This window comes from Apium graveolens, chromosome 10, assembly GCF_009905375.1.
Source record: "Apium graveolens cultivar Ventura chromosome 10, ASM990537v1, whole genome shotgun sequence".
NCBI classification, from domain to species: Eukaryota; Viridiplantae; Streptophyta; class Magnoliopsida; order Apiales; family Apiaceae; genus Apium; species Apium graveolens.
The window spans coordinates 103,862,464-103,934,552 of NC_133656.1; the positions used below are offsets into that span (position 1 = coordinate 103,862,464).

A 72,089-nucleotide genomic window follows, 5' to 3' on the forward strand; every position below is an offset into this window, starting at 1 on the left:
CTGTGTTACCCTGTGGATTATCCTTATTTTTCTAGGAGACTACAACAAATATGATGAAAAACCCCTAGTCTTAAGTGAAAACTGATAAGTGGGTAAGTAGTTCAATAATATGTTCTCTGACAAATAAATGCAATTCAATTCAGTAGGTCAAGAGTTCACAATGTCTGAATATATCATATTTCTAACACTACAATTGCAGGACTGGACAACCATAACAATCCTGATACCATGTTAAAACCAACTTATTCAAAAACACAAAGTGTTGGTCGATGTCCATAGATAGGTCTTGTTATTTTTATCGAAACAAGAAATCATAGTTTGGGCTCTTTTTGCTGGGAAAGCTAAATTCTGGTAAGGGGCAGGCATTGATACAAGGGGTAAGTTATATCGACAAGGAGCAGGAAAATGATAATTGGGACAGGCAAATGATAAGGGGGCAGGCAAATGATAAAGGGGGCAGGTTATCCCGACAAGGAGTAGGCAAATGATAAAGGGGGCAAGTTATATGGAAAGGGGCAGGTTATATGTCCATATTTATATCAGCAAATACATCAAGAGAAAACATCCTGTTTTGAGTTATTTTGACATCGAAAAGTTTTGATAAAATAGTGATGAATGATCAACAACGTAATGATAAGATATATCTAACAACAAAGAGATCCCTCACGGCATAATTTAGAAAAAGACCGTAGACTAAATGAAGATTGCAACAAGTATTCTGTATCAATTTATGGTGCCAGAAGTTGCAATAAATCCCAAGCCTTGAAAATCATGGCAGCCTAAAGAGTTGCAAAAGCTGTAACATATTTTAGTGATCTAGATTTTATCTTAGAAGATGTTTATTGTGCTAGTACTTGTAAATTGAATTCTTGGTCTTGTGTAAAATAGGGACGGAAATCAATCATGTCGCCAACTACCTTGCCAGATTAGTGGCCATTTTCCTTTTCAGGATTCCCAGTATGCTCTTGTGGATAAATTGTCCCTTCAGTAATAAAACTAATTTTTGCCTATTCAAATTAAGCAGCATGCATCAGTAGATTTAGTACATAATGCAGTCATAAGCTATGGCATTGACCAGAAAACTGAATGGAAATGTATTTATCAAGTTGATGGGAAATACATTATCTCGTCAGCAGTGCTATTCACCGGGAAGCTCTGGGAGTCAATAAAGAATTTCATGGTCCTGTATTCTAGTCGAGCTTTCTCGCAGAACTTCCTGAGGATCTTTTTCATCAAAGTTGAACGTTTAACCTGCAAACACTACTCTCTTTCTCTCCCCCTACAAATCTCTCTCTCTCTCTCTCTCTCTCTCTCTCTCTATGTGTGTATGTTTATATACCAAATTAATTAGCTATTATGAACCTGGCCATCCACTCTAGTTACCAAAATGTACAAGACTGATCACACAAATATCAGTACAAGATCAAACAAGAAGTTTCAACAATAATCTTGAACCTACAAATTTCACCAAAAAAAAGACTTACCATGATCAAGAAATGCTAAATGAACTCTGGGGTTTGAACTCTAATCCCTTCTCTTAAAAACCCCTTAGCTGTTTAATAATATTACTCTTTAAGAACTATAAAAAGATAAAAGAGAGAAAGTCTATGTGTAATTAAATGTTGGCTGGTTAAGAAATTTGAGGAAGCTAAGATTTTGCAGCATTTGTATAGGTCTTCCATGACTGACAAACAGTACCTAGTATTTAAAGTAGGAGAGTTCAAAACTTTGTCCATAAATGTTGTTTCTACTTAGACACACACTGACATACACACTCTGCTTCAAGTAAACCATTGCATATTTATAGGAGCCCATTACCAAGAGAAATGTTATTTTCGGAACAAGTTTTTTATTTTTAAAGCAAATAAAAAGTGAAAATAACAAAATGCCCATTCATCTACAATAAAAAGCTCTAGAAAAGATTAAGGTAAGGGTAATTTGGTAATTTAATACTCTATTGCTATGAAAACAAAAAAGTTGTTCTAAAAAATAACATTTTCCTACTTTAATTTTCACTTTTTACATTTTAACTACAGAAATAATCTTGTCAACTAAATTATTTTTTCCTTCATTTGTTTTAACTTTTAAGTGTTGGGACTATTTTAAAATGTACAAAAAAGGGAGTGAATTATAATGAGTGAATTATAAAAGCACTGCCACAGATTTCCAACTGGGCATTCTGGGATGCGATCCATGCGGGGTAAAGTTTTATATATACTCGTGCAAAAGCAAACCAAATATATCCTATAAATCCCACTCGACAAAGTAGGGTCTGGTACTATGCACTTTTTACGCACATCTCCAACTCAAGTAAGTGAAATTTTTTGTCTGGAAAATTATACTAAAGGAAGAAGCAAAGGTAGTGAAATTGTCCAACCTCAAGACCTGCCCAAGGCAAATTGAATACCATAAAATCCCTTCACCAAAGCATCTTTTACAGGCTACAATGGGACCATAGATCCCTTCACCAAAGTAACCTATTTCATTCATTGATATCTATAGTCCCATAGATCACATACTTCCCCATAAAGGCACACAAGAAGCTACGACATACATAATACTAAAACACCAATCTTAATTTACCAAACCACCTCCAAATACCTTTGTTGCGGCCCAGAAGCTAAATGACTATGCTACTATTATAAAGAGTCTATATCTTCTTCGATAAAACACTTTAAAAAATCAATGTTACAGGATGAAACTTATTTAAAATAAGGATAAAATATGTCCATTGGATCAACTAATAGATCACAATTTCAAAAAGGTAAGAGTTTTCTACCAACACCCAAAAATTAGAAATACCTTAATTTTTGTTAAATTTTGAAAACCAACACCCGTCTCTCAGAACACCTAATATTGAGGACCAAACACACAACTATCAAAGAACATTCAGTTTAAGACCTTCACCCTTATATTATAACACCTTTAGAGTTTCATACCGACACCCAAGAATATAAACACCTTAAATTTTAAGGACCAACACCCTTCTATCAGAATACCCAATATTTAGGGACAACACCAACATATATATAACACAACATACTAATAACATAAACACCAGCATATTAACAACACTACATATTTTAGAACCAACATACAACTATGAGGAAACACCCAGTTTTAACGACCAACACCCTTATATTTTAACACCTTAAGAGTTTTCCACCAACACCCAAAAATTAGAAACACCTTAATTTTTTAGGACCAACACCTGTCTATCAGAACACCTAATATTAAGCATAATCAGCTAACTTGATGGGCCTTTTCCTTGCTCTCACCGGCCGCACCAAGGGTATTTCAGCTTCAAAATTTAAAGGTTTGTTTTCCTTTTCTTGGGAAGTAAATTTTCTATGGCCAAGGTAGAAATACTCTCATCACTTAAATAGGAGTTCTGTATGCCTTGTTTGAAAAAGCTGAATCCGTTTTGCACTTCTTATATTTATTACTACCATCAGTATCGCCAACATCACCATTTTTATGAGAGTAAACTAATGGACGTTTTCCTCTAGATATTGATTGAGAGGCAGGGTCCTTGTTGTAACTTCTCCCATAATCTTTATCGGTCTGAAAATTACAATACATGAATAAAAATTCCTTCGAAATACTATATTTCATAAAATTATTTAAAACTTAGTTGGCATACTGCCTGATTTTCTTTATGCATTCTATTTCCACAGGCCATGGCCGCCATGAATGAGGAATTTGGACCTGCAAGAAAGATATCGCATAACTTCAATAAACATATTCACTTTACAAGTTGATATTTACTTATTTTTATAGGCATCTATCCACATACAAATATATACAAACCCATCATAATTTATTAAAAAATACCTGAAAGTGTACTATGTAAACTAAGCCAAAATTATAAAGGGACAAGTAGCAAGGTCGACGCTTTTTCTGAGATTTTGCATGTAAAGATGCAATTCCTAGAAAACAATTCAAAAAACCCCGAAGCTATCCAAATTTTTGGCCAAAAGGTTGGATGATAAAAACTATGCGTAAACAATAAATTCAGATAAAAGGGGGTAAGAAGAGTAAGAGTTGATCAACACAAGGGGTGTTCTCTTTGCCAGGTTACAGGAAAAGAATAAAATCCAATATGAAAATACCAGGATCTTTAATGATTAGTAGCAGTGAATGACTGTATGATATATGCACATCTTTATACTTACTTGATTCTTATAAACAAATCACTCCCCCCCTCCCGCCTCCTCCACAAACTTCAATAACAAATCTATAACAAAATATACAGAAGTTCAAAATACACACAGGGCGTCACTTGTCACTTTTTACTTATATATCGAAGATGAAATTTTCAGAGGCGGTCACTTTTTACTTGTATATCGAAGATGAAATTTTCAGAAGCGGTTGGTTACTATAGAAGTTGTTGAGAAGACATTGAACATTATCTCAAGTTGATCTTAAAGACTATGCCCAAATAGGCTAGTGGATATATAGCTAACAAGATATCAATATTTATATGCTAGAAACCACGAGTGCGGGTACGGCAATACAAGTGGGTAGTACGGGGATACGTAAATTCGGGAAATTTAAAAATATGGGGATCCGGGTGCGGCGGGATACGTTATATAATAAAATATTATTTTAAATATATAATATATAAATTTATTAAATTTGTTAATAAAATATTATTTTTATTGAATTTAATTTACATTCTACAAATTATTAATTATAGATTCTTTTGTAATTCCAAATTCAGTTTAATCCTTCCAATTTTATAAAAACTCACCAACTAATGTCCACTCAGTTTATCAATATAATATTATAATAAATAGGGATGAGCGCACTGCCCATGTGACCTTTACTTTATTACTACTTTCACCTTCTAAAAAATATTAAACGTATACATACACGGCACACCTATACACACATTTGTATCACCAAAGTAGATGAAGTTGTGACGCTGACGGGGTTATGACGGCGAACGGCAGTGACGATGAAGGAAGAAACTGGTCGTCTCCCCACTCCTCTCTTCTCTTCTCAACCGTGGTTTGTTTAAACAAAAGTCAACAAAAAATTACTAATTATGCCCTTTCCGCACCCTAGCGAGCCCCATCTGTCAAATACGGGGGGGGGGACACGCCATGTGGCGTACCCCGTACGAATCCTGCCGCACCCCCCAACCCACCTATACACTGTGCGCAGTTCGTCAGGGGGTGGCGCACCCCTGCTTCCTAGTTTACATTATGTTTTTGACAATATTAAACCTTGCATTTCCACTCTCATTGTTAGGTCAAACGAGTGTCACTAGGACTAGAACTTGTTGGTAAAATCATATGAACTTATGCATGAAAATATAATTAATGAAAAGTAAATATTTGGCTACATGGTTACTCTGCCTGAGTGTATAATTTAACAAAAAGAGTATTGAGAGATAGGGGGAGGGGGGAACTATATGGTGTGATACATGTAAATTCATACTAAGCTCACATTGTATATGATTCTCCTACCATGGAAAGTAGGTCCAACTTTAAGCTAATAATTTTTGTTTTTCCAAATAAGGATAATGACTCTGCCTATTTTCCCGTAATATACATGCAACGTTTGACTAGGTTGTGCAAATAATCTCCTTTTGCTAGAGAAGCTATATGTGGTGCAAGAATTAGCAATTTAGTACTGATATTAATTACAGGCTGTCTATTCTCTACTCATACATAACTTACAAGACATCTCAAATGATTTATATGTTTAGTGTTCTTTATATTACTAATAATAAGCTTAAAACTCGAGAATTTACCTATTATCATGTTCATTGTACATGTACAACTTTACGTTTTCAGTTTGATATATAATTCCAAATTATAAAATATCATCATTGCAGTAAAAGAAAATAAGATGTTCAAGTATATATATATGATCAAATATAAAGTTAATTTGTTATACCTGCATCTGCTCGACAACTGGTATCGACAGTATAACCGGCTTAGGGTGATGCATGAGCATTCGCATCACATTTAGATAAATTACTTTGTGTTTGCCGCTCAACCAACTCCGGATTGCCATTGTTAACTGCTAAGAAGGGTTACAAGTACCTTCAAAAACTTATACAAATATAATGGTATTAAGATATGAACCGATAATATAATAAAAGTAATAAAATGTACACCTCACACCTAACATAAAGGGTAATAAAAGGAATTTCCGAACTGAAAGGCATATGTCATAGCCTATTTGTTTATTCGAGGATTTAATTCAACTCAAATAAGAATGTAACAAGTAAATAGTGGATCTACCGTCAAAGAGATCTCTCAAAGTAACATCTGTCAAAGGATTCAGAAACAAGGTTCATCTACAGACTTAAGGAATTACTTCACTGGAAGAAGTTCAAGAAATTGATCAAGCCTCAGTGATATAAATCAAGATTGTGGATTTAATCAAGTGACAGAGATCTTGTCAGGGTATCAATTAATTACAGGGATTTAATCTGAAGAAAATCAAGTTATCAAAGTCAAGACATGAAGAAACGTCACGAAAGTTAGTCACTCATGAACCAGACAGTACATCGAGTGTCAACATTGAAGTGGTGGAATTGATTCGTAATTGACAGTGATTTTCAGAAGATTTTCAGAAGAATGGTTGCTATTCAAGAGTAGTATTAATTCTCTATTAATTAATTAAGTCATATAATTTAATTAAGAAAATAAATTAAATCTGCAAAGATTAATTTATTGATTAATTGAATTAATTGATTAATTAATTCTTAATTAATATTAAGAATTTTCTGAATTATAATTTAATTAAAATCAGTTTTAATTCAGCAAGTCAATTAAGATTGAACTGGCATGACAATCTGGATTGTCATACCGATTGTCATGCCACGTCAATTTTAATTGTCTCACCGAAAGTCCTACTAGTTGTGGGATTGTCTTGCTAGTTCAAGTGATTGTCATGCTGATTGTCATGCTAGTTCAGGAGATAGTCATACCGATTGTCATGCCAGTTCATTCAATAGTCTTGCCGAAAGTCATGCCAACTATCAGATTGTCTTGCCAGTTCAATGAAGTTCCGTTGATTGGTTTATTAAACATGAGCAGCAGACATTCAAGAATATTTCATCCTTCATCTGCAAACTTTCAAGATCATAAATTTCTAGTTTTAAAATTAAATCCAAACAACTAGAAATCATTCTCTTATTCTTGTGTAACAATCTAGCGGATCAAAATCCCTAGAACTTAATCTCAAATTGCTGTTAGCATTTGATTCTTTTTATTGCAAAAATAGAAAAAGTTCATGTCGAATTTATTCTAGATTTGTAATAATTAATTTGAGATTAATCCCTTGTAATTGATACCGTTGTTATAATACCTTTCAAGTTTAATAATATTTGTATTTAACTTGAATTTTGTTTCAATTTTTATTCCGCACTAAATTCGATTAAACGGTATAGTTTGTATTCAACCCCCCCCCTTCTACAAACACATTGGGACCTAACAATTGGTATCAGAGCCTTCTGATTAACGAACAAATCAAGATCCTAGACTTTTGTGATTTTTCAACTCCTTGAATTTTTATTTATTCAAAAATTCATAATGACTTCACAAAAAGTTGGAACCGTTAAAATTCGACTATTTGATAAAGAAAATTATATTATGTGGAAGAAGAAGAAGATGTTCTTGTTTTTACAAGTTGCAAATCCCAAATATCTGAACTTGTTAAAGGAGGGTCCAAAAATTCCGATGGTCATTGAACCAGAGGTGATAGAAGATGATGTTATAATTACCAAGGCTGGAACCTATGTAAAAGAGCCTGAGGATTTTTCTCCTGCTGAAAAAGAAAAAGCCTCCTTGGATGCCAGCCTTCAATTAATTTTAGTTGATTCCCTTGATCCCTTGATGAACAGACATGTGATGAACTGTAAAAATTCCAAACACATGTGGGAAACTATTGAGGTGATTAATGAAGGCACAGAGGAAGTTAGGGAGAACAAGTTAGAGATCCTAACCTCTGAGTATGAACATTTTAAATCCAATCCAGGAGAAGGAATTACTGAAGTGTTTGAGAGGTACAATGCATTGATCAACAACCTGAACATAAATGGAAAATATTATTCAATCAAGGAGGTCAACAAAAAGTTCCTTTTAACACTGCCAACTCATCTTGAACATAGAATCACTGCCATAAGAGAAGCTAGAGATCTGAGTGAGATTTCATTGGATAGACTCTATGGTGTGTTAAAAACCTATGAGTTGGAGCAGATTCAGCAGAGGGAAGTCTACGGAAAAGTTAGAGTGGTCAGCACATCTATTGCTCTAGTAGCTGAAGGTCAACAACAACAATAACAATCTCAACAGTCAGAGAGAATGGTACAGTATTCCAAGGCTGAGGAAAATGTATTAGTAGCAGAATATGATCCTCCTACTACTAATCAATCCAGTGATGATTTTTACTCCTTGGAAGAGCTGGAGCAATTGGAAGATGAGTCAATGGCCCAAATTGTCAAGAGATTCTCCAATGTCAGATTCAAGAGAAATCCCAAGTTCAAGTACAAGTCCAACTACAACAGATTCCAGACAGGTGGATCTTCATCCTCTAACACCAGTAGTGGTGGATACAAAACAGGGATGGTTGATCAGAGCACCATTAGATGCTATAACTGCAATGAGTTGGGACACTTTGCCACAGAATACAGGAAGCCAAAGCAAGTAAGGAAGAACTCTTATGATTCAAATCAGAAGAGTAACTCTGAAAGGGCTTATCTGGCAAAGGGAAGAAGCTGGGATGATACTGATAGTGAAGATGAAGAAGAAGGGAATCTTGCCCTTATGGCTATTGATGGAAATACTTCATCGTCAAGAAAAGAGGTAAAATTTACTGATGCTGAATTAGTTTATCATATAGGAGGTTCCTTAGATTGTGCTCGTCGTGATAATGAACTGTTAAGTCAGCAGATCAAAGACCTTGAGAAAGAGGTCAATGAATTAAGACTTGTGCACATTAATCAAGACAAAATTAAAAGAACAAGTATCTTTTCTAGAGAATAGAGTTAACTTTTATAGACAACTCGAAACTATTCTCAAAGACAAGATCACCGGTCTTGAGACTAAGGTTAAAGCTTACTGTAATTCTTGTTCGAAGGCTAAAGATTTCTACAGTAAGCAAGCTGTTAATCAAACATCTGGAATAGGTTTTGATTACAATACTGCTATTGGAGAATTAGGCATAAACTCCCCTCCTCATGTTTGTGCTAAAGGTAGGGAAGTACCACATGTGCTTAAGGGTGTTGATAAACCCCTCTATAAAGGATCAATTGCCGAACCATTTGATGAGACCTCCTTTTTTATTAAAGAAGAAATACATGCTGAAGATCATGCTAATGAGAAGGTTGTTTCCAAGTCAAGTGTGTCGAAAGTTCCAGTCAAAGTTGTGAAAGCAACTGAGACTAACTCAGACACACATGAGTTGGATAACAAAAATGCCATGTCTACCATGCATAAATTGCCAGTTGTTAATCCCTCTCATAAAATATGTGGTGTTCCTAATTGTATGTTTTGTACTTTCAATTTGATGTATGCTTATTTTAATGGTAAGCATGTTTCTAGTGATAAGACTACTCCTCGTCAGCATGTGAATAATAGGAAGCATGATAGGTCTAAGACTGCTAGTCCTTCTAAGGCTAGAAAGGAGACATTTGTGCCTAAGCCTAAACAGAAATTTGTTAAGGCTGTTTACAAGGTCAAATGTCCAGTCATTGAGAAAGTTGAGAACATTAAAGTTAAGAATGTTGTTTTTCCTGACAAAGGTCAATTCTACAAGTATGTCGGGCCCAACCAAGTTTGGGTTCCGAAGAAGATTTAATCCATTTGTAGTGCAGGGCATTAAATAGGTGGAACCGACAGTGTGGATTCTTGACAGTGGATCGTCAAGACATATGACCGGAGATAGAGCCCTGCTATCAAATGTGGTTGAGAAAGCTGGCCCAGTGGTTACCTTTGGAGATAATATCAAAGGTTTAACTGAGGGATATGGCTGTTTGCAAGCTGGTAATGTTATCATTGAACTCAAGCTTCTTTCAATATTAGTGATTTCTTATTTCATTTAAAATCTTTTGAAATCACTATTGTACATCATTTCTCTCAAAAGATTAAATGTATAATTTTCATTCATTATCGATCTTAAGTACATTTTATCTCGATATTGTCATATGTTATGTGATACAGGTTTAGTCTCCAATGGCTTTCTTTTATTAACAGTCGTAAGGTTAAAAACCCACAACTTCTATCCCAGACAGTAAAGACAAACACAAAAATAGATCAACCAACACTCTCTTACCACTAAAATGAAGTATGAGTGAGTGTGAGGGAGATAGTGCCTTAGTGCACCACATAGGGAAGGTTCTGAAGTCAACCCAGCAGCTCTGTCTCCTATATAGATGAGTATTATTTAAACCGAGACAACTGCTAGCCCCCATACATCTTCTCAAAAAGATGTAATGGCTGAAAAGGCACAAAAACAGTTACTAGATTCATTCTCTCAACAGGGTGCGTCTATTGAAATTTGCCTGTCAGCCAGGGTATCCGTTATAGTGTCACCACCTTAAATATAAAAAATTATTGATGCACAAGAAAAGGTTACACACACAAAGGATGAGTTGACGGAAACAAGAGTTTCGACCATTTTAAGGTCAGATTCGATTGTTCAAGGTTCGTTAATGGACCAATTGCCTTTACAGGTGTTAGGAGAGGATACTGATACAAAAGCCATATGTCAGTGGTCAGTACGGGAGAGGTGGTAAATACAAGGTGATTTTCTAGTAAGGGAAGAAGCTATTTTCCAAAAGGGGAGTACCATTGGTTTTTATCTGCGGATCCTATTGTACGGGAGATGTGGTAAACGAAGGTGATCTCCTTTAAGCAGTTGATTCTCATAGGGAGAGAAGCAAGAGAGATATGCGCTTCTCAACAGGAAATGTGGTTGTACAAAAGAAGATGAAACTACTTGAAGATATGTTCAGTCTAGAGGAACATCTATTTGGAATCTAGAAAATGTTAAATATTATCCAGAACTTTTCTGCTATTTACTTTGCAATTCTGTTTACATCTTTTTCTTATTTGTTAGTTGAGTTATCCTCTAGTTATTTGTTGTTATTGTCTAACAAACAAATAGGGGGAGATTGAAAGGCATATGTCATAGCCTATTTGTTTATTAGAGGATTTAACTCAACTCAAATAAGAATGTAACAAGTAAATAGTGGATCTACCTTCAAAGAGATCTCTCAAAGTAACATATGTCAAAGGATTCAGAAACAAGGTTCATCTACAGACTTGAGGAATTACTTCACTGGAAGAAGTTCAAGAAATTGATCAAGCCTCAGTGATATAAATCAAGATTTTGGATTTAATCAAGTGACAGAGATCTTGTCAGGGTATCAATTAATTACAGGGATTTTATCTGAAGAAAATCAAGTTATCAAAGTCAAGACATGAAGAAACATCACAAAAGTTAGTCACTCATGATCCAGACAGTACATCGAGTGTCAACATTGAAGTGGTGGAATTGATTCGTAATTGACAGTGATTTTCAGAAGAATGGTTGTTGTTTAAGAGTAGTATTAATTCTCTATTAATTAATTAAGTCATATAATTTATTTAAGAAAATAAATTAAATCTGCAAAGATTAATTTATTGATTAACTGAATTAATTGATTAATTAATTCTGAATTAATATTAAGAATTTTCTGAATTATAATTTAATTAAAATCAGTTTTAATTCAGCAAGTCAATTAAGATTGAACTGGCATGACAATCTGGATTGTCATACCGATTGTCATGCCAGGTCATTTTTAATTGTCTCACCGAAAGTCCTACTGGTTGTGGGATTGTCTTGCTAGTTCAAGTGATTGTCATGCTGATTGTCATGTTAGTTCAGGAGATAGTCATACCGATTATCATACCAGTTCATTCAATAGTCTTGCCAAAAGTCATGCCAACTATCAGATTGTCTTGCCAGTTCAATGAAGTTCTGTTGATTGTTTTATTAAACATGAGCAGCAGACATTCAAGAATATACACAGAATACAACAGAAGTCAACAACTAAAGAACAGAAAAGAAAAGCAGCCGACTAAATATTTCATCCTTCATCTGCAAACTTTCAAGATCATAAATTTCTAGTTTTAAAATTAAATCCAAACAACTAGAAATCATTCTCTTGTTCTTATGTAACAATCTAGCGGATCAAAATCCCTAGAACTTAACCTCAAATTGCGTTTAGCATTTGATTCTTTTTATTGTAAAAATAGAAAAAGTTCATGTCGAATTTATTCTAGATTTGTGATAATTAATTTGAGATTAATCCCTTGTAATCAATACCGTTGTTGTAATACCTTTCAAGTTTAATAATATTTTTATTTAACTTGAATTTTGTTTCAATTTTTATTCCGCACTAAATTCGATTAAACGGTATAGTTTGTATTCAACCCCCCCCCCCCCCCTTCTACAAACACATTGGTACCTAACACGAACACAGGAAATGAGAGAGGTCTTAGGCTTATAAGAAAATAATCACAATTTTTGTTATTATAATAATTTTATACGGCAACATTGTGGTGCCTCTTTTTTTTGGTAATATCAGTTGTGCAACTATATCTATACCAGCTTGATTGATCAAGGAAACATCTAGTCCCTTTACTAACTCAGGGACAAGTCAAATGCCATAATTTTAGACCAAGCCTTTCGATAAGCTTTAGTTTTAATCTAGCCCAGCACTAACTTTTCAGTATGTCTCTTGTAGAAACCATTGATCCAGTTGATCACCAGTAAGCCTAAATAATTGGATCGGTGTAATTTGCACAACCATTCCACATAGTTCCGCAATAAAAGGGAAAGCTGCAAAAATACAACAGCAATAGTACTGGGAAGGACAGTTCCAATGTTGCCTGTTTGCACTATTTTTTATATAAAAGGCAGAAGAACGCTAAGATGGAATAGACCTGAAATTTATTAAGAGGCCATTCCTCCGGGGGAAACAGATCGAAATTACACTGAAGTTCTCACTTAAATTGTCGCTTTTATCCACAAAAATTGAAAACTACCAAAGATAATTCCGTTAGTTAGACTTCAATTGCAGTATGGTTTCTGCCTTATGACCACCACATATACACACACACAGAGTTCACATATGTCATCCTGGTAAATGAGTTGATACTTGACGCACAACACTAAGACATAATCAGCATTATACATTGAACACTTTTGATACCCAATAATTCCCCTTCCCCTTCAACCATCAAAAAGTACGACTACTATAAATTCATCAAAATCTTTCAAGCAAAACACATTAAACCATCTAATTATTATTCATATACGAGGACAAACGTAGAAGACAAGATATTGCAGTCAATTATTCAAGATAATATCAACATTAACAAATAAAAAAGAACAACAAATTATATTAAAATAAACCAAATCCTGATCACAAAAATAGATATTGATTTAATATTTGCATAAAAAATAATTTTGAATTCACAAAATAGCATAAAATTAATAATATAAATTTTATTATTAGAATTCATAATATTATTTTTTTTAACTAAAATAAATCATATGATAATTTTAAAAAACATAAAACTCACAATATTTCGTAATAATAAAAATTCGAAAATACTATTTCTAAAAAATAATTAAAAATAACTTTTTCACTCAAAAATTTTATATTTAATATTTAATTTAAATATTTTAGTTTAAAAAATTAAATCAAAAATAATAAAATATAAGTTTGAAAAAATATTAAAAAAATCATTTTTAACAAAAAAATGAATTAGAAAAAATAAAGCAGGGAAGAACTGTTACATTTTAACCAGCGTCCTCCCGCAATGACTCATTGTTGCAGTGGGAGTGGCGCAATGCGTGATTGCGGAAGGAACTCTCCCTTAATGGCACCAAAAGCTGGTTGGTGGTCATCTTTAATGGGCCACTCCAACAATGAAACATTGTTGGAGATGTGTTCACGGTTTATTTGATACTTACTTTCTTTTTCCTCATTTTATAATTTACAATTTATTTTAAACAATTTCAAATTTTTTGGTTATTGATTCAATAAAGGTGATCTCAAAAGGTTAGTTTTCGATTGTTGATGGCTTCTTTTTTATTTAAAGATTGTAGTTCTTCTAGTGAAAATGATAATTATGATTATTATATCCCCGCTAGACGAAACCCTGTAGCTCGTCGTAAGTTATTTGTCGATGAAGATATTGTAAATCTTGATAGTGATGATAATATGAATAATGTTGGTGGTGAAAATATTGGTATTGATAATGTTAGTGGTCATAATGTTGATAATGTTGGCGGTGATAATGTTGATTTTGATAATGTTGGTGGTGATAATGTTGGCGGTCATATTGTTGATGATAACGTAAAAGATGAGAAAAATGTTGAGAAAAAGAATCATGGATTTAAGAATAGTAACGATGTTGTGCCTTATATCGGCAAGATTTTCGATACATTGGATGATGCGGAAGCGTTTTATAGGAATTATGGTCGAAAAGAGGGATTCGAGATAATAATTAGGAATACTCATAGGTGAACAAATACAAATGAACCATCATACTATTTATTTATTTGTCGAAAAGGTGGAAGGGTAGGAGCGACGCCGTTGGATTTTGGTAAAGGAAAACGAGTTAGGCAGGTAATTCCACGAACGAATTGTGGTGTTCGAATGTGTGTTGTTCAAAAAATGTGAAGATGGACAAATGGCATATTAGTTCGGTGGATTTAGAACACAATCATAAATTGGTGTCGCCGAAAAAAGTTCAATTTTTTCAAAGATCACTCAACATAGATCCTATGACGCGATTATTGATTGAGTTGTTTAACAAATCGGGAATTGAGACGAGCAAAGTAATGAAGTTTCTTAGCGAGACAAAGGGGGGTGTTGAAAATCTTGGTTTTTCTAATCAAGACGTACGTAATGTCATACGTGATATTCGGCGCCGAGTGGTTGATTCGGGTGATGCGGAGTGCGGGTTACTTTTGCTACGAGAACTACAAGAAAATAGTTTTGGTAATTTCTTTTATCGGGTGGATGTAGATGATAAGAATCGTGTACGGGGTTTTGTGTGGGTTAATCCTCGGTCCATGAACGCGTACAAGAATTTTGGTGGCGTGGGTACTTTGGATTCAACTTACCAGACGAATAGGTATTGTATGCCTTTCATACCTATTACGGGTGTAAACCACCATTATCAAAATATACTATTTGGATTTTCACTCGTAAGGGATGAGACTGAGGCATCGTATAAGTGGGTTTTGAGGACATGGTTGGAAGCCGTCGACAATAAACCGCCTCGAACAATTATTATTGATCAAGAAATTGCATTGGGAAATGTTATTGCCAAGGTCATGCCTATGCCACAAACAAAGCATACATATTGTACATGGCATATAAGTAGTAAGTTTCCCGAGAAGTTGTCTTATTTGTACACAAATTATCCGGACTTCAAGACAGAGTTTAATGCATGTGTGTACAAGTCGTTGACACCTACCAAATTTGAAGGTAGATGGGAGCAATTAGTCGAGAAGTACGATCTTGAGGATCATGCTTGGTTAAATGACATGTATGCTATTAGAACTCAATGGATTGGTGCTTACACGAAGCAACATTTTTCCGCCGGCATAACTACAACTTCAAGAAGCGAGTCTATAAATTCTTTTTTTGATGAATATGTGCAATCATCTACCGGTTTGAAGGAATTCATTGAGAACTCCCAAAAGGCTTTGGAGACACAATATCTAAAGGAGGTTAAAGCCAATTATGACACCGAACAATTGAAAAGGAGATTAGTTTTGCACTCGTCCTTGGAAATGCATGCATCTGAAATCTACACGAAAAAAATGTTCAAACATTTTCAAAAGGAGCTTATGAAAAGTACATGTTACATCGTGAACAGTGTCAAAAATAATGGAACTTATATGTCGAAACTGTATTTGGTTGAAAAGGCTACCCTGCCGAAGAATTGTAGAAGAAAATATCGAGTGACGGTTTTCATGTACGAAAAAATTGAATGCCCATGTAAGAAGTTTGAACATTCCGGGATGATTTATAAATACATAATTCGTTATCTTGACAAAAAACAAAAAATCAAGATACCGGAAAGTCTCATCATGGGTAGGTGGACAATGAACGGAAACAAAATTACGGGGCCTCTTCCATATGCTACTCCCGCTATTGGTAATGATGGTGTGTCACAACCATTAAGGTATGGTGCATTGTGCAAATCTTTTCAAGATTTAGCTGATTCCGGTAGTTGTTCCGTTTCACGATATAATTACTTAATGGGTGTGATTGATAGAGATAAGAGATACTTGGAAGATGTTTTTGCGGATGAAGAGCGTAGTGAAAGAACCCATGAGGCGAAAACTCAAGAGGACTACCAACATGATTCAATATTCGATCCTCCAACGTCGAAAACTAAAGGAAGAAAAAAAAGCAAGAAGATTTAAAAGTGGAATTGAGACGGCAACTTCATAGATCAAGATCAAGCCTCGCAAGTGCAATTATTGTGGGGAGGTCGGAGGAGAACATGATGCAAGAAACTGTCCCCTAAGGGAGGAGCACGATCGAAGAAATTTTTAGGTAGTAACCTAAAAATTGTTGACAAGTACTGCATTAGTTCTTTTAACTTTTCTATTTAAATTATATAATATTAATGTTATTTTTAAATTTACACATAATGTTGCATATTAATATTATTTTTTAACAAAACCAAGTCTAGTAATATTAATATTATTTAAACATTTTTCAACACCAAAACTCTTAAAATAATTAAAATATGCAGTAGTAATGGGAAAATTTGAAAAAAGTGATTTAATAAACAAAGTCAACTAGACCTTAAAATAGTCAATATGACCTAGTGATAGAGCACCTAGCAATGAGACATTGCTGGAGGTCGATACTGCAGCAATGACTCATTGTTGGGCGCTCTGTTCCACCCAAAACACACTGTCTCTTTTATTTTAACAAAACCAATTTAGTAATATTAATATTGTTTAAATATTTTTCAACACCAAAACTCTTAAAATAATATAAATATGCAGTAGTAATGGGAAAATTTGAAAAAAGTGATTTAATAAAAAAGTCAACTAGACCTTAAAATAGTCAACATGACCTAGTGACAGAGTACCTAGCAATGAGACATTGCTGGAGGTGGACACTGCAGCAATGACTCATTACGGAGCGCTCTGTTCCAGCCAAAACTTACTGCCTCTTTTTTTTAACAAAACCAAGTTTAGTTATATTAATATTTTTTAAATATTTTTCAACACCAAATCTCTTAAAATAATTAAAATATGCAGTAGTAATGGGAAAATTTTAAAAAAGTGATTTAATAAACAAAGTCAACTAGACCTTAAAATAGTCAATAGGACCTAGTGACAGAGCACCTAGCAATGTCTCATTGTTGGAGGTGGACACTACCGCAATGATTCATTGTTGGGTGACTAAACTGTAAAATGTGTAAAATATGATGTCTCTCGCAATGACTCAATGTTGGAATCTGTGACCAGTTTTCTGCAGAAAACTGGCAAGCAAACTAGTGCTTTCCAGTTTTCTGCAGAAAACTGGTCACAGAACTTTATACTGCTAACATCGACATTGCAGGTGATTTACATAGTTTAATAAAAAAATGGCATGGTTCCGTTTATTTTTATAACTTACCATCCTGTTTCAACTAAATCTAAATCAACCAACCAACAACCAATCAAAGCAACCACAATCATGATCTAAATTAAAATCAACCAATCAACATCAAATCTAAACGCAACATCAATCCAGTAAACACAATCGTATTCAATAACAAATAAAACACCGAAACAAATCCAAAATATATACAATCCAGCATAAACTATAGTCCCCTATTCCTCTGTTGGATCCCATAGTCACTTATACTTCTAGTGAGCCCTTTTGAAAGCTCCCAAGCTATGCGATACCGGAATGTCCAAATACCCAATACAGGCTCCGAAACAGCATCTCTCAACGATATGCCATTAAGTATAGCATCCATGTATTTGCACACGTACACGCCACAATCATGGGTATTGGCCTGCCTCGGCCGTTCCTGTACGGAATGAACCTTCATCTTATGTCCATCAAATCTGGAAGGATCCAAGTAATACAACATAGCTGGCACTATGCACTCCTAGAAAGGTTTCATATAATTAGTAACCAACAATGACAAGTGTATGTAAATTGACTAGCAAAGTAATTACGAAGAACATAGAATAACATGGCATATATATATTGAGAGTAAATACTCTTAAGACTATCCCCCCATTCAGCTAGAGGATCAACTAAAAGGAGCTTCTGTTGTCTAATGTCCAGAATGAACAAAAACCAGTGAGCATCATTGCAGCAAGGGTAGAAAGCAAAGTCACAATCCAATAATCGTGGTCCAATGCGCTGGCTTGCATATGAATCATATAAACTATGCATACCGGTCAACTGCACATCTGAGAGTTCAGCTTCGGGATGGGCCTACAACATTAAAACAATTATAAAAGATCAAAAGAACTACAAAATCAAAGAGTTATCAATTATCATCGATTATCATTTCTTACTTTTTAAAGTTATGAATTATCATTAACTTACTAACTTACTTTATCAATAAAGAGTTAACTTACTTTTTAGTTATCAATTATCATTAACTTACTAACGCATGAACTAAAAATTACTTTTTGTTTTACCTTAAATTTCTTGCAATAATCTTTTAATAGCAGTTGCACGAAAAAGCTGAAGTTAAAGAAGAACTTCTTAGCCATGGGCTCCAGACCCGAGATGGACTCCCTAACCTTCAACAACTCTATATAGGCATCCACGACATTGATGTCTACATCACATTCTGGCTTTAAGGTCTGGACAAAATCCCAAGTAAGCTCAGCAATGCCTCTGTGATCTCTCCAAATAAAATCATTCTTGTTACCCCACCAGTGCTTGTATTGCCAAAAAACCTTCCTATTTTTCAATGGCCTCGTCATATCAGCACACCGCCCAGGACCACCCCGCCTCAGTTTATCCTTCAACTTGTCTTCATTAGTGTCCATCTGCAAATACATTTCAAAAGCATCAAATCAAACACATATTCATGACAAAAAACATTAAGCATATAGAAATACATCAAAATACATATTGCAAGAATCAAACATAAAAAATGGAATGATTCAACATACGTACATCAAGAATCATCCTCAAACTATCAGGAAGAACACCACTACGACTACCGAATTTCACCATGCCACCTGTAAGTGGAGTCAACTCAGTAGCAGGAGTAACAGGAGAACTCCCAAAAGTACGCTCGGTAGTAGGAGTAACAGGGGTAGCAGTATTAGCATCAACCTATAAATGCATTGAGTATCAAACATTATATACATCTCTAAAACTAAAGAGTTAGACTACTCGAATAACATAATCGAATATGTATAAGACACACAATAGTAAGAAAAAGGAAAGTTCTAAAACTAAAGAGTAGTACCTCAGACTAAACAGCATCAGACTGAACAACAGGGGGAGCGGATAGGGGGGTCGACTGTGGAGCAGGGGTAGCAGTAGTAGCATCAACCAACAAATGCATTGAGTATCAAACATTATATATATTTCTAAAACTAAAGAGTTAGACTACTCGAATAACATACTCGAATATGTATAAGACACACAATAGTAAAAAAAAAAGTAAAGTTCTAAAACTAAAGAGTAGTACCTCAGACTGAACAACATCAGACTGAACAACATGGGGAGTGGATAGGGGGGTCGACTGTGGAGTAGGGGGGCAGTAGCAGTAACCTACAAATGCATTGAGTATCAAACATTATATACATCTCTAAAACTAAAGAGTTAGACTACTCGAATAACATTCTCGAATATGTATAAGACACACAATAGTAAAAAAAAAGTAAAGTTCTAAAACTAAAGAGTAGTACCTCAGACTGAACAATAGGGGGAGTGGATTGGGGGGTCAACTGTGAAGCAGGGGGAGCAGTAGCAGCAACCTAAAAATGCATTGAGTATCAAACATTATATACATCTCTAAAACTAAAGAGTTAGACTACGCGAATAACATGCTCGAATATGAATAAATACCTCAATCTGAACATGATGAGAGACATGTACAGGGATAGCCTCAGCGTTAAGGACTACGGTCTCATCCTACATTAGATATCAATAACTCGATCAAACTACATATAATTCGGTGTAGTAGACTACTCGAATAACTTGCTCGAGTAAGTACCTCATGATGACGTTTACTGCCTGCCTGTGTAGGTGAATCGTGAGAACAAAAAGCAAACTCCTGCAATTATATGATAAGATAATGATCATACACACATTCACATTCAATATAGTAGACTGGATTTTGGAATGACATAAATGAAACGCACCCCACGTGTACGTTTCTCAGGTGAAGGAGGAGCACTTGGATCAATATGCATATCCTGTGCACGTGAGGGTCTATCAAAACTGGGTCTACTGAATGCAGGACCCCTCCACTCAGTGTTGACTCGATCATAACGAATCAGAAACTCAGAAATGCACTCATAGAATCATTATGGGGGATCATGGCTGTGAATAGCATGCAATGTCATCATCCCACAGTCAAGCTGCATAAATCATTAACTATTAATCATCTACCTAAACACCCTATAAAAATGCAACAATGAAATAAATGAATACAGGGTTTGAATATTAAACTAAACTCTAAAACATACCGCATCAACCATGTCCTGCTGAGAAAACCAGTCACGCGGCACTATCTTGCAGGGATCCCCTCCCACAAAACGAGCAATCCTCAGCTTACTATGGGTCCTATACCAGTACATATACTGGTCAATGCTCACGTACTGCCCCTCTCCAACGGGCTCTATCTGGCCATCAAGAAAAGCATACCACTCATCCCGATACTGTCTCAGAGTAGTCATATGTTGGTCCCTCTGCCAACGAGATAACATGTCCCTCTGCAGAACAGACATGTCAATAGGATCATCTGGAATATGCTGCAGCATACCGAACTGTCTCAAGACTCTGTCCGACATGATATACTCGACAATCTCGAAGCAAATAAGTGGAATACGGCCGAGACTCATATAAGAAGCATCCATCAGATCAACATCATACTGCTCCTCAGAATAGTCCACTGAATCAAAGAATAACCGATAAAGCTCCCATGTCAGCCAACTCATCTCAAATCGGTCAAAATCCCCCTGATACTGACCTATAAGCAAAATAATAAGGAAACATATGAAACTGGATAGTTCAAAAGCATGCAAATGTTTGGCGAAGGAGAGTTCAAATAGTAAATATACAAAAAAGAACAGTACATGTATGGTGGTGAGGGTTCTCCCTCCGATCAGGGTTCGGCTCAGCCCATGCCAAAGCCATCGTCCAAACAAGCTCCACCCCAGGTGCAATCTTAGGAGCACCAGGTAACAACCTCTCGTGTGCCCACAGCATCAATAGCATCGTGCATCCATTAAGTGTTGTTGCACTCTTATGAGCAGCCTTGGTCAAACCTCTAAGCAAATAGCTCAATACAGCAGCTCCCCATGCATATGATTTAATCCGAGGTGAATTCTGGATGAGCTGTAAGTACCTGCGACACAGGAAATACAGAGTAAGTAAGAATACAGGACATGAGATGGGCATGATATTTAAAAACAATGCGGCATTTATGTCAAATTAGAACTAAGATGCTATAAACTACAATTTAAGAACTAAAATGCATCAATTACAAGAATTATAGTGTCAAATTGGAAATAAATGAGAATACAGGGCTTTATATGCAAAATCAAGCAAAAAGGACAAGTGAAGGACTAAGATGCTATAAACTATAATTTAAAAACTGAAATGCAACAAATACAAGTAAATACCTCGGATGCACGGTATATCGACTCGATGAAGGAAACAATATGCCCCCAATGATGTAGAAAAGATAAGCTCTTGTGTAAACCATAAGATCCTGTTCTAGCACCCCCCCCCCCTCCGCTGGTAGCTCCGCATATCGTTCCCTTGATTTGTAAAGCTTGACCCCGTCCCTGTACATATCTTTACGCCCCACCTCATCCAATCTTGCATCATGCCATTCCCTCATCCAATACGCCTTCGGAGCGTCAAGCTCCCTATGAGTAACTGGACGACCCTTAACAGGGAGGCCCATGATCATGTATACATCCTCGAGGGTGATGGTCAACTCACCAAATGGAAAGTGAAAGGTGTTAGTCTCTAGCCACCACCTACAATTGCATTCATATACAAACATCACAAATATTGCCAATGACGATTCAAATAAATGAGAAAATTGATTACAAATTAGTACATTTCCATTAAGGCCGTTATCAAACGAATATCGTTCAGAGGTACTGAACGATTGTTCGTGAAAGCCGAGAAACCTCATAGCCTCAACAACTGACGCTGGGGAACAGAAAGTATCCACTGCTGATGATTAGATGTGTACTGTCGTACATCCAGCCTATCCCGCACACCTCCCGCCCATATGGCAGTACTAATATGATCATCATGCATCGTCAAGAGTGATCTAACAATAGGCCCGCACTCATTCTCCATAGTAACTGCAAAGTGCATAATAAAAAATTTAAAATGATGTTTCCATACTATTTAATCGGGAAGTTACTTATACCCAACTTAAACATGAAACATTTATAGAACCGTTATTTTCTATTTTAAGTCCTACCGAAAATTCAGCATGACTCATTCGTTTATAAGCTAGCCACAACCAATCAATCAATCAACAAACATTTCATCCACTATCTAATCACAACAACATATCTCAACTTAATATGCCAAACTATTACTAGTACATTTCGAACCATTAATTAGCACAAATGAGTTAAATTACTACTAACCATTGAAACTTTTAAAAACCAAAACAAAGAATACAATCTTCGAACTTTGAATAAAATCTGAAAATTCTTACTCCCTCCGTCCCATTGATTATTATACGTTTACTGTTTGCACGCATTTCGAGACCTTTATAAAATATAGTTCCGTAATGTTTTTTTCAATTTTTTTTTTTGAATAAAAGTTTAAACATGAAACTTTTATTCAGAAAAAAAAAATTTAAAAATATTATGGAATTATGTTTTAAATGAACATTGAAAAGCGTGCCGAAAAGTAACGTATAGAAATCAATGGGACAGAGGGAGATAAAGTAAACATATACATAACACCATCACTAGTGAGTACTCAATATCCCATGGAAACCGACATAATCGTTACCAACAACCAAGCATATTTTTTGGCAATTCAAAAAACATAATGGATAATATTTTTTGGGAAAATTAAAAAATAAGGCTGGACCTAATCATTAAGCCATTCCCTCACAATCCGCTTATGGAATTTACCCACTATTGATATCCAATCCATCACTATTCCTTTTAGCTCTTCCTCCCCCCCCAACACTCTTCCATCACTATTTCTTTAAACCATAGTTAAAACTAGAAGCTGCACCATTTGCAGCACCAAAACTGCAGCACCAAAACTGCAGCTAATCATTTATCTACAAAGTATGTGTATTACAGTTCGAGCAGATTTCAACAATCATATTATTTGATATCCTCAAAATAGAAGTGTAAAAAAAACAAGTAAAAGTAAAGGTAATGAATGATAAGGCAAACACAAATTAAAAAAACGATTAAACTAATAAATAATAAGCTTAAAAACGAACAAAACAGAGTATCGAGGGCAACCATAATCAGAAAGCAATACAAATAATATCCTCATTGTTTCATTGCAGTAGTAACTGTGTATGTGTGTATACGTGTATATATACGTGTGTGTATACGTGTGTATCATACATGAATTAGGTTTTGTTATGTTGCAATCGCCTGAAATCACCACCAATCGCTTAAAATCGCCTGAAATCGCCTCAGTTAACTGAATTAAGTTTTTGTTATTATGAAATTAGGGATTTCAGGAAGAAACGGGTTAAACCCGTGTCTCGCCTGCCACAATGGCTCATTGCGGAAGCAGCAATGGGTCATTGCGGCAGCGGGGGCAATTCTGTAATTTCGCGAATTTTAAGTAATAGTTTGTTAAAATAAAAAATTTATTAATAGAAATATATAAATACAAAATAAAAATAAAACAACCAAACAATAAATAAATTAGGAATTTAAAAATCAATTAAAATTATTTATATATTTATCATCTATTATTTTACAATTATTTAAAAATAAAACTAAATATTTTCCAGCAATGAAGCATTGCGTAAACCACATTGAGTCAAAGCTGGTGTGCTCCCGCAATGTACCATTGCGTATCCCACATTGAAGCAAAGCTGCTATACTCCCGTAATGTAACAATGCGGCAGGTGGTTGTTAGAACTATTTATGGATGTGAAAGAGTACCCTATATATATATATTAAATATAAGAAAAGTGAGATTTGGTTATGTCTACTAAATACAAATTTTTTAATAGCAAAGAGTTGCATATTTTAATATAAGAGTATGACTAGTTGGTTACAAACAAGTAACGGTACTGATTGAAAAAATTAAAATCTTAAGGACATTTATTCAGAATAAAATTGTACAGTTAAACATTTTTAAAATAATGTCCTTTGCACCGAAAATAAAATATTATTTTACCAAATTTATTACTTTAACGATAAAGTAATATTTATTACTTTACCAAATTTTTGTGTATGTATTACAAGAATTTGGTGAAATAATTAAAAATATGAAAGAATTAAATTAAGTAACCTCTAATTTACGATATAAGAATATGACATATGTTGGTCATCTATTAAATTTTCCAAGTATCTCTAATTTATTTTAATTTATGATATAAGAATGTAACATATGTTGATTACCTCTTAAATTATCTAAGAAAGAATGATGTGATTATGAAATATATACGGATTAAGAAATGATTGAGTCGGTAAAGAACACTAATGTAAAGATTGATCATGAATTAAATGATAGCAATGTCATTCCAAGCGTGTTATAAGCATTTCAAGTAATCAGCACTTTGAACAATTATTTATTACAATATGAGCAAAACATTATTTATTCTTTAAAGGATGAGTTTAATTTTAACTTTAATGGAAAAAAGAAACAATTTACTATAACTTTTTTTTAAAATTTTTATTATCTTAAAGTTATTTATTCATTTATAAGTCTGTATGTACTTATCGACGAAGATTTGTCGACCCAACTTATAAGTCAAATTTACAATTTATAAGCTAATAAGTTGAATGTTGGTAACGACGTACTTTTTCTCAACTTATTTTGATTTTTCATTTTTTTATTAACTTTGATTTTAAAACATATGCTTTTAAATGTTAATCTAATTTAAAATTCACGAATTAAGATAATTATAATTAAAAATTATTTATTTTACTTCATTTTAGTAAAACAATTCTGACTTATAATTAAAATTATCTAAATACTTATATAACTTATAAAAATTCATCTACTTATCACTTATAATCACTTATTCATTTTAAATTATAAGTTATTTATATTAAGATTTCTCATACGGATAAATTATTTACAACCTTGTCTAAGTCGGGACCGACAAAATTTATTACTTAAATAAAATTATTACTTTTTCAGATATTACTTAATTGAGGTTCAACTTTATATGCAATTTGCAGCCCTGACCCCTCCAAACCTTTGTGATAAGGAATTATAGATAGAAATATGGACATGATAAGCAACTCGAAAAAGTTAGAGAGTGAAAGAAGGAATTTAAAAGCCAAAAAGTGCATTACTAAATTTTAACTACACCAACGAAAATGCAGAATAATGAATAACAACTTTACATGTGTATCTTCAAGTGCTTTTGCTAGAGTAGCAGATTCTGTAATCCAATATCTTTGAATATTTCACACATAGCTGGGCATCACCATTTTTTTATATTACAAGTTCATTCATAATTTTTACTACACTATATTGGATGACTAATTGCGAATTTAGCTCCTTTTACAAGAAACAAGGGTCACAAGCATGAATATGATAAAAGCTTTTGTGCATCGTCACACAAAAAAAAAATCAATACTAAAAATTTCCTTTCTAAATATGATTCACAATTCAAGGCCATGTAACCATATAGAAAGAAAATAGAGAATTAAAGGAGTAGCAGGGGAACGGTTGCATTGCAGGGACCTGGGGGCAACTGATCTTGCTAAACCTGGAATTACACACTTCACTAGGGTCACGCTAATCAGGCACTTAAAACATATGTTTTAACCATTTTTACATTAACGCTTGCGTCTCACTTAAACTCAAGCCTACACCTCAATATTTAACTCCACTAAAGTCTAAATATTGATCCTGGTTGCTCAATTTAATAACAGGTCATTTCTCTTTTCTTCTAGCTACGCCCCACACTCATCATCAAGCTAGAGTAAGCTACAAAAAAAATGGAAAATGAAATAGAAAATACTTGGTCACATGAAAGATTTAAAATACTATCCATACACATGGCAAATTACACATAATCCTATAATATTTCAGACACTAAAAAACATATTTGTACAGTCGCGTCGAGTTAAAGGACACTACATCAACCTCCTTTTGTACACCCTTTGAAACTCGTTCATGTCACACTACCTCTGCATGGGCTTCAGGTGTGTTCAACACCAAACCTCTTTACAAGATACTCTGTTATGTTACATAAAACACTGTCAAACTAACATCATATACAGTTTTTCTAACACAAGCAGTACGGCTTTATTTGCGATACAACTTAGTTACAGGAGGCAAAAGGAAATGAGGTAGCTCAAACTAGCCTCGGGTTAGCTGTACAACTTCCTTCTCTGTGGCTCCTATGCCAACTGTTGCGGTTGAGCAGCCATTCTCCTCTCTGCAAATGAACGACTTGTGTTATCACTGTAAATGTTCTGTTATTGAAATCAACATGTCTATTAAAAGGTGGTTCAAACAATATATTATTGGTAACAATGAAATTTGGAAGAAACATTGAAAGGCATAACTACTTAATCAACAAGATAACCACTCAACTAAAAATATAATACATGTATCAGACTACCCGTAAAATGTACAGGGTTTTCTTCAACATTGATATAACATATGTTTTAATACTATAATTTTAATTTTTTTAAAATAATATTATTTAAGAACTTTTGAAAAAATTGTCCTTTGAGAAATATATTTGTATAACAATTAGTAGTGGCCAATATTAGAATTCCAAACTTCTTATAGTATATGTGCCTCAATAGATTTATTTTCTTATTGGTTTTCTCTGATTCTTAATGGATCATTATTTTATACTATTGCATATCAGTTGATGGGAAAAGTTAAAATTCTAGATCTACTGAACTACTGACAATCAAACAACAAAATACCCCTTTTAGCTTAGTACATAAGATACATATAAACTATAACTCAATTATGTAAGATACAATAAGTATATAAATTACATAATATGTAATAAATACATATAAACAGACTCAACCAACACAGAAAGGAAATGAGTACCTCCAGCAGCAACAAGCTTCTCCACACGAGCAACAATATGTTTGCCATAAGTATATTTCTTGAGTGCGTTTAAATGAATTTTAATTCGGGTAAGAATTAGCTCACGTTCCTGATCACTGCATGTTTCCAGCACCTTTTGTACAACATAATTCGCAAATTGATCTTTCATCATTGCCTGGGTAACAAAAGAGTTAATAAACATAGCTTCATAAGAAATATATATCTAGGAGCAATCAGTTCAGGACATTATAATATGAATAAGTTGGGATGCCAAAACTTGAATTGGAAGTAGTTCTACAATAAATACTTAGAATTAAGATGATCTTCTCACAAGGTTTTCTTAAGAGAGCAAGAGAACAAAAAAAAAGACGCAAGTTGATGAAGACTGGTAATTGCCAGGGCTTCAAAACATATACACTATCATAATTTTGGATACTATCAATGTGAATATGGCTAAAACATACAAGATCACTTTATACCTGCTGATGCTATTTAATGTAGATAATAGCCTATACTACTGCAATAAACTTAGTTGTAATGGAAGATAAGAATTTTACAATGTGATGACAATAACCACTTTTCTTTCTCTTTTTAAGTATTTCAATATCACACTATAATTGTTATAGAAAATAGCACAGCTTCTATAGTAATTACAAGTATAGAACATAAAATATTGGTGAGAAAACTATATTTATCGGTATAAATAGGTTTTTATTGTGCCACTGTACTAAAAATTAAGAGAAGTTATCTTCGATTTGAAGAATATATAGGATGTTTTGCAACTTAACACACCTGAAGAGGCTCGTTTTCATCAGTTGTACCAAGCATCTCACGCACCAAAAGTTCACGTTGACTAGGATCACCAAAAGCCAAACACTTCTCAACAACATTTGAAGCAAACTTTTGCTGGCTCATTTGAACTATCTTCCCAGCTAGTTCCTGGATTATAGTCGAACGTTCATGCGGCTTCCCATGCTCCAGTACATGCTGTGTAAACATATTTTTAAGATAATACTGGAAATTGAAACCTAAGGCAATTATAAGCAGAAACATATAATACACATAAAATCAGAAAATTGCATACGTACCTGGATAACATAATTTCCGTACTGATCTTGTGCCAACATGCTGACACATCCTAGAATCTCATCCATCACCTTGCTTAGCGTTGTAGCATCTGCACAGTGCTCGAGTACCCTCTTGATGACACACATTAAAATATGATATTGTCATTCAACTAGATTGTGTACCACATATATAAGAATGAGAGACAAAGTTACAAAAGGGTTGCAACCTGTATCACACGACAGCCATACGGATGTGTAGATAGGGTAACAACTTGATCAAAGAATGTTGAGATAATGAAGTGAATATGCTCTTCAGGGATACATTCAATACACTTCTGGATGACATGGTTCCCATTTTGATCACGTACACAGCGCATTACATGACCATCAAGCTCTGTAACCATTTCTATTTTCTGGTCCAGATCTACTACTTCAATTGCCTAAGTGTGAATTCAGTAAACCACGGTATCAATTAAAAGTTGAAGCTGTGTAATTTGAACTAACTATAATATTACAATTAGGGGAAACAGATTTTAATACTTTGATCAATATTATAATACACAAAATAAGGGCAAAGAGTAACTTGCACTTTCCATTCTTAAACTGTGACCTTACTGCATTTTATCATTAAAAAGAGCACTATCTATAATTTCAACATCGCATTTCTCTATCTACTGATTTTAAGGACGCTAGGACCGCTACATTGACCAACCCATTGACGGATTTCCATCCATTTTGATTGTTAGACCGAGTCAACAGAGGGTATTTAGTCATTAACTACAATAAAATCACTGTTGACATAGTGCGAAATCAGAATTTATAGGGCATGGAAAACTCCGTGCAGTGTTATGATTTATAAATTTTTAAGACTCATTTATGCATACTGTACTAATGTTTGATCATGTATATTCATCAAGAGTTGTAGTAGGTTAACTACAAAGTAAATAAAAATAGTTTACTACTTCTTCTACTTCTTTCTGTTACATGGGTATCTTTTTCTGTTACATGGGTATCTTTTTTCTACTTCTTGATTATTAATAAAACTATTATCACTGTTTCGACCATATTAAATGAAATTACTAGTTCTAGTATTGATACATAATGCTTTAGTATTGTTCTTTTTAAAAATATCTGTAATTATAAATTTTCTTTATAGTGAGTTCACATCTAAATTAGTTCATAATTAATTCATTATTGTGTCTAAGAAGTAAGAACTAATAATCTTTTAATTTTTAGTTATGATAATTTGTTTCCAAGAAACTGTTTTCTATTATCAATTATCATATGAGTTTTTCTGTAAAGACTTGTGGTTTGCAAAGTATAATTCATGAAATTATTGATACCAAAAGGTGTTAAAGCCAAAGTTAAAGGAATGTAAATTTTATATTCAAGAATAAACTAAATGACCTGTATAGTAAGAAAGCTAATATAATTTCATATTTCCTTCTGCACTTGACACATCAGATACTTCTCTTTCCTTCACTAAATAGATGGCTTGTAAAATTCCATAAATGTAAATGTATATATACAAATATTCAGGGTGGTATCTCCACAGGGTTTCCATGGATGACTTTGCTAAATGAAATCTAACACATATACATGCATATATATAAACTGTGGGATGTGCAAATATAGTATCCCTCTTTATAAGTCTGTGCATGTGTTGACTATTGTGAAGAGTGATAGTTAAACATTTAAAGCCAACAAACAAGCTCAAGGGCAGTAGATAACAAGCAGATAACCTTCTGCAAACAACAAGACCTAGAAACAGAAGTGATTGCAAAGCTTTACCTTTTGAATTACTCGACAACCATACATTTGAAGACTTAGTGTAAGTACTTGCCCAATCAGCTTGTTTGCCAATTCTCTTCTCTGTGCTGGCATTCCATGCTCAAAGAACTAGACAATTAAACAATCAATAGTAGTGTGAATTATACTAGATCTGCAATTGAAAGTATAATTAAGTGTGTAGAAAGAATACAAAAAAAACTGTACCAGTTGGATACAAAGAAAAGATATACATATATACCTTCTGGATCACGTAATTGCCAAAAACATCAGTCATTAAAGTGACAGCTTGAGGGAAAATTTCCTCGTAAACCATGGTTTTCTCCTCTGTAGTTGCAGTTTCAAGTTTCTGCTGAATAAACCGGCTACCATACTGATCCGCACTGATAACCATAACAGTTCAAAGTCAAACAACAGATATCTAGTCCCAGAATATATTTAATCAATCACAATAGGAGACTTACCTGAACTCCACAACATGACCTGTAATTTCTGTAAGTTCAAAAGATCGAGCTTTATTACTTTTGAACTCTTCTAACAATGATGAAGCAAAGGCATTCTCTGTGCGGCCAGTATTTACGTGCCAAGGTCCCATAATACCCCCAGCAGCTAGGTGTCTTGTCCCAGGAGAAAAGAGCATATTAACATCACCGTGCCCAATTGGACTACCCGGTCCAAAAGGGGAATTTGGAATAAGAGGACTTGCCAAGGGACTTCCAGGATATGACAAGCCAACTCCAAGTGCGGGATTTCCGTAGAAACCAGGAATATTAGAAGCACTAGCTTTACCACCTAGAGAGACGCCATATTGTGATTTTTGAGGTGTTAGTAAAGATCCAAGATAAGCTTTCTGAAGCAAATCCACATATGCATTACCCATGTAGTTTATATCCATAGCGGGATTATTATGAACTGCAGCATACTCAGCTGTTCTCATGTACTGACGGTACACAGGATCCAGAAATTGTGCCTGAAGAGCACTATTTGTCATCTGGGTCCTGATTCTACCCAGATTTTGTGATTCAAAGGCATCATAATTGAAATTTGATTCCGAAGATAAATTCCCACCCATCACTCTTGAGTCCATTAACGGGACAGCCATGGCTGAGGCTACAGCGGCATTTTCAAAAAGGGGAGGCATATTAACATTACCAGGATGGCCTGACATCATAGGTGACACTGGTGAATTCATGGGGAACCCACTTAGACCGTAGTTTGGATATGATAAACTGGCACCATCAATCTGCTGATAGTGAGAAAGTAAGCCACTCCCATTATTAGGATTGGAACCGGGGGATCCCTTTGGGTAAGAATTAGTATGCATGTCGACTTGGAGATGAGAGTTACGAATTCCGTGATCATTTCCACTGCTCTTAGAGTAGGAAAGTTCTGGTGGCACAGAGTACCCATGTAAATGGGTCGGCTCAGATTTCTTATCGTATGAGTCATGCCTCAAATTATTCTGACCTCCAGGCATGTCAAAAGTATATTTTTCAGGGTCATCAACAGTTTCTGTAGTCTGAGACTTCCCAAATTTATCTGCATTTCTTGCACCATTCGATAAATTCATGCCAGACATAGCTGCTACCAAGTCTGAAGGCTCCCTCGCGTAAGAAGAGATACCATGAAATGAGTTTGAACCTGTGCTTCTCTTTTCTGAAGTGCCTCTTCCTTCACCAATGGGAGTAAGGCAAGGACTAGGAGCCCTCGCAATGTGCTGAGGGTCGGGGGTTGTGCTTCTTGACAATGAAGTACCTAGTGCAGCTGCATAAGAGTATGATGCAGGCGGTGTGTTGACACGTTGCACAGCAGGAGAATTTTGAACCTTCGAACCCATTTCAAAATTATCTGCAGACAGTAAACCCTTGCGCAGCTGAGCCAGCTCAGCCTCAGCCGACCCCATTGAGTTTTCACCAAGAGCATTACGACTCGGCGTACGAGAAGGGTGCCCAGAACCTGGAGTTGCATGTGCTACGTCATCCTGCATACATGCTCCATATAAGTGTTTCACAGAAATAAGAAATAAGCAATACTGCAGCATCAAGTAGAATTCATATAATGCAACTATGTTTCCTAAGAACTTTATTTTGATAGCTAAATTTATTCACAAAGAGAAAAATGATAACAATGTAATGTAGGGTAAAGTTATAAACTGCACATAAAATACTCTTTAATAAAATTAAGAAAATACACAACCCAAAATGTAGGTCCCCATCCATAGAGTATTTCACAAAATCTTTCTAGTGGTAGGGAATAAGCTTTGATTAATAACAGGATAAACAAATTAAAGATTCAACAATGCAGGTTTGGAAGAACATATGAACCATCCTGCCTTCACATTCAGTTTACCTCATAAGCACTTTTCAGGGTATTAGGGTGACTGTATATTCCAAACTTAATAAATATGTGAGATTAATTATGTTTCAACATGAATATATAAAATAATTTATCAAAGAAACAGAAAAAACTGAATCAAACCACAAAAACATGCTGGTCAATTAAGCATTACAAAGCGACAATAATATCACTAAATTCTAGATGCCCGGCCTACAAATTATCTATGGGAAAAAACAATTTGCATTTAAAAGTTGAAGGGGGGAAAAGTCACTAGTACTAAAAAGTCCCGTCTAAATATATACATACAAATAATTAAAAACAACAAACAATACAGATAACATTCACTTGTAAAACTCAAATGTCACCTGAAATATTTCAGCAAAGCTCTTCTGCTTGCTACCTAATTCCAAATTAGGCAAGCCAATCAGTCCTTCGCCGCCCCACTCCAATTCACTCTGACTTTCTTGTTTCTTGTTAAACCCCGGTGGTTTTGAAAACAGCGACACTCCTCCACCAGCAGCGCCTCCACTATCAATTCTATTCACTTTCCTCCTGTCTCCAATCCCTCCCACGTTCGAAGTTCCACCTCCTTGCAACCTCTGCGAAAACCGCCAATCCTCCTTCGAAAGCAAAGGAGGAGGCAACCTAGGATTCAGATTAACATTCGAGTAATAATAAGACAAATACGCAGGATCAGACCTAAGTTCCTCCTCCGAAGAAAAACCACTTCCATTCGTATTCAACCCAAATTCCGAAAAGGGCAAACCACCACCCCCTTGATTAAACAACCTATCAACTGCATTCAGTGAACCCTCAACAGTAGGTGGAGCTGACCCACTTCTAAGCATATTCAAATCCTTCTGAAAATCACTGGAATCTTGTCGCCTCGGTTCATTAAGCATAAACCCTAGCTCCTTTTCTAATTCCTCACCAAATGATCCTTCTTTACCACTAACCATTGGCCTTGAACCTAATTCAGATAACATCTTCACTTAAAACCCACTTCAACACATTCACCAAAAATCTTTAAACCCCTACACTAATCACAAAATAAAAAAAAAATCAAGATTATATAAGCTAAACAAGCAAAACCCCCTTAATTTACAACAACCCACCAAATCTTTTTACATAAAGATTAAAACTTTGAGCATAAAGGCATAAATTAAACAGAAATTAATAGCTATTACATAAAAAGCAACAAGCTTAACACAATATTTGTTCTTGGTGCAGTAAAAAATTAACAAGAAAAAACAAAGGGGGTAAATAAAGAGAGGGTAAAAGAGTAAGGAAGCATACAAGTCAAGTGAAGAAGACGATGAGTGAAAAGAGTAATGAATTCGGCGGCGAATTGTTCTTGAAAACAACCTTTTGTTAGGGCTACTGTTGTATTTTTTTTCTCAGAGACGAAGACTATTATATTTTGTGTATTTTATTCTGTAAAATTTGTTATATACAGGCACGTGTAGCCTTCCAGGAATTAAACATTAAAAACTTTATTGTAATTTTTTTATAATTTCTTTTCAGTTTTCAGAGTTTGTTTTTTCGGTTATTTAGATTTCATTTATTTAAAATTATTTTAATAGCGGCCTTCTAAAATAATATCTCACTTTTTATTTATTTCTTATCTGATGTGCTCATTATAAAATTATGAATAGAAAATAATAAATATAATTAATCAAGAAGTTAAAAAAGTCATTATCTCGTCAAACATGTTTATTATAATAAGTTGCTCTCTCATTATTCATAAATATAATATTATAAAATTATATTATTTATTAGTCAATAATAAATATAATATGTTTTCTATTTAATAATATAAAAATTGAGAATATTACAAAAATATGTATGAGAGCCCCCCATCACAGCGCTCGTCTTTTCATATTTTCCGTTACATGAAGATAAAATAATATAAAAATATAACAATTTTAAAAAATATTAACAAAACATATTTATCGATACCTGCATTTGTAATATATTTCATAGGCTAAAAATTTAAAAAAAATCTATGAAAATATAATATGGTAACTTGATTTAAAAAGAGAGGAAAAATTTTAAGAGAATATTATGATAGCAGATTAATTTTAAAAATCTTAATAGAAAATGTTGTAGAAACTTTATGAGAATATTACGTATGATGATAATTATTTATAGATACTTTTCTTTGTAATATTTCATATACTAGTTAAAAAATTAGGAAAATATAATCTATTAAGTTGTTTTTAGGAGAAATAGGAGAAATGGTATTAAAAAGAAATTTAGAAGAATATTAACATGAAATGATTTAAAGAGAAAGTTGGTTGTGGACGAATATTATGATGGTATCGTAATTTGATTTTAAAAATCTTAATGGAACATGTTGGAGAAACTTTAGTAGAATATTACGAATGATAATAATATATTTAGAAAGTTTTTAGGAGAATATAAGTAATTATAGTTTTTGATATTTATGAACTCAAAAATTTGAGAAATTAGGAAAATAGAATGAGACAATTTGAGAAAAAATTGATATGTAGTTAATTAAGCCGCGCTTCGCGGCGGCGATATGAACCATTTTAAAAAAATGACTATGAGAAAAAAAATTATAATATTATATAAGTTAAATATACGTAGGCAATGAAAGTTATCTATAATTTTTTATGATACCGACTTCCATCAATATTTTTTGAGTCGAGAGTCGTTATAATTTAGCAATAATATTTGCATTTAACAAATTAATTCAAGCGAATTATGTAATAATTTTTGGAAACTAGTAGCCAACAACACTACTATTTCATGTATTTAAATAAATATGAAAAATTTAAGTAATGTGCACATTTAAATTATATAATTCACCTCTGACAAGAAAAAATGCATAGTGCATGTGATCCAACACAAAGATAGTACAAACTATCACATTGTATATATGATTTCAAAATTTAACATGAAGATAGTACAAACTATCACATTGTATATATGATTTCAAAATTTAACATGATTAATAAATGTGTACACAACTTTGAGGCATGGAGATTTTTTCGAGTATAAACATGGTCAAATGGTAACTTAACTATATAGCGGCAACATGCAAATACATGTATTATTGCGATTCAGAAAATTAGTTAAAAAGCGTACTCAAGAAATTACAAAAAAAATAATCTCAAACGAAACAAAAATCAACGTACATTGGGCCGAATTTCTGTACGGCTTAATCGATTATAGAGGAATTCTCATATAGGCATACAAAACCCCAAAATTCAATTAGGTAATTCTAAAGCTTTCTCGAAAGATTTTACCACCTCTCGTAGTAATTTCATTTATTCAAAAATATATATTTTTATACTGTTATGGATCAAAAACTAAGGTATAATAATTGTTGTATTTATTACTAGGGTACGTGAGTTTCGAGACTCGATTTGACTGCTCTTATGTTTCGTGACTCAATTTGCCTTAACAAGATGTTTACGTACCTTGCTGATTGCTAATGATCAAGTCAAAAAACATAGTTCTGATTTGTGGGGGTGAGACCCTTTATATAGATGTTGGGAATCCTTGAATTGGACTTGGGTTATGAGACTTGGTGGGCAAGTTTCAGAATTAGAATGGACTTTGGAGTCCTAGAAAGTAGGAAACTGATTCCTTATCACATGAGGTTCCTTGGAAGCCAATCTACAATGATTTATTTCCCCACTAGGACTCATCTTATCAGCTGACTTATCCCTTATTAATTAATTACGAAATTAATTAATATTCAGAGTTTTGGGCCCTTTCAAATGACCCTAACTTTCAACCCAATTCTGATATAATTAATGCGACATTAATTACATACTCAGACCTTATTTTATTCCATATCATATACACACCATTAACTTAAATAAAAATAAATCGATTTTCTAAAATACTTGCACAAAGATATCAATTTTCTAAAATACTTGCACGCTTATTTCCGATAATAATAAAATATATAATTATACAAAAATAACTTACACAAAAAGAAAATGTTAAAAAGAACTTTTTGGAGAATATTAAGATATTTGCCCAAAGATGTCGATTTTCAAAAATACTTGCACGATTGTTTCCGATAATATATAACAAAACATATCCTTATTTACTATAACTTGCACAAAAATGTTAAAAGAGAAAGTTTTAGAAAATATTAAGATGGTAAGTTAATTTAAGAAAAAAGTAAAGAAAATTTAGAAAAACATAAAGTAATTGTAGTTTTTAAAGAAGAAAATGGAGAAATTTTATAAATATAAGGTAATTATAGTTTTTGATATTTTTTAATCCAAAAAATTGTGAAAATTCGAAAAATAAAATGAGGCGATCTAAGATGCGCCACATAAAGGCACTTGTTTTCTCATTTATATAAGTATATTGAAGTCTAACAATCTTGTTGTCACTGTAAATTGAACTTATTGTTCTTTTTATTTGGGTATATTTGGGACTGAGCATTCTGTCCATCGCTCGAGTTTCGACAATCGAATTGTCGAATTAATATTGTGGACCGAACCGACCCTAGTAGTTTTATTTCGGTTTGGTCCGGTTTAGTTCTTAAATCATATTTTTCTTTTAGAAAAATTAAAATTTTTAAAAAGTAAGTTTCTAACAGAACATGAATACAAATACCTAAAAACCAAGGAGATTAATATCTAGATAACCAGGAAAATTATAAAAGGTGTCGATCAATATTAAATCTATAAGTATATTGTTAATCGCAGTTATCAACACAAGATTGTAGAAGAGGGTTGCATACAATACTTGAAAAACTTTTTCGAATGAATAAACTATTCTGTGATTTTAAGAATAACTTGAAGAAAAAGAAAATTAAAAAGGTATCAATCAAATATTAGTTCAGTAGCTAAATTGTTAATCCCAGTTATTAAGATAATATTGTAGAAGGGGGTTGCATACAATGCTTGATCAATTTTTTCGAGTGAATAAACTATTTTTGTATACAATGTTAAAGTACTTATCAGTAACTAGCATATAAAGCATGTTAAGCATGAAAATGTTAACAGAATCAAAGTTACTAATCTTACCAGAAAATACCTTAGTTAACACATCACATAAATAGCTCCATTCCTTTCTAAGACCTAACCTCTTAATTTCACTTAACTTAGAAGTAGAAAGTGCATAGCCCATTGAATTAAGCATGGTAACTATATCAGCATCAGTGTGTGGAACAGTGGTAGTGTTATCTGGAACTTTAAAGCATGCTTTGATAATATCACTATTAATGCAAAACTGCTTACCTTTGAGAGTGAAAGTTATGGTTTTGTCAGTAGAGCTGTACACAATAGTTGTCCATATCTCCTCTACGACTTCACAGTAGATTGTGGGAGATTCCAGCATCACATAGTTGAGTTTACAGCCTTTCACAAAATCCATCATTTTGTGATAATCTCCAAACTGTTGAATCTCCTTGTTCACAAGAGCTAAGAAGTTGTTCTTTTCATAGATAAATCCAGACTGGGATATGATTTTGACTACTGGTGCCATTGCTAAAGATTTAAAATTTACAGAGAGAGTATTTGCTTTTGAGAAAGAAGTTAGAGCAATTGATTCTTGAGAATGATAAAAGAGTAGAATAAAAATGAATTCAGCTTTTATACTATCTCAGAATTAAACTGACAAAAATAATAAAGTAAAATAAAGTAACCAATTAAAATTCCCCAAAATAGCCGTTTGAAAATAAATAAACTGTAAAAATTCTTTTAATTATCCGTCGTGTTATGCTTATAAACTGTAAGTATACTCGATGGATAATGTTTAGAATTCCGACGGCTAAGATTGAGACAATTCGACGGATGAGGATAAAGCAATTATCCGTCGAGTTATAAAATACTCCAGAAAAATAATTGATTTTATTAATAAACAATATACCGACAGATGACCAAACTTGATGGATAATGAGCATCCGTCGGGATGTAAATTTTGACTTAGCCAAAATTTCATCCAAAACTGAAAAATCAATTAATTCTCTGGCTGCATTATAACTTGCAAAAATATTTGAAATGATTCAAGAATAATTAAGCATACCTAACTCACTTACCAACCTTGAAAAGGTGGATTCATCAAGTGGCTTGGTAAAGATATCTGCAAGCTGCTTTTCACTTGGAACAAAATGAAGTTCCACAGTACCATTCATCACATGTTCCCTTATGAAGTGGTACTTGATGTCTATGTGCTTTGTTCTTGAATGCTACACTGAATTTTAAGTGATGGAAATTCTACTTGTATTATCACATAAAATGGGAATTATGTCCACTTGTAGACCATAGTCCAACAATTGGTTTTTCATCCACAAGATCTGTGCACAGCAACTGCCAGCAGCAATATATTCAGCTTCAGCTGTAGAAGTAGAAACTGAATTTTACTTTTTACTGAACCAGGACACAAGCTTGTTCCCTAGAAATTGACAGGTTCCTGTTGTACTTTTTCTGTCTATTTTACAACCTGCATAATCTGCATCTGGATAACCAGTTAGATCAAAACCAGAATCTCTAGGGTACCAAATGCCAAGTTTTGGTGTTCTCTTGAGATATCTAAAAATTCTCTTAATAGCTACTAAGTGAGATTCTCTAGGATCAGCCTGAAATCTAGCACAAAGACAAGTAGCAAATATTATATCTGGCCTACTAGTTGTTAAGTATAGAAGTGAGCCAACCATACCTCTATAGCTTGAAATATCCACAGACTTTTCAGTAGTGTTTAACTCAAGCTTAGTTGCAGTGGCCATGGGAGTTTTTGCAGATGTGCAATCCATTAGATCAAACTTCTTTAAAAGATCATGAATATATTTAGTTTGACTAATGAATATTCCATCACTAACTTGCTTAACTTATAAACCAAGAAAGTAAGTTAGTTCTCCCACCATGCTCATTTCATACTTTGCATCAATTTGGAAAACTTTTTACAAAGTTTTTCATCTGTAGAACCAAATATAATATCATCTACATAGATTTGAACAAGTATACTAGAGCTATTAAGATTTCTAAAGAATAAAATTTTATCAACAGTACCTCTTGTGAAGTGATTTTCCAAAAGAAACTTTGATAAAGTGTCATACCAGGCTCTAGGTGCTTGCTTCAGTCCATAAAGTGCATTCAAAAGATAGTAGACATATTCTGGAAAATTTGGATCCTCAAAACCAGAAGGTTGACTAACATAGACTTCCTCCTCCAAATCTCTATTCAAAAAAGCACTTTTGACATCCATTTGATAGACCTTGAAATTGGCATGAGCTGCATAGGCTAAAGAGATTCTGATGGTCTCAAGTCTTGCAACAGGAGAAAAGGTTTCATCAAAATCTATTCCTTCTTATTGATAGTAGCCCTTGACAACCAATCTAGCTTTGTTCCTGACCACTATGCCATTTTCATCCATCTTGTTCTTGAATACCGACTTGGTGTCAATTGGATTCTTTCCTTTAGGTTTGGGTACCAGCTTGAAAGGAATATGTCCTAAGTCCAATCATGAATTAGGATTTAGGAATAACTTCCTGTGTAGTCTGTTTTGATTTCATTGATATTAATAAAAGACTTGTTTTGTTTTTATTACGGGCTCTATCTATTTAAGTGTTTAAATAAGATATATCATAGTTTAGAGTAAAGCTTTTTATGGATTATGATGATATCATAATAGTGAGACCTAAAAGATGATAACTCTAAACTTAAATAGTTCCTGGTCGTAGGATTACTAACTGGTAATTAATAATCCGCAGAGATCGGTACATACTATGCTTGCTTCATTATGAAGGATGTCTGTTCTCATAGACATTTGTGTGGTGACACTATAGCTAGTATGTAGGTGCTTATTATAGAATAAGTTCACTAAACATGACTCGCACAGCTGAAAAACTAATGGAGTTCACTCATGTGTCAGCAGTTGTTCACATAGTGATAGTTGTACAAGTATCCTTAGACTTGAGGTCATCATAGTCATCTTGTGTACACTGAACTATGCTTTGGTTTAGTTCTTAGTCTCCAGGGACAATTATTAGGGCTCTACTGGGTATAGGAATTTGTACACGAAGATAGTGTATGATCAATAAAGGATCTACCCCTTCCAGTGAAGGAAGCGAATGTTCAAGGCTGATCCACTTATGCTAGTTCAGGAATCTCTGGCCAGAGTGAATGAAATTAGAAAGGAGTTTCTAATTTGCATAGAACTACGCATAGTAAATGGTAAGCAAGTGATTAAATTAGATAGGCTTGACACGAGATCCATGCCTTGTATTTAATCGGGACATTGTAGGGTAGAAGGAGTTTATTGTACGGTAACTATTCACTGAATAGGTTCTTGGTATTCTAAGCAATGAATTCATATTATCCGGATAGTCGCGATATGCTGAGAAGTATCCCTCACGATGTAGAATAAATGTGATTAATTAATTAATCATATTTAATAAATTAGAGAATTTATATAAATAACGATAAAATAGTTTTATTATTATTTATTTCTACTACCGGCTTAATATTGAACCTACAGGGTCACACCATAAAAAGAGAATGATTTAATGGTGGAGGAATTAATTAATAATGGCTAATAATTATTTATTTGTGAAATAAATAACACAAATAAATAATTAATTGGTAAATTTAATAATTGATTAAATGAGATTTAATTGATTATAAATTAATTAAGAAAAGTTCTTAATATTATTAATTAAAGGATTTAATTTTTGGAAATTAAATCAAGAGAGAGAATTATTTCTAAAGTGTTTATAAAAAGGATTAATAATTAAAAGGTGTTTTAATTATTAATGAGAATAATTAATGGGATAATAATAATAATAATAATAATATTTATGGGAAAATTTCGGCTGAAAATTTTGCCTATAAATACACTATTATAGACCCTATTTTTATTCGAACCCCAAAAACCCAAAAAGTTTGGAAAACCCAATTCTCTCCACCTCCTTCCTCCTCCTTAACATCATTTTCTTGGTGGATACCGGTGGAGTGCTTCACACTTGAGGAACAACTGCTAAGGATCTCTGATCGTTATCTCCGAATTATTTTAAAGGTTAGATTCGATCCCTATGTTTTTACCACGATTTATATGCTTTTATTTGGATTTTATATGTGTAAAAGTGTTTTGCCATGCCCCACTGCGATTAAAAAATCCAACACAGCTTCCATACCTTGTTCCTTTCAAATTGGTTTAGCTCCTCCTGCATAGCTAAAATCCAATCAGGATTCCACAAAACTTCTTCTACCTTCTTTGGTTCTTCCTTAGATAGGAAGCTGCTATATATACATTCTTCTTGAGTTACTCTTCTTATTTGAACTCTAGAAGATACATCACCAATGATGAGCTCAAAGGAGTGATCTTTAGTCTATTTTCTTTGTTGAGGTAGATTGGCTCTAGATGAAGAGGCCTCATTATTGTCTTGATGTGTGACTGAGTTTTGATTATAAGAAACTCCCCCTGAGTTTATGAATCTTTGATTTGAGAAAGGGGAACTTTATGTAAGTGATCTATTCTGACTTTCAGCTTCTCTTAATGTTCCGACGGATGATGCACTTTGTGTCCCGACGGATGAAGTTGATTGTCTCCCAACGGATAAGGCAGATTGTCTCCCAACGGATGAAGCATTTTGCAACTTGACAGATGTTGAATTGGGTGCTTCAATAGTTTTAGATTTTTCTGCATTATCCTTAGTCACTGTTTCTTGATCACTATCATTATCACTAACCATCTCTACATTATCAAACTTGAGGCTTTCATGGAAATCTCCATCTTGTAGTCCTGCAATCCTTTTATCATCAAACACAACATGTATTAATTCCATAACAATGTTGGTTCTCAGATTGTAGACTATGTATGCTTTTCCCACAGCATATCCAACAAAAATTCCTTCATCTGCTTTAGCATCAAACTTTCCATGTTGATCAGTTTGATTCCTTTAGATATAACATTTGCAGCCAAATACATGAAGAAAATTTAAAGTAAGTTTCTTGTTCTTGAACAATTGGTAGGGTGTCATGCACTTTGCTTGATTAACCAAAGAGATATTCTGAGTGTAGCAGGAAGTATTCACAGCTTCAGCCCAAAAATATGTTGATAACTTTGATTCTTCAAGCATTGTCCTTGTAGCTTCAATAAGAGATCTGTTCTTTCTTTCCACTACTCCATTTTATTGTAGAGTTCTTGATGCAGAAAACTCATGCAAAATCCCATTCTTTTCACAAAATGATCTCATCGTAGAATTCTTGAACTCAGTTCCATTGTCACTCCTGATTCTTCTTACTTTAAAATCAGGATGATTGTTGACTTGTCTTATGTGATTGATGATGATTTCACTAGCTTCATCTTTAGACTTTAGGAAATATGTCCAAGAGAACTTTGAGAAATCATCCACAATTACTAGGCAAAATCTTTTCCTTGAGATGGACAACACATTGATTGGTCCAAACAAATTCACGTGAAGCAATTGCAAAGGTTCTTCAATTGTTGAATCAAGCTTCTTTCTGAATGATGCTTTGATCTGCTTCCCTTTTTGGCAGGCATCACACAATCCATCCTTAGTAAACTCCAATTGAGGAATGCCTCTAACCAGTTCTTTCTTGACAAGTTCATTCATGGTTTTAAGGACAGCTTCTTGTGCCATAGCCACCTTTTATCTTGACTTGCTTTACTGAGAAGACAAGTAACAGATTCTGCATTTGATGAGTTGAAGTCAGCTAGGTACACATTCCCTTTTCTCACTGCAAAGAGTACCACTTTATTGCTCTTTATGTTTATCACAACACAGGCTTCTGAATTGAAAGTCACTGAATTGCCCTTATCACAAAGATGGATGATACTCAACAAATTGTGCTTGAGACCATCCACTAGGGCAACCTCTTCAATGATGACATTGTCTTTTGAAATCAAGCCATATCCCACAGCATAACCCTTGCTGTCATCTCCAAAAGTAATACTTGGGCCAGCTCTTTCCTTGAACTCAGTGAGCAGGGTAGAATCTCCAGTCATGTGCCTTGAGCAACCACTATACAGATACCAAATATTCTTTCTATTTCCCTGCACACATCAAAATCAAATCAAGTTGATTTTGGTACCCAAGTTTCTTTGGGTCCTGCCTTGTTAGCTTTCTTCTTTGGTTTCTTAGGTTTGATCTCATTTGACTTGAGAATTTCTGATTAATCCTTAGTCATTTTGATTAACAGGAAAATGCATGCTATTTGTAAACATGTTATTCCAGTAATGCATGTTAAATGGCATTTGAGGCATACTAAATGCAGCATAATAAGGATTAGGTGCAAATGGCATATTAGCAAATTGTGCATTCATATTCTGAGCAGACATAGCATTCATAGGCATGGTAGGCATAGCAGTCATGTTGGGAAAAAAGGGAGGTGCAGACATAGGAGTAGGCATGGCAAGTTTGTAATTAACAGACAAGTGGTTAACACTACCACACTTAACACGGATTTTTCTTGGTGCATATTTATTAGGTGTGTAGTTGTTATGTTTGTTAATTCCTACTTTCCCATTTCTATTGTTTTTCTTTTTAGTTTCTGTTTTAACCTCAATCTTTTCTAATCTGTCATTCAATTGCTTGATGGACAGATGACCAACATTAACTTTCCTCTCCTTCTTGACTAGATTCTCCTGGGATAAAGTTCTTAGAAACTGATCCGTATTTCTTATTAAGCTTAGCTAGTTTAGCTTTGCTAATAGGTTTACTCACAGCCGACGAATGTGGCTCTTTGTCACTCGACGGATAATTCTTCTAATTATCCGACGGATGATTTTCATCATTCGTCGAGTCCACATCTGTCAACAATCCGTCAACCAAATTGGACTCAAGCTTCTCTTTACTCTTCTTCCAGGCTGCATCACAAAATGACTCAATACCTTGAACTTTAGTGATTTGAGCATGGACATCTCTGGATGATTTCCATGCTTTAATCACTTCATGTTCTCGTTTAAGCTGCTTTTTTAAAATCTCTTCTTTCTTCAAGGATTCAGTTAATTCATCCTTAGCAATCTTACACTCAATTCTCAATTTTTCAAATTCAATAAACTGAGAATCTAGCACATTATTCCTCTCACTTAAAAACAAATTGTTTTCTTTAATTTTAGCATTTTCCTTGGTGAGGGACTTAAGTGTAACACACAAGTGATATAATTTTGTGGACATGTCATTTATGGCATCATTCACTCAGCTTTAGATAAATGTGATAGGTTAGTGGTGATTACCTGATTACTTGAAGAACTTGTTTCTGTTTCATCAGACTTGGCCATCAGGGCTAGATTGACATAGTTTGTTTCTTCATCTTCATCCAAACCATATGCAGCCCAGTCATTCTCCTGTGTGATGAAAGCCCTTTCCTTTTGTTTAAGCAACTCAAAGTATTTTTGTTTATAATCAACAGGCTCAAACTTCTTCTTGCTAGAATCAGACTTTCTACATTCACTTGCAAAATGCCCTGCCAAGCCACATTTGAAACATTTAAATTTGGATTGATCCACCATGTTTCTACTTGGCTTGGCTGCTCCAAAATTCTTTTTGAATTTAAGCTTGGAAAATCTTCTGGATAAGAATGCTAGATGTTCATCAATATCATCCATGTCATCTTGGCTCAAGTGATCTTCATTTTCAGCTACCAGTCCTTTACCCTTGCCTTCACAGACCTTTTATGTAGACTCAACAGCTTCTATCTTCATCTCTTTCTCCTTTTCTAACTCAGCAACCAGTGCTATGGACCCTCCTCTCTTCCTTCCTTTATCCATCCTCTCATCTTGCTCTATTTCAAGCTCATAAGTTTTTAGAATGCCATATAGTCTCTCCAAGGTGAACTCCTTGTAATCTTGAGAATTTCTCAATGAGACTGTCATTGGCTTCCACTCTTTTGGAAGAGATCTAAGGAACTTGAGGTTAGAGTCTTTTATTTGATAGACTCTTCCATGCAACTTCATAGCATTTAGTAGCTTTTGAAATCTACTAAAAATATCAGTGAGAGACTCACTTTCTTCACAGTGGAAATGCTCATATTGCTGAATCAGCAACTGCATCTTGTTCTCCCTTACCTGCTCAGTACCATCACAAATAATTTGGATTGTGTCCCAAACCTCTTTGGCTGTTTTACAGTTAATGATGTTATCAAACATATCACCATCAACTCCATTGAACAATATGTTCATGGCCTTCTTATCTTTCCTGACTTGCTCAATATCAGGATCTAACCACTCATGCCTAGATTTGGGAATAGATGGTTCATTGCCAGTTGCATCTCTCATTGGTACATGAGGACCTCTCTCTATGCAATCAACATAGGCCTCATCTTTAGAAAGAAGATGTAGATGCATCTTCACCTTCCAGTGGTGATAATTATCTTTGTCCAGAAATGGAATTTTAACTCCAACATCCTTCTTGTTCATCTTGTTGTTTGTTGTGATCTTTACACTCTTTATAGTTCAAGAGTTTGCTCTGATACCAATTTTTATTCCCTAACAATACAACAAGAATTACAGAAGGGGGTTGAATGTAATTCTGGCTACTTTTTCAAGATTTTAAAACAGTTCTAACTCGACAAATATATAAGTGTTTGATTTGCAGATTGCGAAATGAAGTAGTTATATAAATCAAAACACAAGGTAATAAAAACACAAGCTTTTAAAACTTTCTGGTGGATTTGAAAGTATCCACCATATATATATATATATATATATCGAATGAGAACTCTGTGTAGCTTGAATAGCTCACAGCTGCTTACAAGTAGAACAAACAAACTACAGAGAAATTCTTGACAAGAAGTACAACTTTTTCTATCTCTCTTTAAAATGTGTTTGCTTAGTTGAATGCTCTACTAGCTACACTTGGTTTATATATCACCAATTTTACATGACAATAAGACAAGATAATAAAACAAAATATATCTAGTCTAACTCCATGCTGCTTCACTACACTATTCCAGCATCTTTGAATATCTTCATAATTGCATAGAAATGGTAATGCTTCTTTATTCTCAAATCCCTGCTAAACAGGCTGCCACATTCTTTTTACAAACACTCGACGCATGTGACTGTGTTGTCACTCTCAACAGATATTTGAATTTTATCATCCGTCGGGTACATGCTTGTCATCCATTGGATAGCTTTGTTGATCATCTATCAGGTAGCTTTGTTGATCATCCGTCGGGTAGCTATTTGTCACTTGACTCCATTTCACTTACACAGAATTACAAGACATCTAATATTTACAATTAATCAACCTATTCTGCATATCCAATAGTAGTCAACATGACTCATATGCTCCTATAGAATCTACACAAAGTTGTTTGCAGAAATGTGCTACAGATTTTATTATTACATAAGCTAGTCACCCGGTGGATGTCAATTTGTCATCCGTCGGGACTATATTAAATCATCTGTCGGGACTATAATTGAACATCCGTTGAGTGCTGTAAAATCCACTAAGTTAAATCTACTAAGGTGTTTTGTTTGACTTATCATCAAATTCACAACATATTCCTAACAATCTCCCTATATCGAAACATGGTACTGGTTGCTACACTATAAAGGTTATAGTTGCGCCTTCTCCACTAATCAGGAATTTCAATTTCTGGGAAGTATCATGATCATCCATTTAGCAGGGTTTTAATTTTTTTTTAAATGAACGATTTGAAGACCTATTGGTTCTAAAAACTGATTACAAATTTGATGATTCAGACCTTTCAATTCATAGATGTAGATCTCGAACCTATGAATAGGGATATTCTGGAAACAAACAAAGAAAAAAAGAAAGTGTGTTAAACAAAAAGAAAAACAACTTGGACAAAAAAAGTAAATTAGAGCATCTCCAAGAGACTAGCTATTCGACCCCTTAAATTTAAAAATATAAGAAATTTGACATAAATTTCACTCCACGAGACTAGCTAATGGTCCCTTAAAAATTTGACATGCTTCTCTTCTACCTTATTTCTAAGGAACCCTATTCATCCCTTATTTCATTTTCATAATTAAAATATACATTTTCCTCCATTTTTCATTTTCCTTTTCCTATATTTCTCTCTTTCCCTCTAAAATTTTAATATTATAATAATGATAAGAAGCATATATAAAGAGTGTTGTTAGAGTTGTCTTCCCTTATAATGTCTTTGTTGTGCAAGACATGCCTATACAATAACAAGACTAAGTCAAATTGACAACCCTAAGATTTAGTTAGTTGATAATCAACTTTATATTTTGTATTGTATTACTTGAGTCTGTAAGAATGGTTAGAAGATTAGACTGAAGTATTTTTCTGTAAACAGTCCAAGCCTAAGGAATAAACTTTGGAAGAAGATCAAGTTAGATCATGCCTCGGAGAAATGATACAGAAGCTTGGAGTTGAAAAAATCTGTTTTATGAAAAATATTTTAAGTCAAGATATCGACAAGTCATAAATCAAGAAATATAGAGAATTCATTCGAGAACTCTAGAATGACTTATCGAGAAGTCCAAAATGGCTTATAGAGAAGTCTCAGAGATATCGACAAGTCAAATGAAGATATGAAGATTAGAGATATCGACAAGTCATTTCTGCATGTGGAGAACTCAGAGATATCGACAAGTCAAATTGAAGATGTGAAGATTGGAGATATCGATAAGTCAAATTATCATTAGAGATCTCAGAGATATTGACAAGTCAAAATGTATAAAGAGGTCTCTGAGATATCGACAAGTCAATTCTATATATAGAGATCTCAGACATATCGACAAGTCATATAACATGCAAATATCAAGAGACCTCGACAACTCAAATATACCTATAGAGAACTCAGAGATCTTGATAAGTCATTATACTTATCGAGATGTTACTTCTCTATAGAACAAATTGGAGATCTTGATATGCCTCTCAAATACAAAATGCAAACAAATGAAGATTCAAGATTATCAGTCAACAAACAATCTATCAACTAGATTGAAAAGTCTACAAAGTAGCTAGGGAGAATACAAGATCAAGGGCCAAGATTAACTAGACAAAGGATGGTCACAGACCTGCAAGATTCTGCACAAATTTGCTAAGCCAGGAATTGAAAAAGAAATAGGTTGCTTTAGAAAAGGGTTTAGTACATTTTAGTGCAAGTTTTGTAAACCCGTGCTGCTACTGTATAAAGCATGCACCGGTCCTTAGTTTAAGAGTAACAAACAGATTAAACACTCTTGTATTCTCTAAAGATGGAAGTTGAGTTCTTTACTTAAAAAGAACCCAGAATTTGTAGCAAGACCTAACTTGATTTTAATACAAAATTAAGTGAGTTTTGAAATATTGTGTTTGCTGTCTTATTTCTGTTAATATAATATAACTGTATTTCTTATCTGCTTTGTTCGCACAACCAAATAAATTGAAAAAGGCATATAAATGTCCAAAACAATTCACCCCCGTCTGTGTTGTATTCAATATCTAACAAGTGGTATCAGAGCAAAATCTAAAAGTAAACAGGTCAAGATCTTGGAAGAATGAATACACAAAAGATAAGCAGTATAAAGATACCATCCTTTGATAAAATCAACTACACATCATGGAAGAAAAAGATGATGTTGTTTCCAAGGATGGCCAACCCTTTGTACATCCAGTTTTGAAGAATGGACCTTTTACTCCTATGGAAAGGATTGAAGAATCAACAGATGGAGACATGGTCATCCCAACTCATTATGGTTCTAAAGATCCTTTAAAATACACAGAAATTGAAAAAGAAAAAGTCTTTCTTGACAGTGACCTATAATTAATTCTGATAGAGTCACTTGACAATGTTATGCACAACAATATTGTCAACTGTGACACAGCCAAACAAATATGGGAGAAGATTGAGATACTATGTGAAGGTACATAGGAAGTTAGGTCAAATAAAAGGAGAATATTGGTGTCTCAGTATGAGGGTTTTATGGCAAAACCAAAGGAGAGAGTTACCGATGTGTTTGAAAGATTCAACAAGCTGATTAATGACTTGCAGCTTCATGACAAGTACTATGAAGCTGAAGAGGTTAACTTGAATTTTTTGCTCACCCTTCCTGACCATCTTGAACAAAAAATATCAGCCATAAGAGAAGGAAGAGACTTGAGCAGGATAACATTGGAGGTCTTATATGGGATTTTGAAAATATATGAACTGGAAATGATTCAAAGAAAATCCTTAAGAACTGGTCAAGGGCACATTGTTGATGGAACAAGTGCACTAGTTGTTAATGGCAACAAGTCATCCGATGATGAACTAGAGATCCAGACTCTAGTTATCTCAGGTATTGAGCAAAAAAATAAGGAACCAATGAAGTAAATTATCTGGAACTTGAAGAAGATGAGTTCTATATATTGGAGGAATTGGACAATTTAGAACAATCCATGGCTTATATGGCTAGGAAATTCTCTAACATTAGAGTGAAGAAGCCAAAGTTCTTCAAGAGTAAAGGACAGACATCTAACAATGACAACAGCTGGAAAGGAAAGGGACAATACACTCCTGGTGGCAAAAGTGGCTACAAGACTGGATCTGTTGACAATTGTGATGAATTGGGTCACTTTGCTACTGAATGCAGGAAGCCTAAGAATGTGAAGAAAGATAAAGCCTCTCTGGAGTTGGAGGCAATGTATGAAGCTCTCTTGAAGAAATAACAGGGTAAAACTTACATTGTAGAAGGAAATAGTTGGGATGATACTGATGATGATGATGATGATGATAATAATAATAATAATAATAATAATAATAATAATAATAATAAAGAGTTTGGAAACTATGCACTCATGGACATAGAGCAAGGAGAGTCATCCTCATAAATAGAGGTACCAACTCTTACTACTATTGATTTAAATACAAGTCAATATAAAGAGACTGTTGAAAAGACGAGCATAGAGAAGTTCCATATCCATACTAGCATGGTGGCAGCTACAGAGGAGGTTAGTAGGCTGTCAAAAGCTAATGAGAAGTTTGAGAATGAAAAGCAAGAATTTGAGTTGTCGCTTGTGGAGCTTGAGACAATCAAGCAAGAAAATGAATATTTGAAGAACAAGCTAAAGTGTGCAAGTGAAATAGAGGTTGTGTTGAGGGAAAAGATAGAGAAGAATGAAGTGAAGTTGAAGTCTTTTAGGAATGCTTCTCAGCTGGTTGGTCAGTACCATGAGAAGAACAAGCCATGTGTTAATATAGCCATTGGCCATGACTATGATGCCTTGAACAGTAACAAGAAAATTGGAGGTGATAGATGCAAATCAATTGCAAATAAAGATGTCACAGTTGTGCTGAGACAAGTTGAGTCACATTTGTTCAAGGCATGTGAGGTTAATTTCAGTGAGAATGAGCTGGTATAAGCAGGAGATTGCAAATGAGGATGCTTAAAAGAAAAATGATGAAAACACTTATGTTGCTGAAATTAAAAAGAAGCCCATGGTCAATCAAAGTTCTAAGACACCAGTTAAGGAAATTAAGACTGAGAATGCATGAAAGAAAATGAGGAATATGAATGGGAAGGTTGGAATAAACAAAATCAATAACTTTGTATTTGTTGCAGATGCTCCTAGGAAACAATGTCAATAGTGTGGCTCTGTGAATCATCTAACTCACCTTTGTAAAAAGGTTGTTGGTAAGTCAGGAGTGGGAGCATGCAAGTATAATGAAGCAAAGGCTGAAGATCCCTACTCATTTTGTGACAAGTTTGATTGCATTCCTTGTAACATGAAAGTGATGACAAGTTTCCACAAGCTGAGAGTAGACCTTAAAGAAATTAACGTTCGGTCTGTAGCTAAAAAGGAATATGCAATTCAATCAATGAACATTGTTCTTTCTGAATCATCAAATTCTACTTCTACTAAATCTGTTAACAAGAAGAAGAAAGTACCCCACATTATTTGGGTAGCTAGACACACTTAATCCTTATTATGTGCCAGGCAAAATAAAGAGAGTCATATGGATCATAGACAGTGGATGCTCAAGATATAATACTGGTGATAAGGCCTTGTTATCACAATTTGAGAAGATGGATGGCCCATTAGTGACTTTTGGAGACAACAACAAAGGATTTACAATGGGATATGGCAATTTGGTTTATGAAAATATTGTCATTGAAGATGTAGCACTGGTGGCTGGTTTAGAAGTGAATTTCTTGAGTGTCAGTCAATTCACAGATAGAGGATTCAATTTTTCATTTGACAAAGGAGATTGTTCAATAATCAGCAAAAAGAATGGTGAAATTGCTTTGAAAGGAGCAAGAAATGAAAGCTTATTTGTTGCAGACTTACACTCAGCAAATAAGGATGGACTATGATGCTTCTACACCAAGGCATCTGTTGAGCAAAGCAAGCTATGGCACATAAAGCTCTCTCACCTGAATTACAAGGCAATCAATACCCTAGTGAAAAAGGAGTTAGTGAGAGACATGCCAAACTTGGAGTTTAATCAAAATTAAGTCTGTGAGGCTTGTCAAAAAGGCAAAATGAAGAGATCAAGACACAAGAGCAAAACTGTGAATTCTATAAGTGCACCTTTGCAACTCATTCACATGGACCTGTTTGGACCAGTTAATGTCTTATCTATTTCTAAAAAGAAATATGCACTTATGATGGTGGATGACTACTCAAGGTACACATGGGTAGAGTTTATGCATTTTAAGGATGAAACTCAATACATCATAATTGAACACATCAAGAAAATTGAGAAGCAGGTTGAAGATCAACATTGTGTAAAAATATTGAGTGACAATAGCACAGATTCAGAAATGCAACTCTGCATGAATTCTGCAAATATAAGGGCATTGTTCAAGAGTTCTCAACTGCAAGGACACCTCAGCAAAATGGGGTAGTTAAGAGAAAGAATAGAACACTATTAGAATATGCTAGAACAATGTTGAAAGATGCCAAGCTGCCGAAAAGTTTTTGGGAAGAAGCTGTCAACATTGCATGTTACACTCAAAATAGATAACTCATCAACAAAAATCTTGGCAAGTCACCCTACTCAATTTTATCAAAGAGGAAGCCTACTGTAAAGCATTTGCATGTGTTTGGAAGCAAGTTTTTTGTGTTAAAAGACAACTCTGAATATGTGGGAAAATTTGACTTTAAAGTTTTTGAAGCAACTTTTCTGGGATATTCATTGGAAAGAACTACCTACAGAGTTTATGTTCTTGAATAAAAGAAGATTATGGAAAGCACATATGTGACTTTTGATGATGACAAGTGTCCGGGCTTAGAGTGCCTTGATGAAAGTGAAAGTGAAGCCCTTAATTTTGAAAATTTGAACATTGATAGTGATTCTGAAGATGAAGCTGAAATCAACACAAACAACAGAATGAATGAAGAGTCAAATGAGCAAGTGAATCATGAGAATGGAAACTCATCTCAAACACCTGAATATGATAGCACAAACTCAGGGGGAGAAAGAGAAGAAAGTTCTGCAAGTCATGCCAATGGTGAAGGAAATGCTAAAACTTCAAGTCAACAAAATCATACCAAAAAGTGGGATATAAGTCACACTAGAGATGCAATTATTGGTGATCCAAATGTTGGTGTGAGGACTAGGAGTGTAACTGTTAATGAATGTCTGCATGCATGCTTTCTCTCATAAATTGAGCCCAAGAAAACTGAGGAAGCTCTACTTGATCCTGATTGGATATCCGTTATGCAAGAATAGCTAAATCAGTTTGAAAGAAACAAATTTTGGAAGTTTGTTCCTGCACCAAAGAATAGAAGTATAATTGGAACAAAGTGGGTGTACAGGAACAAGATAGATGAAAATGGAATTGTGACAAGAAACAAAGCAAGGTTGGTTACAAAAGGCTACTCACGGGAAGAAGGAATTGATTATGATGAAACTTTTGCTCCAGTTGCAAGACTTGAAGTAATAAGGATCTTTCTTACATTTGCTGCACACTCAAACTGTAAAGTGTATCAAATGGATGTAAAGAGTGCATTTCTTAATGGTAAGTTGGAAGAAGAAGTTTATGTGCAACAGCCACCTGGCTTTGAAGATCCAGAATTTTCAAACTTTGTATACAAACTACTCAAGGCTCTATATGGTATAAAGCAAGCACCTAGAGCTTGGTATGACACACTGTCAGATTTTTGCTTAAACATGAATTCACTAGAGGAATAATTGACAAGACTCTCTTCTACAAGAAACATTATGGTGATATGATCCTAGTTCAGATCTATGTGGATGATATCATTTTTGGTTCTACTAATGAAAAGTTATGTCAAAGATTTTCATAACTCATGCAGAGTGAATATGAAATGAGTATGATGGGAAAATTAAGTTACTTTCTTGGATTTCAAGTTAGTCAAAGAAGTGATGGAATTTTTATAAGCCAGACCAAGTATGTTAAAGATTTATTGAAGAAATTTGGAATGGTTGATTATTCACCTGCATCAAAACCTATGTCTACAGCTACAAAGTTGAATAGGAAAAAGTGTAGACATTTCAGTTTATAGAGGAATGATTGGATCTTTGTTGTATTTGACTGCTAGTAGACTAGACATTATGTTTGCAACATGTTTGTGTGCAAGATTTCAAGCCAATCCAAAGAAATCACATTTGATGGCTGTGAAAAAAAAATTTAGATACTTGAAGGGGACACCAAACTTGGGATTATGGTATCCTAAGGGAACTGGATTTGAAGATGTTGGATACACAGATGCAGATTTCGCTGGATGCAGGGTTGATAGGAAGAGTATTAGTGGAAGCTATCAATTTCTTGGACAAAGACTTGTATCATGGTATAACAAGAAACAACAGTCTGTGTCAACTTCCACAGCTGAGGCTTAATACATAGCTGCTGGAAGTTGTTGTGCTCAAGTGCTTTGGATTAGAAATCAACTAATGGACTATGGCCTAGTGTTACATAAAATTCCAATTATGTGTGATAATACTAATGCTATTTCTATTGTAGCTAATCCAGTTAATCATTCTAGAACAAAGCACATTGATGTAAGGTACCATTTTATTAGAGAACATGATGCAAATGGTATTATTGAGCTTATTTTTTTTTCAACAGAAAAATAATTAACTGACATTTTTACTAAACCTTTGGATGGAGCAACTTTCACTAGACTTATTGGTGAAATTGGAATGTTAAATTCTTCATCCTAAAGGCAAGAACTCAACTAATGTGTTGCAGCAAATTAATTTCTAATAAATCAAAATTAATTTGATTTAATTGGAAATTAACTGGAATATGAGTTATAAATATTTCAGAATTCTCTGTATATTTTTTTTCAAAATTCAAAATTTAGCTTGGAATTTTTCAAATTCTAAGGAAACTGCTTGACTGTTAATTTACATTTTCAATATGTAAAATTAGCATAAGGTAGAATCAAAAGCAAAAAAAGTACATAGAGAACTGATTTCTCGATAAGTCTAATTGACTTCTCGATAAGTCATTTTGAGACTTCTCGATGGAGTTCTCGACAAGTCATTTTTCTGACTTCTCGTAGGACTTCCCGACAAGCCTTTCTCAATAGGTCATTGTTAGGTCATTGTTGAGATCTCGATATATGTTAACTCATAGGGTTCTCTACAAATGTATATTTTAGACTTCTCGATAACTTAGAATTGAAATAATTTAAATCAATTAATTATTTCAGTAAAATACTTTTAATACAAAATCATTCTAATTTTATTTTGATTCATTTCAGGACAAACTGGGTATTTATTTGACATCTCAATAAGTTACTATCCAGTTCTCGATAAGAGTTGGGAAAATGACATATCAATATGTATTTATTCCTACACATGACTTCTCGATAAGCAAATCCCAAATGTACATTTTTTACTTCTCGATAAGTTATTTACCTTTTACTATATGTACCCAAACATCTTGACATACACCTTTTACGCCTTCGATATCTCTAAGTGACCTAATTTCTGCAAATTCAAACCATTTTCTCTCATTTTAAACTCTTTCTCTTTAATTTTTCTTACCCACTCAAATTCAATCACTTAAAATGTCATCAAACACAATTAGAGCTTTTATCCCAAAAGAGGGCTCCAACTATCTTGCATTTACAGATGCAAACCAAGCTCCTGATAGCTTCAAGAGCTTTGTGAAGTTCCTTTCTGAGACATACTTTGTAGGTGCTCTAACTGCAAATCCAATTATGTGATGTTCTCAGTGATTTTTGGAACTCTGCTGTGATGAGGACAGTAGTGCATGAGAACCAAAAAATTTCCATGGTGGTTAACTGCCCCGTTTAAGGCCAACAAGTGGATTTTTCTTAGAATGATGTCAATCTGGCTTTGGGCATCCCTACTGACAATCTGGTGGAGGTTCCAACTCAAGATGAGCTAGCTGAGTTCATGGACTTCATCAACTACGGTGAGAGGATCAACTTGGAAAGCCTGAACAAGAAGTATTTGAGGAGGGAATGATCTTTCCTTTTTGACTCTATTGTGAGGGCCTTCACCTGCAGGAAGACAGGGTATGACAGCATTTCAAGTGTTGTTCAGAAGCTGATGTTCTTCATGGATCACAACAGACACCTCAATGTAGGACATTTGATAATGGAGGAACTTAGCACCAGGCTCACAATGCCTTTGGCATCAAGTGGTAAGGAAATATTTCTTCCTAGATTTATAATGTCTGCTTTAAATTATAAAGTGCAAGACATTCATTTACTTAATGGTATAGATAGGACACAAATAGGAAACTGTAAACAAGTGTCCAAAGTTTTATTTAGATCACTTATTACTAAAAATAAGGTAACTATAAGTCTTAGAATCACTCCATTTAAGTTGGAGAGATTCATGACTTACCCTTACCCTATGCCTGATATGAGGTCTACAGTAACAATTAGTACAGTTATGGCTCCTGAACCTGTGGAAGAATAAACACAGGAACACCAACAGGGGCCTTTCCAAACTAAGACCCTTCCTTATTTACCACTAGCAACTAGGATACCAACCACTTCATCCTCTCAAAAGGGTGAAGTGAGTAAAAAGATGAGAATGCAAGAACCCTTGACAGTTAGTAATGAGAGTGGTGAGGATCAAACACAACCAGAGTCTACCTTGGTCAAGAAATCAAAGAAGTTAAAGCAAACTGAGTTGACCACTCATTTGTCTACCTCTGCATCCTCCCAAAAGGATGTAGTTGAAAAAAGGGAATCAAACAGACTCTAGGGGCATCCTCTCAATAGGATGTCTCTATTGAAAAGAGCACTCTCCCTGGTGCATCCTATAAAGAGTCTGCACAACTACTTAAACACATTCAAGACTATAAAAGAAGGAATAAGGATGTCACACACATTAAGAGTACATCTCTTGAAGCTCCCTCATCTATTCAGGGGGAGATGCCAAAACTTAATTCTAAAATTACAAATCTTATTTCTAAAATTTCTTCTTAATATAATAAGACACTTGAATCTACTTCTCAAGTGTCACCAAAATCAAGTGACATGGTTCATGAAACTGTGCTCACCACCCAGGAACCATAATTAGATGGTGAGAGGCTACTAGCTGTGGTAGACCTTGATGACTCCATTAAAACCATAGGGGTTTCATCAGTTTTAACTGAAGACCCTGTGGATGTTACTCAAGCACCTTCATGTGCTAAACAATCTTCGCAGATTAATAGGTTTGAGGGTAGTTCTCCTGAGGGGGAGCTATCTAAATCCTCTCCAATTCAATTAGAGGTTCCTTATGAAGGAACAACTCCCCTCAAAACCCTAGCTGAGATTGCCTTAACACTTGAAGCTAGGAGTTCAATTGCCCATGATCCAATCATAGGGGAGGCAAGCTTAGCACATTCAAGTGCCAGCTCTTTGCAAGAAGAGCAAGGGTTTGAGGTCATGGTACATGAAAGTAACCTGGTCAAATCCCCTCCAATTCAATTGGAGGTTCCCATTGTTGGTGAACAATACAATGTCACAACCACAATTCCAACTGTGAGTAAAACCGTGGCATCTGTCACAAGTGTTGCTCCTGAACCTCAACCATCTACCTCAACTCAAATAGACATACCTTCTACATCTAACCCTTCACAACAACCTTCACACCTAATCTCCTAGTGGCTATATGATGCTCAGGCTCAACCACTAACAATGAATGATCTCCTAGTGGACCAATTTTATGGCCTGGCCAACATCACACAACAATTGCTCACAACTGATATATTCAATCAGGATTATCAAGCCATATTGCTTTCCTAAAAAATAGATTAGATCGGGATGGAGTGGTAAGAGTTGATAGGCCTATAAATGATTCATTTACAGAAGAAACACTTCTAGCTATACATATGTCTACACCTTAGTATGCAGACTTTGTGAATTATATTATGGTAGGTATTGTGTCAAGTGACTTAACTTATCAACAAGAGAAATTTTTTTTTGTTCGATACAAAATACTACTTCTAGGAAGACCACTTCTCTATAAAGAATGTGCCGATGGAATCATGAGAAGATGTGTACCACATGAGGAAATTCCTAATTTCTTGAAACAATATCTTGCTCTATAGTATGGTATGTTGGGCAAGACATGCTTGTACATAACAAGACTAAATCATATTGACAATCTTAAAGATAAGTTGTATGATAATCTAATTTTGTGTTCTGTAATTGTATTCCTTGAGTCTGTAAAAAATTTAAGTAGATTAGACTAGAGGATTTTTCTATGAATAGTCTTCAAGCTAAGGAATAAACTCTGGAAGAAGATCAAATCTTGATCATGCCTCAGAGAGAGGTATAGCGTCTTGGATTTGAATAATGTTGTTCTAGGAAAAATGTTCTAAGATAGATATCGACAAGTCACAGATCAAGGGACATCGAGAAGTCTGTCGAGAAGTCCAAAATGGATTATAGAGAAGTCCCAAGAGATATCGATAAGTCAATATGCATGTAGTGATCTCAGATATCGACAAGTCAAAAAGAGCATGTAGAGAACTAGAGATATCGGCAAGCCATTTCTTCATGTAGAGATCTGGAGATATCGACAAGCCAAATCTCCATGTAGAGAACTAGAGATATCGACAAGTCAAAATCCTATGTAGAGAACTGGAGATATCGACAAGTCATTCTACATGTAGAGAACTGGAGACCTCGACAAAGATACATGTAGAGAACTCAAGATATCGATAAGTCATTATACTTATCGATATATGACATCTCTACTGAATAAAAGAGATCTCAACAAACTATCTCCTAATTCAGAATGCGGACAAATTTAATATTCAAGATTATTAGTCAAAAAATAATTCTATCACTGAATTGGAAAGACTACAAATGCAGTTTGAAGAATTCAAGCTCAAGGGCCAAGATTTACTGGACAAAGGAGGGTCACAGATCTACAAGATTCTGCACAGATTTGCTAACACTAGAAGTGGAAATAGACAAGATAGCTTTAGAAACTGTGTTTGTACATTTTAGTGCAAGTTTTGTAAGCCCGTGTTGTTGGTCTATAAAGCATGCACGGGTCCTTAGTCGTAATAAACAAATCTAGGAAAAATCTTGAATTCTCTCTCAAGAATTGTGGTTGAGTTATTATCTTTTAGAATATAGATTTGTAGCAAAATAAATTTGATTAATACAATCAAGTGAGTTTTTGATAATTTGTTTGTGTGCTTGCAGTTAAACATTTTATCACTACATATTCATATCTGCTTTGTTCAATTATAAGATAAACGATTTCACAAGTAATTAAAATCCAAGAAAACACATTCATCCCCCCTCTGTATTATATTTCAATGCACTTAATATCTAACAAGTGTTATCAGAGCAAAATCTTAAAGAAAACAGATAAAGATCTTGGAAGAATGAGTGCTCAGAAATTAAGCAGTATCAAGATACCTGTCTTTGACAAGATCAACTACACATTATGGAAGAAGAAAATGATGTTGTTCATAAGGATGGCCAACCCTATGTACATTTAGATTCTCAAAAATGGACCCTTCATTCCTATGAAAAGAGTTCCTGAATCTACAGATGGAGACATGGTCATACCTGCATATTTTGCATCTAAAGATATCTCAACCTACACAGAGCCTGAAAAAGAAAAGGTTTCACTGGATAGCAGTTTACAACTAATATTGACTGAGTCTCTTAATAATGTAATGTACAATAACATTATTAATTGTGAGTCAGCTAAAAAATCTGGGAGAAGATAGATATCTTGTGTGAAGGATCAGAAGAGGTTAGATCTAATCAAAAAAGGATCTTGGGTTCACAATATGAGGGTTTTATGGCTTAACTAAAGGAAAGCATAAATGAGGTTTTTGACAGATTCAACAAACTGGTAAATGATTTGCAACTTCATGACAAGTATTATGAAGCTAAAGAAGTTAACATGAAATTCTTACTCACTCTCCCTGATCACTTAGAATGGAAAATTTCTGCAATTAGAGAAGGAATAGATCTGGGGAGAATAACCTTGAAGGTTTTGTATGGCATACTAAAAACCTATGAGTTGGAGATGTTGCAGAGAAAGTCATTGAAAGCTAGTTAATGACATGTTGTGGATGTGTCAAGTGCCTTGTTAGCAAATGACAACAAACTAAGTGAAGATGAAACTGAATCTTAGAATCAGGTTACTCAAGCTATTGAGCAGAAGAATAAGGAGCCTCAAAAGCAAGTCATTTTAGAGCTGGAAGAGGATGAGTTTTACACTCTTGATGAACTGGATGAAATGGATTAGTCAATGGCTTATCTTGCAAGAAAATTTTCAAACATCAGAGTCAAAAAACCTAAGTACTGAAAAAGTAAAGGCCAAACATCCAACAACAGCAACTAAAAAGGAAAAACTCAGCTTAATACAACTGACAAAGGTAGCTACAAGTCAAGATCTATGGACAGATCAAAGATAAGGTGCTACAACTGTGATGAACTTGATCACTTTACCACAGAGTGTAGAAATCCAAAGAAGGTAAAGAAAGACAAGGCTTATTTGGAACTGGAAGCAAAGTATGAAGCACTCTTGAGAAAGCAACATGGAAAAGCTTATATTACAGAAGAAAAAATTTGGGATGATACAGATGATGAGGATGACTGTGAAGAAAATGGAAATTATTCTCTCATGGCCTTGGAGCAAGGAGAATCATCTGCATCTAAATCAGAGGTACTTATCCTAACTGTCATAGATTTAAAGGATGCACAATGTAAGGAAACTATTGAGAAAATGAGTATGGAGATGTTTCACATTCATACAAGCATGGTGGTAGCTACTGAGGAAGTAAGTAGGATGTTAAAATTAATGAAAAACTTGAGACTGAGAAACAGGAGCTAGAACTGCAGCTTGTTGGTCTTGAAGCAGTTAAACAAGAAAATGAGTATCTCGAGAACAAGCTTAAGTGTACTGGAGAAATAGAAGCAGTGTTGAGAGGAAGAATTTAGAAAAATGATTTGAAGCTCAAATAACTCAAGAATGCAACTCAGTTGATTGGTCGGTATCATGAGAAAAATAAACCATGTGTTAATATAACTATTGGTTTGGACTATGAGGCCTTGAATTCTCACAAAAAAATTGAAGCTGACAAAGGGAAAGACAGTGTGAACCAAGATATTCATGTGATGATGAAGAATGTAAATGCACCTTTGTTTAAAGCTTGTGAAGTGAATTTCAGTAAAGTGGAGTTGGTCATCAAGCAATAAATCACAGATGAAGACAAAGAGAAAAAAGATGCAGAATCCACTCCTATCACCAAGTGTGAGAAAAAGCCTGTAGTAAGCCACGATGCTAAGACACCAACAAAGGAGATCAAGACTAAAAACACAGGAAAGTATAAGAAGAACATAAATATGAGTAGCCTTTGGAAACCAACCTTGCTTTGTTTCTTATTACAATCCCATTTTCATCCATTTTGTTCCTGAACACCCATTTTGTTCCAATTACACTTCTGTTCTTTGGTGCAGAAACCAACTTCCAAACTTTATTCCTTTCAAACTGATTTAGCTCATCTTGCATAGTAGATATCCAATCAGGATCAAGTAGAGCTTCCTCAGTTTTTTAGGCTCAACTTGTGTCAGAAAGCATGCATGTAGACATTCATTAACAATTGCACTTCTATTCCTCACTCCAGTATTTAGATCACCAATAATTACTTCTCTTGTGTGACTTCTATCCCAATTATAGGTGTAAGTTTGTTGACCTGAGTTTTGTGCATCTTCTTCATCATTGGCATGACTTGCAGAACTTTCTCCTTTTTCTCCCCCTGAGTTTGTGCTATCAAATTCAGGTGTTTGAGATGAGCTTATGTTCTCATGATTCACTTATTCAGTTGACTCTTCATCTATTCTGTTGCTTGTGTCGACTTCAACTTCATCTTCGAAATCACTATCAATGTTGAGATTTTCAAATTTAAGGGCCTTAGCTTCATTTTCATCATGGCATTCCAATCCTGGACACTTGTCATCATTAAAAGTCATATTTGTGCTTTCAATAATTTTTTTTTGTTCAAGCACATAGACTTTGTAGGCAGTTCTCTCCAATGAGTATCCCAGAAAAATTGCTTCAAAAACCTTAAAGTCAAATTTTCCCATATATTCAGAGTTGTCTTTTAGAATATAACACTTGCTTCCAAACACATGAAGATGCTTCACAGTAGGCTTCCTTTTAGATAAGATTGAGTAGGGTGATTTGCCAAGATTCTTGTTAATGAGATGTCAATTTTGAGTATAGCATGCAGTGTTGACAGCTTCTTCCCAAAAACTTGTTAGCAGTTTGGTATCTTGCAGCATTGTTCTAGCAGCCTTTATTAGTGTTCTATTCTTTCTCTCAACTACCCCATTTTGCTGAGGTGTTTTAACAGCTGAGAATTCTTGAATAATGCCCTTGTCTTTGCCGAATTCAGTTAAAGTTGCAATTCTGAATTCTATGCCATTGTCACTCCTCAATCTCTTCACACAATTTTGATCTTCAGTCTGCTTCTCAATTTTCTTGATGTGTTCAATTATGATGTGTGGAGTTTCATCCTTAGAATGCATAAATTCTACCCATGTGTATCTTGAGTAATCATCCACCATCACAAGTGCATATTTCTTCCTTGAAATTGATAAGATTTTTACTGGTCCAAATAAGTCCATGTGAATAAGTTGCAAAGGTGCACTTATGGAATTCGCAGTTTTACTCTTGTGACTTGAATTCTTCATTTTTCCTTTTTGACAAGCCTCAAAAACTTCATTTTGAGCAAACTCCAGATTTGGCATGTCTCTCACTAACTCCTTTTTCACCAGGGTGTTGATTGCCTTGTAATTCAGGTGAGAGAACTTTTTATGCCATAGTTTGCTTTGATCTACAGATGCCTTGGTGTAGAAAAAATATATTCCTTCCTTATTTTTTGAGTGTAAACTGCAACAAACAAACTTCCCTTTCTTACTCCTTTCAGAGCAATTTCACTAGTCTTTTTGTTGATGATTAAGCATTCTCCTTTGTCAAATGAAACATTGAAACCTCTATCTGTGAATTGCCTGACACTTAAGAGATTCACTTCTAAACCAGCTACCAGTGCTACATCTTCAATGACAATATTTTCAGAAATTAACTTGCCATATCCCATTGTGAAACCTTTGCTATTGTCTCCAAAAGTTACCAATGGGACAACTTTCTCTTCAAACTGTGATAATAGAGCCTTATCACCTGTCATATGTCTTGAGCATCCACTGTTAATGATCCATATGACTCTCTTCATTTTGCCCTACACACAATGAGGATTAAGTGTGACTAGCTACCCATAGGGATGACAAAATAATTTGATTCGACGGATACCCGATCTGAAACCCAAAATTTTGGATTTACCGAACCCATTTGGATATGGATTTAATTTTTAAACCCAAAAATTTTTGGATTTGGATATTAGGTATACCGATCTAAAACCCGATCCGAAATCCGGAACTCTATCTGAACCCGAACCCGAAATCTGAACAAAGCCAGAATTATTATATATATATATATATATTAATTATATATATATATAATATTAGAATTTTATATATTACAGATTATAATATTATATAATATATAGATTATAATATACATTATACATATTATTATATAATTTTTAGAACATATATTTTTATATTTATGTTAAAAAAATAACTAATTATAAAGTTTAATGAAATACAATTATTCAATCATTTAAATGGGTGATAAGGTTTATAAGGTTAATAAAACATCTTTAAGTAATAAATCTAAAAAACTGGGTATCAATTGAGGTGATTTTTTAAATATTAACTATACAATTAATGATGTGGTGGAGTGGTTGAAGATGACACGTTATAACTCTTTCTTTACAAGTCGCATGTTCGATCCCAAGCACTTGTAATATCAATAATTATATAAATTTTCAGATTTCGGGTTCGGGTTTCAAGTTGGGTATGAATATCCAATTCAAAAAAAATCGGGTTTCGGGTATACCCACATCTGATCCGAAATCCGATGGATCGGGTTTGGTATTCATTTTCGGGTATTTTTCGGGTTCGGGTATGGATAAAATTTTTGGGTTTGGATATGGATACTGAAATACCCGACCCGATCCGACCCGATTTCCATCTCTAGCTACCCAAGCAGTGTTCGAGGTTGTCAGGATTAATGACCATTTTGACCGAATTTTGAACTTTGTAACTTCGTTGTTATCGTTGTTGATACCGTTGTGTTGTTGAGTTGATGTATGATTGATTCGGCTTTAAAATCGATAGCAACAGATCCGTTTTGGTTGGGTTTGGACTCGCTGGAGTCCGACAAGAACCCGCCGGAATCTGGGCTTATTCCAGAAACCGGCCGGTGTTCAACCCGGACCCGGCCGTGTTCTTGGTGACCCGGTCTAATGACCCAGATTTGATCTAAAATTCCCAAACCCAAAAACCTGAAATCTGTTTGTGGGAAATTCCTTTTTAAAATAATTCAAAATTTCAATTTTAATTCTAAATTCATTTTTAATTGTAAATTTAATTTGGTTAATTATTTTAATAATTAACTGAATTGTTTTAATTCCAAAATTTTATTTTCTTTTATTATTTTCAAAAATCCAAATTTGATTTAATTATTTATAATTTATTTTAGTTAATTATTTATGGATTTAATTGATTGATTAATTCATTTAATCAATTAATTTTATTTATAAATAGTTAAATAAAATATAATTATTTATAATTAAGCCAAATAATTCTTAAAAATTATTTTGAGCTTTTAAAAAATATTTAGGTATTTAAAATTCAATTAATATTATTATTAATTGATTTATTCTTATTATATTCGTAATAAATAGACCATTCATCCGTTTAATACGAAACGAATGCGTCTATACTCAGAAAAATATTCCGCTTTTAATAAAAATACTTTTGAGACCCAAATCCTTTTTGTTTTGAATGGTCCCTTGTTTTGCAAATGGATTCTGAGTCGCGTAGTGACTGAAAAGTCATATTTTGATCCGATTTTGATTTTAAAAATACCGAGACCTACCTTTTGACGAACTGAGTAATATGTTATATGAATAATGTGATACGTAAATTATGTGTTTACATGCTATATGAATTATGTACGTACGTGGGTCAAGGGTATTGTGTTTGACTAATTTATGTATGTGCGGGCTATCGTATGGGTAGACAATAGAATTTTGACGCGCAATTCGTCGGATATTTATCGCTTAGATGATTAAAGTGTATCTTTTAATTATAGATGCGAATCATCCGAGTTGATCGGGACTAGACATTGGAAAGAATGAAATGGAATGGTATTAAATATCCGGCTTCTAGTAATCGCATGAGCAGCACATCAGTGAATTATTGGAATAAAAGTCAGTGATATCTTGAGACCGAATGTCAGAATAATCGTATCATTACGAGTGTGCCTAACTGCTAAAAATCAAAGGCAAGTTTTCTACTCTATTCTAATTCCAGAATAGTTCAATACTTTACATATCAAACTGCTTATGATTATGCAAGTATTCTTCTCTATTCCCACTTCAGAATAGATAACGTTTTTACATATCGTTGAATTAAATGCTTATTATGCAAGTACTCTTTTGCTATCCAAGTTCAGAATAGTTTACTATTTTACGTATCCAAATACTAAAAGTTGATTATAATAAACACGTTATATATGGTGTTATCATAGTAAATAATGGGGATATGGCCTGTATTTAAAATTAAGCATACCCTTATTTTATTCGAGTTTCTCTATAGGATTGGAAAGTTTAGTGTAAGAGGCTCTAAGATAGGAGTCCAACTTTTGAGGAGGATATGGTAATCATTCCATCTTCCTATAGGCTAACATACTTGCCTAATTTGGTACCTACGTTTGGAAATCCCTGTTATATCAATGGGTATAGAAATGTACCGATGAGCTATAATTGGGTCCTATTGCTTTTGAACCTGATCAGGGGGAAATAGTGTTTATTTGAGTGTATCCAATCAATATTGCCCGCGTGGCTATTATATATTGATTTTAAGCAGTTAATTTCTTTTGATGGCATACTGCATTATTCAGTTGAGATACATAATGATCTATCCAGTGTTTCTGTGTTGAATAAAATGTGAAATACATTTTTGATTCAGATTCTACTTGATGTTGATATTTAGTTTGTTGTTAAATATCGAAGGTGCCATTAATATATATGATTGATGTTGACTTCAGTATGGGATGTTGTGAGCATCAAAGTTATTATTGATATCTAATTTGATATGACATCAAAATGAGTATTAATTAGTATTGATATCTAATTTGATATGACATCAAAATGAGTATTAATATCAAGAGTTCGGTTTTGAATAAAGTTTATGATTCAATCCATTATCCCTGTTTCATATTGTTGTTTATGATATTTCCGTAAACACTGTTTTACGAGTTTTATTCTCGTTGAGATTTAAAGTATTGCTGAAGTATTTTTGCTCGAAATATCACAAGGATTTTGAATACATTTAAGGAACCAAATTTGTGATTCCTTAACTAAAATTTTTAGTTCAGCAATTATGATTTTAAATGTTCTGCTCTATTGTAGATGTCGGGTTTTATATCAAATGACCTCATATATGTTATAATGAACTTGTGGAACATTTCTTTCACTCATACTTGCCTGTTTTTAAATTTAACTTTCCAGTGATGATTAACTTGCGCTGTTTAGCTGCGTAATTTGAGAAAGCAAAGGAAGAAGCTTTTGGAAGGTGGTTGGTCCAAGGTTTGCAGAACTAGTGTAAGTTCTATTATATAAAGCTTTTGTATATATATTACTCCCTCCGTCCCTTTCAATTGTTTACATTTTTTAGAGAGTGTCCGACACGCATTTTAAGGTGCATATAAAGTATAGTTCTGTAATTTTTTTTATAATTTTGTTTTTCTGAATAAAAAATAAAACATTTAACTTTTATTCAGAAAGACAAAATTGTAAAAATAAGTTACATAACTATACTTTTTATGCACCTTAAAATGCGTGTCGAACACTTCCTCAAAAATGTAAATAATTGGAAGGGACTGAGGGATTATATTATAGTTGTGTTATTGTATAATTGGGCCTGGTATACTTTCTTTCGAAGTTATACTAGCGGGTTAGTCTCGAGATTTGGATTTGTTCAAAAAGAGTTTTAAAAGAAAGTGAAAAATTTATTTATGGAATTTGGATATCTTGTTTCTAGAATTGTAACCTAAAAAGATCTTGGTGTAGTTTTGGATCACAGATGCTAAATATCTTCTGGTGGCATTTGTTTATTGATTTAACATGTTATTTAGGACTAAGGTTTCATTATGACAACCAATTCCTCTGACCCCGGATTTGGGGGCGTTACATGCTCCCACTTTTGGCTTGCTAACATCCTTTTTACAAAGGTGAGTTAGATAATTTGTTGAGCTACATTTTTGACATTGCTTTCTGGAGGCATCTGCAATAAATACAAAGTTGTTGCTTTTGTTTACTCCTATCTTTCCATTCCTGTTCTTTTTCTTTCTTCCTGTATTCTCAGTCTTGACTTCCTTGACATGTGTCTTTTGTAGTTGTTTAACCATGGGCTTCTTCTTTCTTTCAGTAGCAGGAGTGGTTTCCTCATTTTTCATTTCTTTATCTTCATCTGCAAGTTCTTGCTTGATGACCAACTCTTCTTCACTGAAATTTACTTCACATGCCTTGAACAAAGGTGAGTCAACCTTTCTCAGCAATACTGGGACATCTTCATTTACAGTTGCTTTGCTCTTGTCACCTTCATTCTTTTTGTTACTGTTTAAGGCATCATAGTCAAGGCCAATAGCTATATTAGCACATGGCTTGTTCTTCTTATGGTACTGACCAACTAACTAGGAAGCATTTCCGAAAGACTTTAACTTTACTTCATTCTTTTCTATCTTTTCCCTCAACACAACTTCAATTTCACGAGCACATTTCAGCTTGTTCTTTAGATATTCATTTTCCTGCTTGAAAGTTTCAAGCTCAACAAGCTGCAGTTTTAAACTTTGTTTCTCAATCTCAAGTTCCTCATTTCTATTTGACATCTTACTCACTTTCTCAGTAGTTGCCATCATGCTTGTGTGTATATGAAACATCTCTACACTCATCTTTTCAATAGTCTCCTTATATTGACTAGCATTTAAATCAATAGTGGTTAGAGTTGGTACCTATGATTTTGAAGTGGATGATTCTCCATGCTCAAGAGCCATTAGTGCATAGTTTCCAACTTCTTCATCCTCATCATCATTATCAATATCATCCCAACTTTTTCCTTCTGCAATATAAGCTTTTCCAGACTGTTTATTCAAGAGAGCTTCATACTTTGCCTCTCATTCCAAATATGCCTTGTCCTTTTTCACCTTCTTGGGCTTCCTGCATTCAGTGACAAAGTGACCCAACTCATCACAGTTGAAACACCTTATCTCTGATCTGTCCACAGATCCAGTTTTGTAGCCACCTTTGCTAGCTGAATTATAATGAGCTTTTGGTTTCCAATTGTTGCTGTTGGAAGACTGTCCCTTGTTCTTGAAAAACCTTGGCTTCGTGACTCTTATGTTAGAAATTTCCTAGCCAAGTAAGCCATATAATGGTCCATTTCATCTAGCACATCCAAGGTGTAGTATTCCTCTTCCTCCAGTTTCAAAAAAACTTATTTCTGAGGTACTTTGTTCTTTTGTTCCACAACTTGAATAACTGGAACTTGAGTATCCTGCTCATCTTCACTTTCTTCACTGTCATGTATAACCAAGGCCCTAGAACCATTAACCATATTTCCATGGTTTGCCTTTAATGACTTCCTTTGTAGCATCTCAAGTTCATAAGTTTTTAAGATTCCATACAGAACTTCCAGTATCATTCTGCTTAGATCTCTTCCTTCTCTGATGAATGATATCTTCGGTTCAAGATGGTCAGGAAGAGCTAGCGGGAACTTCAGGTTAACCTCCTCAGCTTCATAATATTTATCATGTAGCTGCAAGTCATTTATAAATTTATTGAACCTCTCAAAAACTTTAGTAATTCCTTCTTTGGGCTTTGCCATGAATCCCTCATACTAAGACACCAGTATTCTTATTTGGTTGGATCTAACTTCCTCCGTACCTTCACACAAAATCTCTATTTTCTCTCAGATCTTTTTTAGCTGTGTCATAGTTGATAATGTTGTTATACATGACATTGTCAAGTGACTCTATCAGGATTAATTGCGGGCCACTATCTAGAGAGACTTTCCCCTTCTCAGATTTTAGTGTACTTTGAAGTGTCCTTAGGTGCAAAATGAGCTGGGATGACCATGTCTCCATATGTAGATGCATCTATTATAACGACTCGTATATTTTCTTTTATTTTAATATTTTAAAAGTGTAATAATTGAATAAATAATTAAATAAAATGTGTGTACTGATTTTTGGCAGCAGTGTGTTGATTTTCACTAATTATCTATGATTAGTTAATATATGCTTTGGATTTTGTGATTTATTATTAAGATATATGATTGTGTTATACTTTTAAAAGTAATTTTATTACAGTTTTAATTCCATAGATATTTGGATTGTCTCTAAAATTGGTTTTGTAATTTTATAATTTCAATAATTATTTTTAGGATTTTATAAAATTGAAAAATCAATATTTCATTAATTATTTATCTTTAAATGATTTTCTGATTGTGTTTATTTTTAAAATCCATATTTAATTCCAGAATTCTTCAAAAATCACGAAACTCATATTTTATTAAGTTCATAATACTCTTGTAATTTTAAAATTATTTTGGAAATTTTCGGAATTAATTTCACCCGCGCGTTATTTCGTGTAATTGTTAGAAAACGGGTATAAAGTGCACCTTAAAAATTATTTAAAAATTCCGAAGTTTATATTTTTGATAACTTCGGGATATTTATATCATTTTAACTCTATTTTGGCAATTTTTTGAAACTATTTTAAGGGTGACTTGGTTCGCTAAATTCAGATTTCGAGGCAAATTTTTGGTTCCCGGATATGTCGGGGATACTTGTCAAAATCTTATAAAAGAAATTGACATGTATCCAATTAATTGATACTTGTCTCCAGCCCACAAACACACACTCGCACGCGGTCTCTCTTCTTGTTTCTCTTCATTCTCTCTATTCTTTCTCTTTACTCTCTCTATTTCCTCGGTTCCCTTTATACTTCTCTCCTTCTCGCTGGTTTCCTGCTCCTGTTCCATCACCGTTGCCGTGTTTATTGTTTATTCTGGTGGCTTGGTCTCGGTTCCGGCTCCATTTTTCCTGGTATATACATATATATACATACAACATCGTATATATTATGTGTACAATTGTGTGTGTATGTGTTAGTGTGTGTGGTGTGTGGCGGCTTGGCCGTGTTTTGGCCGTGTTTTGTGCTCCCCGTTTGGCTTGTTTTGGGTTTTGTTGGGCCTGTTCATTCGGGCCTTATTTTTTTGTTTGGGCCTCTTAACAGTGAGGCTGGTTGTGTGCAATGGGCTGAATATTATAATTTTAATTCCTATTTTCCTTTTTCTGTAGGAAAATAAATGATTAATATACTTGAAATAAAAACTTTCATTGCGGGAAAATTTATTTTTAATCGGCGTAATTTATTTGGAAACCCGTAATATAACGGGCACCAATAAATTATACTGCCGTTGACGATGAACTTCGGTGAGTCAACGGTGGACGGTGATGACGTTGTTCTGAGTCCTAAATGTTATAAATAAATAAAATGATTGGTATAAGATGTTTTCGAAAATAAATCGTATATTGGAATTGATATTGTGAGGAGACTTTGGGATTGTTGTGATTGTTGACGTCGATTGTAATCGACGGGTAGGCTTATAAATAAAAGAGTTGTTGCCAAAATTTTCTAAAAATTTATTTTCAAACGTACTCTATTATATTAAACGTTTTACCCCTGTTTGTATACGGATTACGTGATTACGTGATTGTGTGTATAATAACTATACGAGTCGGGTTATCGGATTGGGATATTAGGGTTTGAGGATATCAAGAATGTCGGTATAACTGATTAGGGTATTCTGTATTTGTAGATCCCAGTCGAGTTTTACTAGGACCGAAGTCAGCATAAAAGCTTAAGCGTTGCAAGGCAAGTACCCTTGACCATTCTTTTATGGTTCAGTACGTATGAATAGATAATGTTTTAATCTCGTAATGTAACATAAACATTTTAAGTTACGTATCCCCTGTAGTTATAAATCATTGTTTTCAATCTGTTTTGGGCAAAAGTAACTTTGAAAGGTACCTATCTCGAATGAAATGATTTGCGAACTAGATTTTATATGTGTGCTGTTAAAATGAATGGTTTTGAAATGAGATAGGTACAAGTGTTTTGAAAACTGGATAAAACGGTCAGATATGGGATACATTAGGGCCAGGGGGCCTATTGAGGTGGGGTAAGAGGCTAATTCGGTTGTGCACACTATATAACCGATTAGTCCAACAGGTCAGAGACCTAGCTAGTCTCTGAGTTCTAGAACAGGTAAATGGGATGGCAGTTAAAGCCGTCTGGTGTTGATAGCCTGATCAGCTGTCTTTACATATCCGTTACGTATCTGATTTAGCTTTGTGATTCCCCTAAGGGTATAAGTACTTGATACAGTGGTTTTATAAATGTGAATAGCATGCTAAAATTGGACTTTGGTACTTACACAACACACTACTACGTTTGTTTTGTTAAAAGCATGCTAGTCAGTGATATCCAGTTATCTCAGCTTTTCATAATATAATATTGTTCACATGATTACAGCTCTGTTCCTATCATTGTTTACGTTATTGTTTTTATCCTGTTATTCATATGTTGGTACTGCTGAGCGATTATGATCACCCTTATAACCTGTTATATATATATATATATATATATATATATATATATATATATATATGTCGCAGATGCCTAGAAGACCAGTCAGACAGACCCGTGTTCCCGCGCCTTCAGGACCCGGCTCCTCAGAGGTAGTGTATATCAGGCCACGTGCGGTCTGATGAGTTGCTGAATAAAGTTAGAATGTGTCAAACTTTTGAATAAATGGTTTGTAATAATGTGAACCTGAATCATACTTGAACCTGGATCGGATCTTGGTTCGGGGTCGAGTTAGTATATATTAATAATAATCTTTTTGTTTATAT

At 34.2% G+C, this 72,089-nt stretch overlaps 2 protein-coding genes across 4 annotated transcripts; one reads left to right on the plus strand and one right to left on the minus strand.

The window, feature by feature from the left end:
• Positions 1-14,700: 14,700 nt before the first annotated feature.
• LOC141690826 (protein FAR1-RELATED SEQUENCE 5-like) lies at positions 14,701-16,458 on the plus strand. The gene has a single exon (XM_074495588.1). It carries the CDS (start codon positions 14,701-14,703, stop codon positions 16,456-16,458), a length of 1,758 nt encoding a protein of 585 aa, XP_074351689.1.
• Positions 16,459-26,380: 9,922 nt separating this feature from the next.
• On the minus strand, positions 26,381-34,080 carry LOC141689302 (pumilio homolog 1-like). 3 transcript variants are annotated; one of them, XM_074493555.1, is made up of 10 exons: positions 33,946-34,080; positions 33,015-33,619; positions 30,777-32,293; positions 30,554-30,695; positions 30,316-30,423; positions 28,752-28,964; positions 28,546-28,656; positions 28,250-28,444; positions 27,458-27,632; positions 26,381-26,822 (listed from the first exon to the last, which is right to left on the minus strand). In XM_074493555.1, exons 2-10 carry the CDS (start codon positions 33,606-33,608, stop codon positions 26,785-26,787), a joined length of 3,093 nt encoding a protein of 1,030 aa, XP_074349656.1. In that variant the 5' UTR covers positions 33,609-33,619; positions 33,946-34,080; the 3' UTR covers positions 26,381-26,784. The 3 variants fall into 3 exon arrangements, with proteins under 3 accessions (XP_074349656.1, XP_074349655.1, XP_074349654.1); XM_074493554.1 differs by having other exon boundaries at positions 33,015-33,683; XM_074493553.1 differs by having other exon boundaries at positions 33,015-33,688.
• Between the last annotated feature and the right edge of the window lie 38,009 nt (positions 34,081-72,089).

Bases quoted from the DNA above. Each gene is read 5' to 3' on its own strand.
- LOC141690826 (XM_074495588.1), top strand. From the start codon at position 14,701: ATGGACAAATGGCATATTAGTTCGGTGGATTTAGAACACAATCATAAA.
- LOC141689302 (XM_074493554.1), bottom strand. From the start codon at position 33,635: ATGTTATCTGAATTAGGTTCAAGGCCAATGGTTAGTGGTAAAGAAGGA. The intron at 30,696-30,776 runs GTAAGTCTCCTA...TATGGTTATCAG, and splicing joins GGTCATGTTGTGGAGTTCAG to TGCGGATCAGTATGGTAGCC. The intron at 30,424-30,553 runs GTATATATGTAT...TTAATTGTCTAG, and splicing joins GCAATTACGTGATCCAGAAG to TTCTTTGAGCATGGAATGCC.